This window comes from Tachypleus tridentatus, chromosome 4 (assembly GCF_004210375.1).
Source record: "Tachypleus tridentatus isolate NWPU-2018 chromosome 4, ASM421037v1, whole genome shotgun sequence".
In the NCBI taxonomy this organism is placed as follows: domain Eukaryota; kingdom Metazoa; phylum Arthropoda; class Merostomata; order Xiphosura; family Limulidae; genus Tachypleus; species Tachypleus tridentatus.
The window spans coordinates 95000171-95050717 of NC_134828.1; the positions used below are offsets into that span (position 1 = coordinate 95000171).

A 50547-nucleotide genomic window follows, 5' to 3' on the forward strand; every position below is an offset into this window, starting at 1 on the left:
AAATTTTCTTGCAATAAGATTACAGTAGTTTTAATAAAAGGTTAATTGTTGTTGTGTTATTTGTAGCATGTTTGAAGACATTTATTATTTTGTATATATTTACACAGACAAATTTTAACACAATAAAAATGAACAACTAAGTAGCTTGTATAATCTAACATGGGGGTGGTAATATTTTTTTATTGGGTGCTACATATCAATATTCAAATATTAAGACCCTCTGCACATGCCACTGTTGTTTTTTTAGATTTAGGTTGAAATAGTATACTTTTATGATGTGAATAGTTTGAACACCTAATTAGCAGTTTAGTTTATAATAACAATATGTAAACATGGTGTATTAACACTAATAAAGTAGTTTCCATAAACTAACAATTTCTACAATTTTTGTAAAATAAATATATTTTGTACTTTTTCCTCTGTACATCAGTGCAGAATCTTTTCATGGCTAAGAACAGAATGCATTGTCATGGGTTGTTAATTCCTAATCTAATGCAGTAAATATCAAACTTGTGTTATTTTTCTGTTTTATTATTTAATTATAATTATTGATCAAACAAAACTTGCTTTTTGTTCCATTAATCAGTCTCTAAACTTTAAAATAAATCCCAGTTAAGAGCTTAATTGTTGCTCATTTAAAGTAATAGTAATATGAAATGAAATTGTTTATATCTTTGAAGTAGTACTAGCATATAATAATTATCACCTTGTTGAAATATAATTTTGTGAATGTCTGCCTATGTTAAAAGTACTCAAACATCTGGCCCACAACTGTCTTATCATTAAGACTGAGGGGCTATAATACTAAAAATTGTTTTTTTATGGTACCCATAGCACGCGAGTACCAATAAACACTGTATTGTTTTCTGTGTAAAGTACCTTGATTTGATTAAGTTGTATATTTCAAATTTAATTTTCTTTATATAGTATTGAACATGTTAAAGCATGAAGTCATGTACTCATTTTGCTTGTAGTAGTATTTAATAATGTGTGTCATCATGGTTTGAATAAAAAAGATGGGATAATGTGCATCATTTGTGACATTCCACCAAATGGACCAGGGATAGCAAGTCCAAATACAATAACTAAATCAAGGACATAATTTGTTTAGAAATGAAAGTAATATGACATAAAAAGAGACTATAAACTGGAAAATAACATGATCAACTTCTGTTTACAATACATCTGTTGTGTCCATTAGACATATACATATACATAAATGTGAACAAATTGAAACATGTCCAGCATTAAGGACAGTTAATATGTAGGCTGAAAGTATCAAAATTTAAGCTTTTTCTGATTTTTTTTTCTATAAAGTTAACAGTCGTTATGAGACAACTGAAGATTAAGTGACATCAAGGTTCTGTGATAGTTAATGTTAACTACATGTAAACTTTATAAATTACAGTTAAACCTACACTAATTCTACTAAAATCACTTCCAAGAAAAATCTTGGAATTCATACTGGAATAAAATCACTCTAAAACCAATTGAAATAAATCTCAATAAAATCAAATCATGACTTATATGTAACTCATAAATATTATGATCTATCGTATTACAGTAATTAATAATAAAATTTCATAACGTTTTAAAGGGATAAAAATTGAGCTTATTAGTCCATCATGGATGCCTTTTCCATCTCCAAACTATAACCACCCCTGACTACTCATGTATTCATTCCATTTTTTTCTTTGAACTCGGTTAAACTTTTTGCCTCCACCACACCTAAAGGTAGCTTGTTTCAAAATCTAACCACCCTGTTTGAAAAGTAATACTGTCTAAACTGCTAAAAGACTCCTATGCTGCCAAAATTTGAATTAATTTCCCATTGTCCTATTGTTTTCACTGCAAAACACAAAAATGTATGATGGATTTATATTATTGGTACCCTTAATGTGATCCTAAACACCTCAATCAAATCACCTCTGACTCTTCTCCTCTTGAGAGAAGAAAAGTTGAGATTTTATCCTCTCCTCATAGAACAATCACACCATCCCAAGTATCATTTTAGTGGCTTTTCCCTGAACATTCTCCAACAATTCAATGTCCTTCTTGAGGAAGGAAATCGAAGATTGTATCTTGTACTACGAATGAGGCCTTACAAGTGAACAATGCAGTGAGATGTAATATCCTTCATCTTGTATTCATTATTTTCATAGATGCTACTCAAAATCCTATTAGCCTTATTGCCAGCTGTAACATACTATTTAGACAAATTATTTTTCTATCACAAAATCGTGATTTTTTCTTCAACCATGGTAATGTATTACCATTTAAACTATAACAATAACTTGAACTGTGAAAACCTAGATGCATCACCTTTACATTTTGGACACTTAAACATCATCTACCATGTATTGATCCAATGCATCAAATGATTTAAATCTCGCTATAAGTCTGCAGCCTCTTTGATATGGTTATCCATCCCAAAAATCTCAATGTCATCTGCAAACTTCAAAATTTTGTTAGTCATTCCAGAATAAGTATCATTAACATCAATTACAAACAGCAGAGGATCCAGCACAGAACCCTGATTCATACTGCATGTAACTGTGATCCAATGAGATCTAACTCCATTTATTACTTCTGTCTACTCTCCAGCCAATTTAATAACATTTTCCCTACACCCACAGATATAAGTTTTTGTAACATGTCTTTTGTGAGGCACCTTATCAAACACTCTGAAAATCAAGGTAAACCAAATCCACAGTATTTCCTTCAACACTTGAAGTAACATCTTCAAAGAATGTCAGAAGATTTTTTTAAACAAGATCTTTTTTTAGTGAAACCATGCTTGGTCTTTGACACCATTTCAAACTGTTTTAAGTGACTCTGTAATGCATTGTTAACCACGCTCTCCCAGAAACCTTTCCAACTAGTGATGTAAGACTAACTGGCCTATAATTGCATGTACAGTGTTTATCACCTCCTTCAGGTATTGGACTAACATTACCCAACTTCCCATCTTTTAATACTACACTAATCACTGACATATAAAAAATATATTAGCTGGCAGTTCACAAATAAATCTTTTAAGTCTTTTTAAAAACTCTAGAATAAAAGTTGTTTGGTCCACAGAATTTATCAGTTTTGAGGTTTACCAACATTTTTCTCACAATTTCAGAACTTAAAATCTCAGTATTCTTTCCATACATTAAGTGCTCTGTTTGAGGCATAATACTTTTATCTCTCTTCATATAAACTGAAGAGAATGCATAATTTAATACGTTTACTATCTCAGTTTTTTTTTTTAGATTAGCTCCTCACTTTCATTTTTAAGAGGCACAATCTCCTTCTTAACACTTTACTTACCCATCATATATCTAAATAATTCCTTATTGTTTGATTTAACTCTCTCAGCCAACCATCTTTCATGTGCTGTTTTTGTCCTTTTAACTTCCTTGTTATTCAGCTCTCTTCATTCCTATGGTCCTTTCAGCCCTTATTGTTTCCAGTAAGTTTAGATTTCTTGAATATATTATATTTATCCATAATATGAGTTCTTAAACCTTTACTAAACCATACTGACTTATTCTGTTCTGTTACCCTCCTTTTTTTTCTGTAGAAAATATGTATAAATATAAATTCTTCCCTAAACACTTCCCATGTCTATTTAAGATCCCCTCCCAACTCTTTAGTTCACTCTACAGAAACCAGATTATGTTTAATTCCATCAAAATAGGCTTTCCTAAAATTTGAGATCAGGGTCCTATTCATTTTCAATTCTACATGTAGTAAAATCCTGAACATAGTAGTGCAATGGTTGCTGGTACTTAAATACTCACCAACCACAAAACTGTTTATTGTATTCACACTGGATGTTAATATCAAATCTAACATAGTTTCCTCTCTTGTAGGTTCCATCACCATTTGATGTATAAAAGTAACCTCATCAATTTCAAAATCTTATTCCTCTCAATGTCAGACTCAAAACTTTCCAATAATAACAGCGTCTTTTTTCAACTACTGTTACGATCTCGTTACACAGTTTCTCATTAATTTCTACATTCTGGCCTGCTGGTCTAAAACAAATCCGAATTACATGACCTTTCCCTTAATTCCAACTAAGACTAAGCCAAACTGACTCAATCACAGTGCTATTTGCTTTAATATGGTCCACCTCAACAGAATGCAATTCACTCGTCACATATAAAACTAATCTTCCACATTTTCAATATTCTATCTCTAGAATATAATCTGTAGACTGGTATTTCGAAAATTTTTCTCTCATCAAAATTGTTCAATTCAGACCAAGTCTTAGTGATATCCATAGTATCAAAATCCTCAGTTTCCACAACTGCTTTGAATTCATCAATATTTATATTACTTCTAGCATTACAATAGTAACAATTAAGCACAGATTTTTAAAATACGATTATGTTTCACGCCTGTTGTACATGTTTTCCTGTCAGTTATATTTTCTATTTTATTAATGTCGTAGCCTTCAAGTCTGTCAAACCCTAGTTTAAATCTACAATTGGTTGCTTGGAAACAAGAGCAATATGAGAATTTACGTATACGATACTGTAATAATACGTTTAAAAGTGTGATTCTTAACATAAAAATGATAGAAATGCCATGAACATGTTTATGAATCAGCGTTATGTCCCTTAACTATTAAAGATGTTTACAATTATTGCTGTGGCTCTAATCTATTATGTTAAATTCAATATCATTTTTGTTGTTAGTCTTCTTTAGTAACAGTGAGCCATCCAGCATACACCCACCTGAAAAAAATATGCCAAATGACGCTGAACAAAGCAGTAACGTAAAATAAAATAATTAACAATCATTACCGGCACAAAGAGAGAGTAAATGCAATCGGGTTCGTGTATGTGGGTGTGTGTTTCCACGCACGTATATCGTTAACGAATAGAATTACATATACAAAATCTTTATACAAGATGGGAAATCAGTATGGGACAATTATTCCCAAATTTGATCAAGATTCTCGTTCTCGATTACTGTGAAGCGTTTTTATAATGAGGAGATAGCGCATTTTCGAGGTTTTCGGTTAACAATTGTAAAGTGTGATTAGATCTGTACCAAATTTCTTTGTGCTGAAGCTCCTCATTACTCAATCAAAACCGATCAATGATCATTCTGTATCTGAGAAGGATTTTCAGAGTTTATTTTATCTGATACAAATGCATGCAATGTAGAAAAGCAGCGCCGGGGCGAGGGTATGCAATATTTCTGATTGTTCTTGCTAATTTATGGCTTTTCAAGTCATATGAAATTTAATTAGCGAGAATTTCAAGAATAGTGTGTAAAGGAAAGTTCATAAAACATGTTTTGGATGTTTCATATATGATATTTTCAGATGAACTGATTCCTTCACAAATATTAGTTAGATGCAATAATAATAGCAGGATCGCCCAGGAAAATTGGGAGTAGTCTGAAACTAAACACTTGATTGAGTTTTAACGAAAAGCCTGAACAAATGTGAGAAAATTAATTCAATATTTATTACAATCAAATAAAAACATGCAACATGTATATTTATACAAACAAATGGATATTCACTTCTACCAGATCGTTGAGTAGGTCGTCAGTTTTCATTCTATCAAGATAAGTCTCGGGTAATATTGTCATAATGAAAGAAGAATTTAACACAAGTAGCTGCTTTGATTTTAAAAGCTCATATTATTTTAATTTTAGGGGCTCTTTTCTCGCAGCATTCGCCGACTGTAACATACAGAAATTACCCACTTGGTTAGAAAAGAATATTGCAGTTTATGCTAAAATTGCACAGAAACTAGCTAAACAAAAAAATGTGAATTTCTATATTAATAAAAGCAGGTAGAAAACATATGATGTTTATGTGTATCATATTTTTCGTTCCTCCTCTTTTGTTTTTTTTTTCTCTTTCAGATTTATCCTTAAGGTGAAAATTAAAATAACTTTAAAATAAATAACCTTAAACTCATTTGATATTAAACTTATTTTGAAATTATCCCAAAGTACATGTATACGCCAGGGATGATAGAACAATTTAACAACAATTCAAATATGCATTGTGACATTTTATTAACTACTTAGTTTAAAATAAAAGTAAATCAAATATTTTATTTGTGGTTCATTACCACTAATACGAATACTTTGTGAAAGTATCAATATAATAATAACAACTAATTATGCACTAAAATACTGCATTTATTTATTTATTTTTTACTTTTGAGTCTTATTTGTTTAAGGACCCACAAATTTGAAAGTCAGACATGTGTTCACATCCTCTCGTTCACAAATTGCCAATAGTTCTTTCTAACGTTTAATACTGTATTATTTATATCAAATAGAAAGCCAACTTTTTACTCTGTCATGAGACATGTTATATAAACTTATTTTTGGCATAGAGAATTGTCTATTTTAGTTCAAACTTTATTTCGGCAGGAAACATACCCATCAGCTAAGTTGAAGTTTTAAGTTTTTAATATATAATGAGGAAGCAAAAAGAAGTATGATAGTCATATGATATTCCCTGTTTTTCGTGTTATTATTCTGTGCTCTCAGGTACGTTAAATGTATTTAAATAAAAAAATATTTGTTTCGTATTGCCATTCGTAACAAAAGTAATTTTAATTTCCATTCGTAGTTGACAGTAGAAAAAAAGATCTAGGCAAGTATCATATTTCTTGTTTTTCATGTATGTTATTTATTCGCTATTATTAAAGTAATTAACTTTTAAACATTAGAAACTCATTACGCTAGATTAGACAAGATGGTGAAAATAATAAAAAAATCATGATACGCTCATGAGTAGCTCATGTCTTAGGTAACAGATAAATTAGTGTGAGGTGTACGTTCGCCGAATGATTTACAACTCGTTTGGAGGGAATACTTGTTTGTTTGTTTGTTTGTTTTTGAATTTCGCACAAAACTACTCGAGGGCTATCTGTGCTACCCGTTCCTAATTTAGTAGTATAAGACTAGATGGAAGGCAGCTAGTCATCACCACCCACCGCCAACTCTTGGGCTACTCTTTTACCAACGAATAGTGGGATTGACCGTAACATTATAACGCCCCGACGAGTATAAGGGCGCGACGGGGATGCGAACCCTTAACACGCTTGGCCATACTGGGCCATGTAGGGAATACTTTTAGACATGGTTCAACTGTATATTATTAAGCTATGATAAACAATTTGGAAGCGCTGTTACAACTTGCATTTATTATGAAAAAAAAAGAAGTGTAATTTAGATTTTTGTTCTGTTTTTTGTTTTTTATAGTGGGTTGGTAAAATGGCCGACCCATACAGAGTTAGGGTAGCGAAAACAACAGATAAAGTATAATTTTTGTGAGAAAAGTTTGGTATTTATATAGGAAGTGTTAGAGATTATGAAAATTAAATTTGACAATTTTTACATGAAGAAAAGTGTTTCTAATCTTAACATGAAAATAACTTTGCACTCGGATCAACATTTACTTTGAATGAGTTTGACTCGACAAATTTATGAATAAATGTTTAGTAAAAAATAAATAATTGAGAATCCCAATTTTTTATACACAAAAACTCGTGATGTTTACTGATTGTATATGAAATTTCATGAAAGTACATTATATTATCAAAGGTTATAGTGTGACTAATCTTATGGTTATTCATGATTATTTAGGTGGTTACAATTTAGTTGCAATATATCCCGTATGGAAAGAGTTTAACAAGTTACAGCAGTCAAGAAGTACATGAAAGCTGAATCCATACGTGATCACTGAACCTCTAGTGAACGTGCTCTACCCAGGGTATAAAAAAAAATTGTAAAGACAGTTGAGAATAAACCCAATGTTTTATCACATTTGGGTCTTTAAGATGATGAATAGAGACCTGAGGGTACTTATTTAGCAGTTCAGGATGAAACGGATGAGAATGCTTTGGATCTAGATGTTAGACACAATAGCTGAAGGATGTAGTGATCCTTGGTTTTCAAACTATAAAATGATGTTTACCATGCAATGTACTTACAATATTATGTGATTTCCACTTGATTACCACAGGGGTATGATAGTCATTTGGTCAAAAAAAAACCAATGACTGAAAGGAAGTTGAGCTCTTTTCTTGCTGAGCTATTGATTGATATTGTGAGATACAATGCTTGCACTACAACATGTCATTAGAGTCTGGTCATCAAGAACTAGGAAAATCATTTAGTCAAGAAATCAATAATTGAAGGGAAGTGTAATGTTAATTGTCACTCTTGTCTAATGTTATACAGTAAGAGTGGCTTAATGGGTTTTATTTGGTAAAAAGAAATTTCAAAGGGAATTTTTAAGAACAGAGAAATTTATTTCTATGACATTACTTAAAACAAACAGTTCTTATTTCTGTATTCCCTGAAAAAGATATCATTTGATAATAGGGCCCAGCTCATTGCTTCCATAAACTATTGTGGACCACTAAAATTCAAGTATAATGATAAAACTATTATGATGTAAATACAAATATTCTGTTGATGCTTGTTTGTTTTTTAAACTTTTTTTTTCTTTTTTTTACTGGCAAAGTGATTGTGACAGCTGGTGTTTGAGAAATGTTATACCATATCATTTATTTATTGTTACTTTCATTAAAAGTTTTGCCATGCCATTATTATTAATATGAAATAATTGTTTTGACAGTGTTAGTTTTGTATATTATTCAATCACTAACCTGAATCTCCTTATACATTATTGGTTTTATGGCTGAAATTATCATTAACAATGAGGGTACTTAACTGTTGAAACAATATATCCTAATCATCATAAGTAAAAATTTAAGAAAGACTTATTTGAGTAGCTATTATGAATGCCAAGACGGTTTTTAGTTTGATTTTAAGTACAAAGTTTATTGTAAGTTAAAGTTAATATTAATTAATAACTAGCACAATTGTTAATAAGCAACATACTATTGTAAACAAAGGATTTGAACTGGAGATTAATAATTTGTGAATATGAGGTTAAATCTGAATTCTGACCTCTTAGGTATTATTTGAAAATACAATGTACCTGTTAGGTTCATTGATACTTATATGAGAATGTTTCAATTTAAAAATTGAAATATTCAGCAAGTTATGAGTCTTCCTAACTTCCTAATGAGTCTTTTGCTTTCTGTTAGTGGAAAGATTCATGCTATGTCTCAGGGAACTTCAGTTAAATTGAACTGAAATGCTTATGAGTTTATGAAATTATCAGAAATATGTCCATTTCGTAAGATTTTACTACTTAATATCAGGCTCTTCATTAATTTGGCTATCTTGTCTTCAACTAGCCAGTGGTGTTTTTTCACATTAATGCTGAAGCCCCCATTTTTTGTACTGCCAAGGACAGAGAAAGCTTTGATAATAACCTCCAAAACACTTGAAACTTTGCCAAAAAGCTGATATTAGAGGCCAATCCCAAAGACTTTTAGAGCTGCCCTAATCTTTGGTACAACAGAACCAATAGATGAAAATGCATTGTTTGGCAATGTACCTGAGATGAGGGATCTCAATACATCATTTATCAGATTAACCACTGAAATCCTCTTGGGCCAAGTGACTTCTGTTAATCATAGAAAGACCATAGGTATCCAAGACTATCTTGGGCATTCTGATACTAGCAACAGAGAAAAGAGTGGATCCAACTCCACTGACAGAATCATGCTTACAGGCAGCCTACAAACTAAGGGAATATCTGAAACTTTTCTCAACCTCTATGAAGAGGAAGTTGCAGTTCTCCATCAAGCATTACCCATCAAATGTTCAGCTATGTGTGTGTTCGATTACCTCATGGGGTTTCACCAGATGTGTGGCCACCTCTGGTTGGACCACTACATCCAGAAACTAAGAAGAACATTTACAGATTCAAAATTGTTTTGAAGGTCAGCTAGATTCCTGCAAAACATTTCAGATTCAGTGGATAAGGGCAACTGCTAGTGACCACCACTGCATCTGGTAATGTAGCTACATGAAGGATTTTAATAAGCCAGATGCCAGCATTAGCTCTAACACCAGTAGAGCCTGCAGTTTCAAAGTATGAGGTGAAGACAAGTCACAGCAACCCGTGAGGTCCCATGAGATATACACATGGAATATGAGGACTGAACTGATAAGAATCCCACATATAAACATCAATGTTCCATTAATTGATTTTGTTGAAAATTCTGGTTATGAAACAGTACTGTTAGTATATTACAGAAAAGTGGATATAGGCCTGGACCCCATAAATCTAAGATAAGAACTATTTGAGTCTAAGATAAATACTTTATTTTCAACTTGAATAGATCATCTGTCAGCTATGCAAGGAGTTGGTACAGAAGAGGAAAGTCTTGGCTCAGGCCCAAGACTTCAGCCGTGCTACTATGGTGGTCACTTGCTCATCAGCAGTTGCTTTAGAGATGTAGTACTGTGATTGAGGTGAGAAAAGCTAGGCCTAGTGTTTGCAGTTGAGTTAGTGTGTATATTTTGTATACTTTTCCAATGTATAACTCAAAAATATTGTTTATATGCAAGTGTATCTTAGTCTTCCTTTCATTCCAAATCTGTCTCATATGATTATCTATGTTAAATGGCCTTGTATTATGTTGTTACTTAAAAAAGTTTTTTATTTTCATATATTTACTGTATTTAAATTTTATCTATGAATATTCGTCTTAAATGGTTCATTTCATTTTATATATTTTGAACTTGATTTTATATTATAATAGTTGATCTTTCTTAATGTTGATAAATATTATTTGTAAATGTTCATTGATAACTGTGACTTAGTTATTAAAAGTATTCTTTGTTGTTATGTTTTTAAAGGTTCAACTCATATGTGATATGATAACTAAGTGTATCTTGAAATGTCATGGTAAGATACCTTTTGGTTATGTAGTGAGTTCTGTATTTAGCCTCATTTTATTTCATATTAAAAGTTGTATTTCTTATGTGTGTGTTTCAGTATAACAAAGCCACATCAGGCTTGGCCCACCAAGGGAATTGAACTCCCTAATTTTTAGTATTGCAAACCTTGAGATTTACCACTGTCTCAACAGGGAATGTGTTTATTACTATACAAAACTAAGGTTATATAGAATCGTTAAAGGATTTTTCTTCTTTTATTGTGTACAGCAAATGCGTTGCTTTTACTTGTTAGAGGATGTTTCACTATGTATTTTATATTTTGTATTTTTCACAATTAAAAGGTTTACTTTTTGTTTTGTGAAGTAATGCATTCAGCCTGTGTTAATAATCACACAGTTAATGTTTTATGTGCATAAGTCTGTTATATAAAGTGTTTCCTTTTTAAATTTCTTAATTGTATTTCATGTGTGAATTTAATTGTCAACAGTTCTCTATTAGTTTATATGTATGTGTGCATTTGTGTAAATAGTTTATTTTATATGTGGTTTCACTGTTAAAAAGCTGTTTCTTTATATGATGAAGAAATACATTAAAATCACTACCTTTGTTGCAATGTTTTTTTCTTAACGTACTTCTAAATTATAGAGCATTTTTGTCCAATGTAAATTATCCATTGTATTTCTTTTGTTTAAGGGTTCTGATGTTTGTGTAGTACATGAGTGGCTTTAGGGGTGAGAAAAAGTTAACTTACTCCTTGCCAAGAGCATGACATTAAAATTAACATTGTTGACCTGAAGAAAATCTAGAAGTAGAAAAGAAAGAAAATGTGGTATATGAATATTATATCATTCTTAGCTTCTTCTTGGATTATAATATATTTTTTTCTGAACTTATTATTTACTCTACACGTAATGATTTCATGAATCATATTTATAAAGCCATTAAGCTGATTTCATTCTAACTTCCTTTGTTTGTTGTTATAAAATGGACAATAGTTTTTCTGCCTATAGAAAGAAGGGGATGTTGCTTCAATAACAAACATTATTCAAGGATATCAACAATGTATTGCAGTGGTCATTAAGGTGATTTCTAGAGTCTATAGCCTCACTTGTAATGGATGAGGATGTCAGTCCTGTGGCGAGAATTAGTCACTCTTAAGTAAATACTATGTTCCTTGCAAATTAAGAAATGCTAGATTTAGTTTGGAAAAGGATCTTGAAATGAAGTACCTTAAAAGGAGAATCCAATAAAAGCAACACTATTTTTTTCCTATAAAAATAGATGCATACAGTGTGTTTGTATTTCATGTTTACTGTAATAAAATTCGTAAATTTTGTATTTCAGCTTATACGCAGTCTTGTTATTTCATTTAATACCAAAACTCAGTTATTCAGATATTTAGCCTCACGACCATCTTTATTGAATCTCCCGTTATTAAGTGGACCTATCCCTTTGGTTGAAGGTTTACTTAGTTTTACCTGACTGTATCAGAAATACTTATGAAATGTTGAAACTGCAACTTGAAAACCTACTAAAATAAGATATCCACTTACCTTCTACTTACTCCGAGTTTTGATTAGAGCTGAATATCTGACCAAGATTCAAGAAGACTTTCTGGGACCGTTTTGACTATAGTCTTATTTTTACCGTGACTTGTTTATTTTGCACAACTCATTTTTCACATTATTTGGCTGAATTTAAGGAAGTAATCGTACTTAACAAATACTTACATATATTAAGATGCATATAACCATTTTTGGGGCCATAATCAAGTTTAGACACCTATCTTTCAAGTTTCTATTTTAGAAATCTTTTATAATAAGGATTGTGATTAACATTTTTCTTCCTAGATCAGTGGTTCTTAACCTTTTCAGTGTTTGCACCCCTTTCAAATCAGTAATCATTTCTCGCACCCCTGGAAACTTAAATATAAAAAAGCTAAAAATATAAAGCATACTCTTATGTAAAAATATAGATTTGCTTTAATTATTCATGGGCATCCTCGCACCCCTTGGGAATCATCTTCGCACCCCCTAGGGGTGCGGGCACCACTGGTTAAGAACCCCTGTCCTAGATAGAAGTATTTTATGATGTGACTCTGACTTTGTATCAGGGAGTCATACCTTACAATCAATTATTCAATTACTGATTTTTTTTTGGGAGATACCTGATTTGTACAGTTTTTAAAATTAACAGTTTTCATGATGATATTTTTGTGGCAGTATCAGATATACTGATTTACCTTGCAGGTAAGGATAGTAATCACTATAAAAAGAGGAAGCACAAGAATATATGTGGAATTGAATTTGAAATTATGTAAGACTGAGTTAAAGAAAGAGATAGAGTGCAATGTGGAAACAAAGTGAAAAGGTATCTATGCTCCCACTAAAATAATCAAAATTATATGGATGAATTGTATTTATAGACAGCTCTTCTCCTTAAATGTAGAGGTCTTTCACCAGATATCCAATGAAAGATCTGAACTCAATCTGAATATGATTTAAGTACCTAGGTAGTGGAGATACTGTATGTGAAGTTCAACAGTGTCATCTCTTCCAGAATTCATGCATTAATCAGGTCACCACTGGTCACTACAAAAGCAATACAAGGGAGGTATAACAAGATTTGCCAATATCTAAAAATGGTATTCAACTATGCTTTCCTAAAATAACATCTCCCAATTGAAAAAAACACTTGATATCAAAGGAGAATTACCTAAGACCATGTGTAACTAGGTCAACAACAGTTTAGCTTTATTTAATACCCAAGTCTTTAGTATCAAATCTAAATACAGGCCAACATGCATACGTATGTAAAAACATTTTGAAACTTTAGATGAAACAAAAAAATGTTCATTTATCTAAACTAGAATGAAATACACATTTAGAACTTTTTGAGACTTTAGATGAAACCAAAATTGTTCACCTATCTAATCTAGAATGAAATACACATTTAGTGCTTTTTGAATGCTACTTTGTAGCATTTTAGTCATAAAAAAATTCTGTTTTTTGTATATGGTGTGCAACATTTTTACCTTTGCACATTGACTTTCACGATGTTTACTTGACTAATAATACAAATGTTATTCGTCTTTAAATAGAACAGTAACTTGATTTTATGAATGTTAACATTATGTTGTATTCCAATGGAATAATCCAATTTAGATAATAATGATAAAACAGATACGATATAGCTGAAGTCATGAGCACAATTTCCAGTTTCAAAAGAGTAAAGAATGGAATTTTATTGGTGATTAAAGGGAGTGGAGCCCCAGAAATGTGTTTTTTTTTTAAAGTTTAAGTTGGTGTATTTTAGAACATTTGATTTAATTAACTTCTATATCATTAAAAAAAATTGAAATAGCACATGCTACACAGTTTTATATAGATTTATTGTGCCATAAATTAATAAATCATATTAAATATTGGTGCAACTGCCTCTATATTTTACCCAAGTCCCCCTAAGTGAAGTGATAATTCATTATTGTTCCAACAAACAAAAAATCAAATTTATATCACAACATGATCAAGTAACGTTTGTTTATAAATGAATTTAGAATGAATTTTACATAAAACTTTCTTAAAAAAGTTACAGTTGACAGTTAAAGTAAATTTTGTCATCTTAGCTGTATCTTTACTTGAAAGCTGACGTAGCATTCTGTTTTTACAAATTAATATATTAACCTGGCTATCCCCAGTAGCAAAGCGATATGTCTGCAGACTTATACAGCTAGAAATCGCGTTTCGATGCTCGTGGTGGGCAGAGCAGAGATATCTCATTGTGTAGCTTAACTACAAATAAATTGATATATATTATTCAAAAGTATTAATTGTTCATTTATTTTAAGATCGCAAACTAAAAGTAAGAGAATCAGTGAAATACTATATTAATAACTAAGTTAATTTGGTGAGAGTTATTGCATCTGTGATTGAAATTATACAACTTAGTTTAGTATTTCTGAGTGATGCATGTGTTAATTTTCGTCAGTTTTATAAAACATTATTTGAAGTATGGTCTACAAGTGAAAGTGGCTTGTAGGAAGTATTAAATAAAAAATAAGCTAATTCATTTCCAACATGGGGGGCATGGCCAGGTGGTTAATGCACTCAACTCGTCATCTGAGGGTCGCTAGTTTGAATCCTATTCACACCAAACATGCTCGCCCTTTTTAGCTGTGGGAGTGTTATAATGCGACAGTCAATCCCACTATTCTTTGGTAAAGAGTAACTCAAGAGTTGGAGGTGGGTTGTGATGACTAGCTGCCTTCCCTCTAGTCTTACACCGCTAAATTAGGGACGGCTAGAGCATATAGTCATTATGTAGCTTTTCGGGAAATTCAATACAAACAAACCAACATGTGGACTGGACTTGGAATTATTTGTAGCAAATAATCCAAATGAACCTGTTAAATAAAATACATCACAACAATATTAAAATCACTTTCACTGAGTTTTAGTAATACTAAAATAATAGTAGTATTATTTAGTAATACTACTAGTTAAAATTAAGCATAACACTGTGTCGCAAAAAATAACTGATACATTTGCTCTTTCCTAATTAATTAAAACTCACCTGTAGCAAGATATGTCAAACTATGTTTTTTGAAATTTCTGTGCAGGCGTTCTGTTGCGATATATAAATATATGATAATCTCTTTGCTTGTGTAACGTCTATCTCAAGAGGTGACATAGTCATAGCTAGCCATGAAGTTAGCAAGGTCTGAATCTTTGTTAAAATTTGAAATTAAATGTACCACACTATTTAATTGTACACCCATCTGGAAATGGTATCCAGTACGTGCTTTTCAGTGTTTAGACCTTATGTAAATTTTTACAAAATTGTATGAATTAGGGATTCTCTTCTTTAAATATGTCATTGTTGTAGATAATCATATTTATGGTGTAATAATGCAACATTGAATTATATGGAGAATGTTCATAATTCAAAACGTAGAATGACAGGTGAATTCAAAAACTTCAGTAATACAACTTTAATATAATGAATTACCCTAAATGGGAACATGCGGAGAGGAGAGTTTAAAGTAATGTTTTATTTTTATATTAGGAATATTCAGAAGATTTCACAATACAGAAAAGGAGGAACTTTGTAAACTACATTTTTAATATTACAATTTAGTTGTTTGCTAGAAGGAGCTACTAATCATGATGATGTAATAATTGAGGAATTTGCCTAACATATAGAAATGAATATACAATTTATGAATACATGGAATTAGTGATATATTATTGTGTAATGTGTAAGCGGTTCAGTTTGAAAATCAGAAAAATTGTTTAAAGTAATGTTTTATTTTTATATTAAAAATATTCAGATGATTTCACAATACAAAAATGGAGGAACTTTGTAAACTACATTTTTAATATTAGAATTTAGTTGTTTGCTAGAAGTAGACAAACGTTTATACTTTGGACAGATCATGCAACATTGAATTATATGGAGAATGTTTATAATTCAAAACGTAGCACTCATTAGAGTGCAATCGCATTTTTTTGATTATTTGATTGATTAACAAGTTTCGCATTTTGGAGTTAAGTGTTGGTACCATTAGTATTAAAACTTCTGTTACAACTCTTATTAACTGTGAACGTAGCTATGCAAAGTACGAGAGAACATAACCTGTAGAAACATTATCAAAGAAATAATATAATTTGTTATTGTTATTTTGTAAAATAACCCTATATCGTTACTACAGTAGCTACTGTAAATAGTTGAGTTTCAACAGACTTCGCACCATAAAAAAATACAACAAATCAAAGATTATAAATGATATTTTCAGCATTTTGACTTCTTTTCCATAATAACGAAAACATACATTAATAAAAAATCCAGCTATCATGTGGACGGACGAAATCATCGGGGTATGGGAGGATCAGGTGTGGAAATTCCATCTCTCCTTCCTCCTATACAAACGTTTTGTTGTATTGATTAAATGGCGAACGGTCGCACAAATGAGCGTGTTGATATCACTTTAAAATCACTTCGTAATTCCAGTTCCCCTATCAGGGACGTGTCCATTCATGTTCAACGTTCATCATTTGAACTAGTATGCATTTTGCTGTAAAATCCCCATATACTCTTAATGTTTTTCCATTTTGTAGCATATTTTATCTGTATTAACAGAAATTTCCTTTCGAACTCACAATGTATACTCTAGGTAAATGATATATTAGGTAAGTCTAGTAGTAGGTGGCTGGTTGCTATGAGTATATTACATATTTAGGGGCTAGAGGTACTTAGGCTCATTTCCATCATGTATGATACTGCAATCCAGCGTGCGTGGTAATTCATTTTCTGTTGATATTTCTGAAGATAAGTGTACGATCTGTTTAGAAGTCTATCATAAATTTTTTTATGTTGGCATAGTTGTTTAAGATACAGGAACTTATTGAACTTGGGATTTGTATGCACCTATGAATATTAAGTTATCTAGTGTTTTATTTGTATTTTCTTTGACGCTATGTTTAACTATACCGGATAGGCATATTCTATTATTTTTCGTATGTATTGTTTCTAAATCTTTTGTTTGCTATTTGGCGATGTGCTTATATTATTTCAGGACAGACCTCTGACCTGTCTTACACATCCCCAGATTCTGTTGTAGTTTCACTGTAAAGTTAATTTTTGGTCTAGAAATTTTTTATGATGTAACAGTCTTGAAGAGGGCTCCAAGAAGATAGAATTTTGAGATTTTTAAGTTAGTTTCTTTAATTTTGCCAATGTAATTATTTGAGTTTTTGATATATTTATTTTAATTATTTTTCTTTGACAGTATTCTACTTAATGAAGAAACTATTGCTGTTCAACTTTTTCGAAATTTGAAATTTATTATACTAAATGTACGAAATTCTGACCTGTAGAAATTTTAACCACATCTCTATCGTGAAATGGGCTTCTCTGAGCAAGAGTGACGCAACTGCTTTACAATTTCTGTCAAGTTTCTCGACTTGGCTTCTACATCTTCGCACTTCGTATTCGCTCTCAGTGACGCAGAGGTATGTATGCAGACTTACAACATTAAAAATCTGGTTTCGATTTCCGTGGTTGGCATAACGCAGATAGCCCTTTGAACTTAGCTATAAACAAACAAACTTTCAACCCAATTCTCCTGTTTTAGAACAATTTTCTTGGAAAAATGAACATTATTAAAAAAAAAAAAAAACCCTTGCAGAGATATTGCTCATTTTTAAACGGTTTATGTGCTTCCCTCGTTTTCAAAGAGAAAATATGGGGGCGTGCAATCTCCTTAAAATGACCAAAACTTTTAAAGTGCGTTATAAGAGCTTTTAAAAAGAAAGCCCATTGATAGAGGGTTCACTTTTACTTGTAGACTTCCACCGGATTTGTTGGATAGAGTCAGTTATGCAGTGTGCCTCTGAAAACATTCGATAAATTGTACATGTACTTCATTTTGTTGAATGCCAATGAAAAAAAAAAAGCGTGATAGAACAATCAACCTCAGTTTTCAATACATTTTCTTAATGTGTGGAAATTCAATACTCGATATTCATGAATTGTCTGTACATTGAGTTGATGTTGATAGTAGTTTTTTGAATGTTCTTAATTAACATCGGTGCTAATTGACCTACTTATAAAAAAAAATTAAAATCTAGAATGGTTTTGTTTGCTTGAAGTTAAGAACAAAGCTATGTAATGGGTTATATGTGCTCTGCCTAACATGGGTATTGAAACTCGGTTTCTAGAGGTGTAAGTTGGCAGACATACCGCTCTGCCGCTGGGGAGCTCTAAACCTACCCTCACTGAAGATTTGTGATTTATTCACAATCTTTTTTGTTTGTTTGTTTTGGAATTTCGCACAAAGCTACTCGAGGGCTATCTGGGCTAGCCGTCCCTAATTTAGTAGTGTAAGACTAGAGGGAAGGCAGTTAGTCATCACCACCCACCGCCAACTCTCGGGCTACTCTTGTACCAACGAATAGTGGGATTGACCGTCACATTATAACGCCCCCCACGGCTGAAAGGACGAGCATGTTTGGTGCGACCAGGATTCGAACCCGCGACCCTCGGATTACGAATCGCACGCCTTAACACGCTTGGCCATGCCAGGCCTTATTCACAATCACCAAAGTTGTACTTTACATTTAATTTAATCTAATTAAAACAGTATATTTGGAAATGTTACATATTTCGGAGTAAGAATAATTTTAATAAAGTGCTTCATCTGTTGCAAACCAATAACATCGTAAAAAATGTATCCAATATTCATTCTAATATCTCAAACAAAATAGTCTTAGTTAGAGAATAACAAATTAACAGTTTGAAGCACTCATACGTTTGAGAGTTTTTCATTGGACTCGGTGTGAGAGAAGACGATAGTCTCGAAATTGGTTCGTATTTCGTTATTGTTATTTTAGGATAACTCACTAAAAACCGTTGACTTAATATAAAATATCTTTATATTATTGTTCTTAATATATTTTTTATTTAAATATTTATTTGTTGTGTTTAATACAAATGGTATGCGCAGTGGACGACGTTTGTAATTACTAAATATTTATTAATTAAGGCTTAATAGTACTAGTATTACTACTACTACTAGGACTGATACGATGTCTTGAGTGAAAGTTGTAAATTTTAGTACTAGCTATTATCAGGACTAATAACAGTACTGCTACTAATACTGTAAATTTTGTGAAGTGCCTGCCTTTTTTTTTCAATTATGATACGTAAGAGGCAATGTAGTATATAGGACTCGAGTAATATTAAAATTGAGAGTTCGGATAACAAAAGTTGCAAACGTGTAATGATATATTTGGATGTAAACTAATGAATACTACATAGGATACAGCATAGATTTATTTAACTTTTACTTTGCAGTTCTACTAATTTCTAAAAAGTAACAACAAGCATTGATTTAGTTTCTTAACTTTAAAAACCAATCATTGGTTTGTTGTGATGCTTGTAAATCATAAAAGCAGAGTTTTATTTGGAATCAGCTAATCTTTTTTAACTTGCATCTTAATATAAGGCTTAAATTTATAGTGAGATGCGAGGTGTATGACCAAAAGTAAAAATCGTAAATGCATGGGATAATAGGTGTGAAAAGTGAAACTGAATTGAAAGGTGGAGACACAACTGAGGAAAATGTTTTGTTGAGGCATTACAGAAAACATCTTGAGAGGCTGTTGGCAGTTTTGTGTAACCTTTTAATTAGTTAATGCCATTTGTACTGCTACTACTCCTAATGATAGAGATTCTCAGGTGCTGGAAAGTGATACCTTTCTTGTATTGTTTTGTCACATTAGTATGTATGTATAGTTTCTGCTGCATTATCACCTTTTTTTAAACTTGTAAAGCATTCTATATCTAATGTGCTCCTTGGACACATCCATCTTCATAAGGGTTTATTTGGTTAACGATCTGAAAAAGTGGAGTTGTGTTAGTTTCTTTTATTTGTCTGAACATTTTTATACATGTCCTACTACATATTTTAGTCATTAAAGCCTTCTACAAAGACAAAAATGATTATGCACTTTCTGTATTAAATTTTTGGACATTACTTATGCGATGACCTGATACATCTGATTTTATTTTCATTATTAAAATTTTATGTTTATTCAAATTATTACTAAAGGGAAGGGGGTTTATTTTACTTTTAATAATTATACATACACTGTGTTAATCTTGTTAAGTACTGTTGAATACTGATAATATTGGTATTAATTGATGTATTGAAACCAAAATAGACTGTATAATCAATTGAGATTTGTTAACCATCAAAGTGGTACTTTACATTTACTTTCATATGAAAAATAGAATGTTTGGGAATATTATAGAGTTCAGAGTAATAACTTGTTGCATAAGAAATGTGTTTGTAAGCAACAGCTTATGGTACCCTGTTGAATATTTTTATGCATATATATATATATATATTTGTCTTTTACTATGGTAAAGAATAAAATAATAAAAAAAAGACTAAAATAGAAAATAAAGAAAGAGATAAAAGGAAAAACAGAGTTTGGACAGACTATTGGTTTAATGTCCAGGTTTATCAGTGGGTTTTCAGAATGTTTTCATGAAATATAGCTGTCAGAAATATGAAAGTAATTTTAAATTTCAAAGAAATTACAAAATATCAATTTTCTTATATTGAAATTTTATAAATATTGCTGAAATTGTCAACCTCCCATCCTACAAAATAGATAATTATGGTAAAAGTGTGTAGACAATTTATAAATGGCTGCAGAATTAAATAATTTTATTTGTGAAAAACTATATAAGAAGCAAAAATATATGGCAAGCATGTTTATTTAACACATGAATCTATGATGTCATAGACTAATAATAAGTGTGATGAAAATGCATTTAAATGTTCTTACTGATGTGCATCCTTTCTGCTGTCATTTAGTGTGCATGTGTATGTGGCAAATCTGAAGTAAACGTAATGTGATATATAGCTACAAGTTGGATAGAGGTACTAACAAAATTATCTTCAGCACTATGCACTTATAAACTGGTAAAATGTATTCCAAATCTTATTATATTTCTATTTTTTTAAATGTTAAAAAGTCTAAAACAAGTGTTAAGACACTTTATTAGGTTGGTTTAGAACACACATTGATTTAACAAGAAGGTTAAATTTATTATTAATTTTAATTAAATCATTACAATGTTGACTTTGCAACCTTGGTTCAGAATTTGTCCTCTGAAATGTATGTCTAGACTTTGAAAAACCAGTAACTGTTCTGTGTAATGCCTTAATTACCATCACATTCCAAGTATGGGTTTGCATTTCCTAGAAAACATGTGTCTTTAAAGGTTTTCTTCTCCTCCTAGAGTGTTGGTAGAGTTTAGTGGCATTTTACTCAGAACTTTACACACAAACTCATACTGTTGATTCAACTGGGTTTAAAATAACTTTTGTTTCTAGATTTTAAAGGCAGTTCTCAGTTTGAAACCTTTGAACTCAACTGTCTCTTGAAAAATTTTCAATTTTAAATACAATAATTTTTATTCACTATACAGTGTATTTATTAAAATTAATTTTATACTTTTAGGATTTATAAACTGGTGCTGAGGGAAAAGAGTGTGTATATAAGTGTGTGTGTGTATAAACATGTACAAGCAAGAGCTTTTAACTGAAAAAAGTGTATTTGAGTAATGTGTTGAATGCTTTAGTATTTTAAATTTCAGCATTTTAACTATGATTGTAGTGTTTAAAACTAGTCACTGCACAGAAAATTTTAAGCTGATTAGTCAATTAAATGAATATATGTAATTGTCTTAATAATATGATTTCATTTTAGTTTGAAAGATCCTCTGAATACAGTTTGAATCTAATTTTTATCCTATATTTTGCAGTTTTTATTTTTGGTGCAATCTAAAATAGTCATTTCATATGATTGTACAACTGGAGGATAGAAGGATAAAAATAATTACAAAATTAATTTTTTAAAACTTAGTAATATTGAAATAATATAGTCAAAAAGTAATGACTGTATTTTTTTGTTAATCCATATGTATTTTGATTGCATGCATATCTAAGTGGGTTCGGTTTTAGTTATAATGAGCTGAAGGACAAGGAACCAGAACAGACCCCACTTATATAGTTTATCAAATGGTGAGAAACACTAAACCAATTTATATATACATAACAGTGCAAAACATAAAGTTGAACAAAAAATAACTGGCAACTAATTCATATAACCACTTTGTTTTAATGTGAATAATCAAGGTCAAATACAATCTTGAAACAATTGTTTGTCTTTCATGTCATGTCAGCTAGTTACATAAATGGACTTTACTGCCTGGATTAATATGAAAAGAACTTTGAATTAAAGTGCTAGGAATATCAAAGTTTAGAAAATGCTTAATACCATAATCATTCTTAAATATTAACATCATGCTATTTTAATTGTTTTAATTACTTCTGTTCTGTCAAATTTACATACACAATTTATAGACTTCAATGGTACATCTGTGCCATTCCATCCACTAAACTCTAAAATAAAAATAAAAAATTCAAAGTAAGCTTTTAAAATTTAAATATTTAATAAATCTGTCTTTAAACTTCCTTAACATAAAATCTTACATTGCAGAGTAGTGAGTGAAGCCATACATTTACCTTAGTTTTCTTAATTTTATCTATGTAAAGTCTACTAATGGCAATAAAATCCATTTTTCTAAGTATGTTGCATACTGTGGACATTATAGCAAGAATTACTAAGGCAGTTCTAGTGCACATTAAGTGTAAGTAAATGCCCAGGTCATTGGCAACATTTGAAAACATGGAAATCAGGATGAGTTGAAGGTTGTTAGATGCTTTTCTGTTATTCTTACCAAGAACAAACTTTCTAAACTGGAGAATTTTTTATGGGAAATATTTGTTCAGAACTGTAAGAGAGTAATAGCTTTGTTTTTGATTTCGTATTCTGATAGCCAGTAAGGAAATCAAACACGTTGTGCACAAAAACACAAGTTTTTGATCAGTGCAAGCATACTGATGAAAGAGTATCCAGAATATTTAGGAATGTTTGGACATAAAATCAGTTTTCCCTGTAGTATAATTTTAGTGCAACTCTGGTAATCTTAATCCTGCACAATACTTGGTGATCATAACAGTGTGGTCATGAATCTTGTCCAGGAATGTTTTCAGAGATTCATACAATTCAATAACCAACAGCAGTTAAATATTTTATGCTCAGTACTAGTTTTGTTGAGTTTCTCCAGAGAATATATCCATGGCATTGCTTGAATCACTGATTTTGTTTGATTCATTTGACTCGTGAGAGTTTTGCAATATGTCTGGTTTCTGTTGATGTTTGTTTGTGGTGTTGTATCAAAAACCTTCTTTACATGTACATCACCATTCTTAAATACCTTAAAACTAAATTATGCTATGGTCAAACAGCAAGTGCTCAAACTGAAAGGTGATCTTTAACATTCCTTAGTAGTTTCAGTTGTGCAGTGAACCATGTGTCTTATCCTCTCCATCTAATACCAGACCACATTCATCAAGAGACTAAATAGTGTGATCTAATAAGTTTTTTTTTCTGTATTTACAGTGAGGTTTGATTTGCCTAGTTTATCTCCTCGTACACCACACAAGCATTAACCAATTTTACTGTTAGGATTGTTCATGATGTGTCAGGGTAACTCCTCTAAGTTTCCAGTCCTCAAAGTTGTAATGAGACAGTACAGCAACCAGTTACTGTTGACTTATTCCTTTTTATAATTTCCTTGTGTAGAAATTGTTTTAGTCAGATAACAGCTATGATCTTTTTTTTTTCCTATATGTGCCACTTCTACTCTGATAGTCAATTTGCCCTCATTAAGTCCTGTATATACAAAGTGGTTTGTCCACATTCCATTTAGCCAGATACTTACTATGAATTAAAAGTAAAGGAAGATTGCTGTTACTTTGATTGGTAATTCGTGGTGTGGGTAAATTGAATCTGACTTTTTTATTTCTGAATGTTTCAATTCTTCAAGTCTTCCATTAGGAAAAGTAGCATTTAAAAAAAAACTTGTGAAGTGGTTATTTAAATTTTGTTGTCATTATTTTATTTTTATGGGATATAAAGCCAAAAATGTGGTGGTCTCAGAATTTTTTCCAGTAGCCCTCTTTCTTTTTTGTTTTTCTGTTAATTTCTCTCTCATGTGCATACTTTCTCTCTTTTGTCACCTTCCAGTATGCACATGACTAGAAAGAGACACCAGAATGTAGTTAGTGCAGTCATGGGGCAAGTGGTTTGAATTTAAGAGTCTGAAATAGGGATTTAGAAAAGATATGTATGTATTTTAACCTGGACTGTGGGTTTTGTAGCGGTCCACGATTGTGGACAGATGTCCTGATTGCCCTTCTTGAAATGCAGTCATGATTCTAAAATACATATTCAATCTTTGTAACTTTTTTTTCAAACTTCTCGAAATTAGGTGTGTTGTAAACCTTTAATTTAATATATATTCATGTAGGTTTTTACCTTTAGATATTTCACAAACAAACTTGGTGAGGGAAGACAAAACTTTGAAAAACACTATGTATTTGTTAAGAACTTTTCAAGATACTTATGTAAGTGATATTTTACAAATTAAACAGAATACATTTTAATATTTTTAAACCTTGATTCATATCAAGATGTTATTTTCAAACATGACTATCTGCTAATGATTTTCTGTTTTATATATTTTTTTAAATGCTTTATGTACTGTAACATGATTAAAATACAAAGCATAACTTTCACATTTCTCTTAAGGTATAATGTAAACGCTTGAAAGGAACAAGTGAAACATTATGCAGAAACGACAAGAAACGAGACAGATTGCTAAAACAAGTATTGTGCCAAGAGGAACACATAATCAGCCAAGACTGTCTAGTTCTGGAAGTTCAGGAGTGTTGATGGTTGGACCCAACTTCAAAGTTGGTAGAAAAATAGGATGTGGTAATTTTGGAGAATTAAGATTAGGTGAGTTACTTTTAGAGCTGCATTTAATTGTGATAATTATGATAAACTTTTGCACTAACTAAGATAATTAATTATATAAATTCATATAAAAATACTTGTAATTCTATGTAGTTGTGGAAGACACGTGGAAAGCATCTGCTACTAGGGTTGACAAGCTGGTCTTCAGTTAACATCTCATTATTGGACCAATTTTGTATTTTTTAAATATGACTACTCTTTTGACCAATATTCTAACTCATTGTTGCATGTAATCACTTTAAAGGATCACTTGGAGCTAAACAGTAGACAGCAATGTAACTTGCATTCTTATACCATAGCTCAGCCATTGGAAATAAGTTTGATATTTTAGCTGTATGATCAGGGTTACAGTACATCCCATTTTGCTCTAGAATAGCCTTGTTACAAGAGGTGTCTCCCAGTTTACCATTTTTATATGAACACAGTAGCAAATTTAGATATACACATTTGGCACATGTTGTTTGGTCATAATGTATAAAGTAAATGATCAGTGCATAATTACCAAGATCAGGGTTGTTTTAAAGTGTAGTTATATTGATGTGAGTGATGAAATTAGTCCTTTTCTAGTTTTGTGTAAGAAACACATTAAGTTAGGGAAGTATGAAATGCACTGTGACTCATCATTATATTAAAGTATTTGATACATTTCTGTCATAAAGTAGAACTCTTACATGATACAGCTGACAAATTTATCAAATTTGATGTGTATTTTCTTTGAAATTGTTTATTTAAATGAAGATTTAGTTGAATAGAATGCCCAAAAATAATGTTTTTATTAGAACTTGGTGGTTTAATCAACATAATCATTACAAATGATTATTTGTCATTTGAATTAAACGTCTATTAGATCTCCTGTAAAAAAATGTTGTTGCATGCCACTTTTTTATGATTTTTTTGAGGATACTTTAAAAAATTATAACTTAAAATTAGGTTGAACACCATCCTGATTTTTTTTTATATTATATTCAGAGATGTAAGAATATATGGTAAAAATCTGAAAAGGCTGAATAACTGGTGACATGGTCAAACTGTGGCCTGAAGTAGGGCTATTTTAGCTAAGTCATAAAAGTTGCATGCAACTAAATTTTTTTACAGAAGATCTAACAGACTTGTAATTACAACAATTGCTGATTTATCAACTGATATGTTATAGGAATTAGAAAAAAAATCAGCTTTGTATCATATTAAGTCTTAGAGCTATGGCTTATTACATAAACTAATGTTTTTTAAGATTTTGGGTTTTCAGGTGAGTTTACAGCCTCACTATGAAAATCCTAAGAGAGATAAACTTGGTTTGAGACCGTTTTTGAATTCTGTGAGATTAATTCAGTCAGTGTAGCAAATTTCAGCCTTCTACCACCATTACTCTTGCAGCTTTAAGCAGCCAAAGTTGCCTAAAAATGAATTTGCCAAATATAAAAAAAAATTAATTAAATTTTACAGGGCTGTAAATCAGAAACTATTAGAGATATTGATCTAATCTTTGGCAGTTTTTCATTATATGGATAGATGAGCACATGTGAATATTTTCAAGGCATTCTGAAGGGGTCACCTGGAAAATTTTCCAAAATCTGGATGATCTGACATGGAATGACCCAAGTGTGACTAATGTTATAGAAATTGCAATGATGCAGAATGTGTGCACTCATGTTATCATATCCAATAGTATAGAGCTGGTTTTTACAAAGTGACTTGTCTTGGCTTTGTCCTAGTGGACCAGTATTTTAGAAAATGTTGTCACATATTGGTTATAATACATTACTTGTATATGTATGTTATTGCTATATACAAACAAGCACTTAAATTTTGGTTATTTTTCTTAAAACACAGAACAGTAAATAAGGAAGTATAGAAAACAGTTATCTTTTCTAGTTATAAACTGTGTACTTGTTTGCCTCTTACTGTAATTTAAGTCTTGACAAATTTTGTGTGAAGGATGTAAAACAAAATTATTGTTTTACACTTTGTATTTGCAAATTAAAAAAACAAATTACAATATAAATACCACATAAATACATCATAACACTATGTAACACAAGTTTTGTTCCTGGATAGTATGCATTACTTTTTAATTGCTTATGTTGTAAAAGTACAGAAAATGGCCATTATTCCCTTCAAACTTTGCTTTTGTGACCAGGATAATGAAATTTAGAAAATAACCTATTTTCTATGTAAAAACGAGCAATTTTGCACATTTTCATTTGCATGAGGTCTGAATAAAACAACATATGAATCAAGATTTACATGTATTTATACTAAAGTTATACAAAAATGAACAAAAATGTGTAGAAGTGAGTAGTTTTTTGAGATTTGCAACTGTAATATAAATCACTTTCAAGTATCAGCCCTCAAATATAGTCTCCCATCATGATTTCATTATATGCTCCCAGGTCAGAAAAGCAAAGGTTTTGAAGAGAAAAATGGGCCTTTTCCATTTACTTGAGGCATAAGCAATTGGGAAATAACACTTTCTGCCCAGGAGCAAGCAAAAAGAAAATATTTTGTTATGTTGTGTAATTGTACAAAAGAATATTTCAAATAATATTTTCACTTATCCCTTTCTTCTGAAATTTGAGACAAAAGAGAACAAGCTTTAGCTTTCCACTTTCAAGAGCTAGAAAGCCATATGGAGGAAATTCTAAGCTCTATATTGGCTATAAAATAATGGAGTGAATACAGTGTATATAAGGAAGTATTTCCAAAAATGAAAAGTGGGTGGGGTTACTATATTTAATTTTTTATGTATAATAATACTTCTACAAATAGATATTTTAGGAGGTTATTATAATATATTTTAACTTGCTAACATCAATAACTTGAGTTTTTGATTTACAAGAAACCATTGATTTTTTTATTTGGACATCAACAACAACGAATTTGAAACATGCTTTATGACACACAAAAGGATTTCTTTAAATATTTACTTTTAAACTAAGAAATTAACTAATGTGTAATACTAAATTCTTAATTACAATTTACATTTTGATACCACACTTACTGCTAGACATTCATAAAGTAGTAGTTCAATAAAATGTTTAAATCTATAACACAACCTTTGACCCGTCCGTGGAACAAAAAGGTTAAATTCTCACAAACATGATCAAGTATTCAAAATTGTTGTTTTCAATTAGTACTGTTTTTGATTATTTCAACAATCAATTAATTAAAATTATCACATAATTAATGAACTTATTGAAATTAGGGTTTCCAGTTATTCTAATTACCATTTCAAAATATTGCAACCAACTTGCTAATTCTTTGTTATGGCAAAGTTACCAAAGATATCTACCACTATCACTAATTGCTGAGTAGTTGACAACATTTTCATTTTAAGTGTGTGTATCAGGCTGCTATATATGAAATGTCGGATTTTCGTGTGCAAATTTCAAACTTCGATTTATAGTTTCTGAAGAGAAGCATTACTGTAAATTTGTCAGAATAATATGATATATTGACTGGTTCATTTCAAGCTTTCTTTACTTTAGAAACTAAATTGAATTTATATTGATTTTTATCACCATGGATAAAATTGTTATTAGTTCTAACTTGATCACAGTGAGGCAGTAGCAGCTCATTATATCAATCATGCATTTGGTAATGCCACAACTAATGAGCACATAGCATTGGTTTAGGAGGGTTCGCCATACATACCAAACCTCTTGATGTTTCCAATGTCAGAGATTCGACACTTAAAGACATCTTGTCGTGGTTCCCTGACATGTGCTTTCGTTGTGGAGGCAAGGACCACGATGCCTATGACTGTGACATGAACCCACATTGCGTAAACTGCAATGGTTCTCACCCTCTTACTTTCATTCTTGCCCAAAATGGTTGGAGGAAAAAGAGGTGCAGCATTTGAAAACGACACATAACATTAGTTATCCTGAAGCTCGGAAATTGCTGTCCACAACTCCATCTCGGACATATGCTGCTGCACTTCATTCTACAACTACAGTGGAAGTGCAGACAGATCTCTCTGTGCCTCCAAGAGAATCGTTTTCAAAACAAATGAAAAGCCTTTTGACCTCCGTGGTTAAAAAGGTTGATGAATCGACTTCCACACCCATCTCTGTTCCTCCCATACCTTCCAACAAACCTCAAGATCCACGTCCTTCAGTTTCAAATACAGGCATTTCTTCTGATACATCTTTTTCTCCCACCACAAGAGACAAAACAATTATTCGTTCATGTCCTCAGTCACTGGATTCCCCTTCCAATAACAAAAACCTGCCCACTCGACCCAGAGCAGGATCCATGGAGGTTGATAGACCTCCTCCGACTAAAGACAGTAAAGAAAAAAGACGTGGTCGTAAACCGAAGGGTTCTCCAGCCACTTCACCTACCCGTTCTTAAAAATGGCCACCTTGATACAATGGAACTGTCGAGGTTTACGTTCTAATCTGGATGATATCAAAACGCTGATTGCTTCCTACCATTCTGTTTGTCTTTCTTTACAAGAAACATTTCTCAAAACTGCTGATACTGTCTCCATTCGGCAGTTTTCTCTGCACAGAAATGACAGGTTGTGTGATGGTCGAGTACATGGAGGGGTGGCACTGTTGGTTGATCAACACGTGCCCACCCTGTCTTTGTCACTCAACACACCCTTGGAGGCTGTAGCCATCCATGTTTCCTTGGGTCATACCATCACTGTTTGTTCTCTGTACCTGTCCCCTGGAGAGACATATGATCAATCAGATCTTGATGCTCTTGTTGAACAGTTGCCATCTCCATTTCTAATCCTAGGGGATTTTAATGGACATCATCCCCTCTGGGGAAGTGCTATTATTGATGGGAGGGGCCGATCTGTAGAGCCACTTCCACTTACTTTCATGCACCTAGTCAGTTGTTTATCGCTATTGATCTCTCAGTTTGCTCCCCTTCATTATTCTCCCATTTTTCATGGAGGGTTGACAGTAATCCACTAGGCAGTGATCATTTTCCGATCCTTTTGAGAGAGACTGGCGTGGTCGATGCCACCTACCCTCGTGCCCGGTGGAAGCTGGATCAGGCAGACTGGTCCACTTTCACTGCTCTCGCAGAACTTGATCCTGCCATCGTAAATCAGCCATCAATAGACGACTGTGTAGCAGCGGTAACTGACTGTATTACACGTGCAGCTGCTCAGTGTATTCCTAAAACCTCGACACGTTTTCCACGATATTCTCATCCGTGGTGGAATCCTGCTTGCCACTTAGCACGAAAGGCTAAAAGCGGGCTTGGGATACTTTTCGTAGATATCCCACACTTTCAAACCGGGTTGCTTTCCAACGGGCCCGTGCACATGCTAGGTGGGTAAGACGTCAAAGCCAGAAGGAATCTTGGATTAAGTTCACAACCAGCATATCTTCTACCACCAGTTCCAAGATCATATGGGACAGGATTCAAAGGTTAATGGGCACTACAATTCTGTCCCCCTATCGATCTTACTCTCTGATGGTCAGGAGGTGACTGATCTTCGGAACATCGCTAACACTCTAGGTGAAAGCTTTTGCTGGGTATCTAGCACTTCTGCTTGTTCCTTCACCTTCCTGGCCATCAAGACTAGGGCAGAGTGATCACCTCTTTCATTTCGAACTTACTGTTTCTTTGACTATAATTGTCCCTTTACCCTGGTGGTCTAAAAATGGCCCTTCATCGGTCTGCCAGTACATCTGTTGGACCTGATGATATTCATTATGACATGCTGAACCATCTATCTCCTGCTTCTCTTGATGTCCTTCTGATTGTTTTCAACGGATCTGGCAGGAGAATGTTTTTCTGATGCCTGGCACCAGGCTATTATTTTACCTTTCTCTAAGCCAGGGAAAGATCCCAAGATTTCTTCAAACTACCGTCCAATTGCTTTGACGAGCTATCTCTGTAAGACATTAGAAAGGATGGTTAATGCTCGTCTTGTTTGGTTCCTTGAATCAAACAACTTCCTCTCGCCCACCCAGTGTGGGTTCCGTCGACAGCACTCCACCACAGACCACCTAATTCGTCTTGAAGCATCTATCAGAGAAGCCTTTCTCAACTGCCAACATCTTGTATCAATATTCTTTGACATAGAGAAGGCTTACGACACAACATGGAGGTATGGCGTTTTGCGAGACCTCCATACATATGGGTAACGTGGTGATCTACCCATGTTTATTAAAAATTTTTTAATGGACAGGAGATTGCAAGTTTGTGTGGGTTCGACACTTTCCCGTTCTTTTGTACAGGAACTTGGAGTCCCTCAAGGCTGTGTATTGAGCGTTACACTCTTCAGTATAAAGATAAATGCCATCACCGAACAACTCCCTCTCACTGTTGCGAATGGGCTGTATGTCGACGACTTTCACATCTCATGTCAGTAGTCAAACATGAGATATATTGAGCGGCAACTACAAACCACCCTCAATTGTGTGCGGAAGTGGACTCTGGCGAACGGCTTTAATTTATCTCTCTCCAAAACTGTATGCATGCGCTTTTGTCGTCGACGGGGTATTCACCCTGATCCTGAACTTCATATCGGTGAAGTTTTGCTGCCAGTGCTCCCGGAGACCACAAGAACACTGAACATCCTCCGTGTTCTCTCTTCTACCAGTTGGGGGGCAGATTGCTGTTCAATGTTAAAAGTATATCGTGCTCTTATTAGATCGAAACTCGATTATGGATCAATGGTCTATGGCTCTGCCAGACCCTCGGCCTTAAAGATGCTGGACCCCATTCATCACCAAGGACTTGACTCTGCACTGGGGCTTTCCATACCTCTTCAGTTCAAAGTATATACATTGAATCTCATGAACCTTCTCTACACCTTCGCCGTTTGCAACTATCTTTACAATATACTTCGAAACTTCATTTCTTACCAAAGTATCCCACCTGGAAATGTGTTTTCCTTCCTCAGTGGGCAGTACTTTTTCAGAACAGACGATCTGTCATTGCTCCGTTTGGCCTTCACATCCGGGTGCAATTGGATGAATTGGGTCTGTCCTTGGATAACATTGCAGAATCCACAGGTTGGCCCATCCCACCATGGCTTATTACAGCCCCCAAATGTGACCTTTCTTTCAGTCACCTAAAAAGGCAGATACTCCAGATTGGAAGTACCGTCTTTTATTCAATGAATATCTTTCAAACAATCATTCAGTTCCCATTTATACAGATGGTTTCAAATCAGGTAATTCAGTGGGCTCTGCTATGGTTTGCTATGGGTCAGTAGTTGCGCAGAATCCCTTCTACAGCTTCTGTGTTCACTGCTGAACTGTATGCCATATCTCTTGCCCTGGATCATATTGCAGCTGAGCAGTACTCCAACTGCACTATTTATACTGACTCGCTTAGTTCTATACTTGCCTTGGAATCGCCACACGTTAGCTCACATCCTATTCTCGCTGATATTCGAAACCGACTGGCCCATTTCTCATTAGCAGCTACTTCAATCCAGTTTTTCTGGATACCAGGCCATGTTGGTATTTGCGGGAATAAGCTTGCAGACATGGCAGCTAAATATGTCTGCTTCAGCACCATCACTCCTATGCCTATTCCGTACATGGACTATGGTGTTGTCTTCAAGGCTCTGCTCCGTGCCAGCTGGCAGTCCACTTGGAGTGAGCAACGAGACAACAAACTTTTTCAAATCAAACCCAAAATTGGACTTTGGCCATCTAGCTTCTGTAAAGTTCAGAAGGAGGAAGTTGTTCTCACTAGGCTACACATTGGTCACAGTTTTTAACTCATCATTTTCTTTTATCTGGAACTGATGCACCAATGTGTAGTTTGTGTAACACTCAAATCACTATCAGCCACGTTTTACTTTCTTGCCATCGTTACAATTCTCAACGACGGCAATATTTTAAACATATTTTTTCCCATGGTCAGTCTGTAACATTGGACAGAGTTATTGGTGATGGTGACTCTGTCCACCTTGATAATGTTTTAATTTTTTAATGGCCATTAATCTTTTTAAGCTCATTTAAGTGTTGCATATTTATTCATTACACCTTTTTAATTGTGGTTCCTTTTTTACAGTTTTAATCTCTCTCATTCAATTTGACATTGGACAATGGCCAGAACATTAAATAACTCGACACCAGGACTGGAAAGGCCAACTTCAGGTGACTAATGCTACTGTTTGAAATATTCGTTTGAACTACTCGTTAGTCGTCCTGGGGAGTTGTTATTATACTTTTGCTGCATATCATTTCACACTTTTACTACTTTACTTTTTAGTACTGGCCATATTGACTCATAACCCGGAACCAGGACTGGAAAGACCAACTTCAGGTGACTGCAGAACCAGGACTGGAAAGACCAACTTCAGGTGACTGATGGTGGTTCTTGAACTTACCTGTTAGTCTTCCTGGCAGGTTATGATCATTACCTTTTTGCTAGAGTAAATACCTTACAACTTCTTATACTCTGCCTTCTATCTTAACACTGTAGACTAGGTGTCAACATTGGTTTTATACGTTTTTGTTTTACCTTCATTTCCATTTATGTCTATTACTACATTTATTTATTTTTTTTTTTTTTTTACATTTTTTTGAATGTCTGGCACAGATAGCCTCGCTGCTTTGTGCCATAAAACACTAAATCAATCAATCAATCAATGCATTGGTTTAGGAGATTTTGCTCTGATCTTACAAGCCTTGAAAATGAGCCTCAGGACTGCTGTCAAACAGCCATTAAAGAAGAAGAACTAAAGGCTTTAGTTGAATCAGATACCTGCAAAACCATGAGAGAACTTACCAACAAATTTAATGTTCATTATTCAACACTGTTCTGATATTTTGATGCAATTGACAAGGTGAAAAATCTTGACAAAGAGGTTTCTCACGAATTGACTGAAAACCATCAAACAAGACGAGTTGAAATTTGTTCCTCGCTTCTTACTTGCAACAAAAACAATTCATTTCTCCATAGAATTGTCACTTGTGATGTAAAATGGGTTCTTTACGACTATCTATGATGACATGCACTATGTTGAAGCACCAAAACATATGCCAAAACTAAGTGAGCTCTTCACCCCAATAAGCTGATGGTTATTTTTTGGTGATCATCAATAGATGTAATTCATTATTCATACTTAAACCCAGAAGACACAATCACAGCAAAGACATATTGTTGTGAACTTCAAATTATGCATCAAAATTTGTCACAGAAACATCCAGCAATAGTCTGTTGCAGTGGACTCTAACTGCTTTGTGACAGTGCTGTCATGTTTCAAATGTTACTGTCCAAAAACTAAACAATCTTCAGTATGAAACTTTATCTCATCCACCATATTCACCACATTTTTCCCCTACAGATTATCACTTTTTTAAACATTTGGACTTTTTTTTAAAAGGAAAAAAAATCATTTGCAAACCAAAGGTTAATTTAACATGCCTTTGAAGACTTCATTGCATCAAAGGACATCCAGTTCTCTAAAGATGGCATTTATAAACTTACATTTCATTGGAAGAAGTGTATTGTGTCCAAATGAGCTTATTTTGATTAAATAAATTAAAGAGCAAAAAAGATATACTTGTTTCACATTTTCCTTTAAAAATCTGGCATTTTACTTGCGACAGCTTGATACCATGGTTTAAGAAACACTGTATTAAGTAAATGTAATACATTAATAAGGCCATTTATCAATCACTTAGCAAATACCAGTAATCACCCAGGTCTAGTGTATATTTAATAATCAACAACATAAAGAATACCCATGTTTAAAAAGACATTATAAAGATGCTGATAAAATGAATGTTCTCATTGTTTGTCAGAATTTTTTATGCTTATTGTAGCATTTCTTACATTAAGAATAACTTTAAAACTGAAAAATACATACAGTCAGTATGAGAGCAAATACCAGAAGCTAAATTATTTTTTATAGTAGTGAACTATTAGACAAGAATCTAGCAATTCCTAGAAAGCAAGCAGCCTTTATATAAGTCTGTAATCAGACTTCATTTCAAAATTATTGACTAAATTTTTTGTTTCTGTTTTCTGTGACTTGTACAAGGTACGAATCAAGTATTTTCAATATAATAACATTTGTGGCAATTTTGGAATTAAATGAGGACTTTATAAATGCTTGTTTTGTGATAGTTTATTATGGAAAAGATTAGAGGATAAGCTTGTACTTGTCACTTTGAGACACTTTAAGCTCCTAGAGGATATCAGAGTATGAGGGAACTTCTGGCAAGGTATTTGAAAAAATGAGAAACCTATTGAGGAATAGTAATTATGAAATTGTGAAAAAGAGCAAAGTGTTTGTATTTTCTAAGTTTAAGCAAAAATTTGAAAAAGTGTTAGTAAATGTGAAATTCACGTTCTTCGTAACTGTGTGCAAAATGCAGTAAATGCTTTTCTCATTGAAGGCGAGTGTCTGATTGTAAAAATCAATTTCTTTTTTACATATTTAGTGCTTGTACACCTAGCTAATGAATTTCTGCAGACTTGCTGATGTTAAGTTAGGATGCAAGGCTTTTTCTGTACAGCTGACAGTTACATTCCATTGCTATGTCAGCCAGAGTGTCAGTTAAAACAAGTTTTGGCTCAAATACATACACCCTTTATTCTGATCCACCAGGGTTTTAGAAGGTTTAGAGTTTATACCCTTAAAATGTTGGGTATTTTGGTATCTTGATTGAGTACCAGAATGCTTTACAATATAGAATTCCTCCTACCCTCATTTCACATAATTTTAATTGAATTTGAAGGACCCAAATTATAACTTTTTCCTAGGCATAATATTCAACACTTGCTGAGGTAGTTTTGAACAGCCCATATGGTGAGATGTATTTAGTGTTTGTGCATGGATAACTGAACATATTCAAACAGACAACACTTATTATGAACAACATTTATATCTGTGATAAATTGTGAAAGTTTGCAAATGAAAGATGTAAGTCAAGAGTGTAGAAATATTTATGGCATGAGGTATGAAAAGTTTCTGAAGTAATAATTTAGAGAAAGTGTATAAATTGACAGTCTTCAAGTTGAAAGGTAATGGCTCAATTATGTGAATTATGCACTGCATAATTAGAACTGTGAGAAGATAGTTTCAGTGAAACTTATAAGTTTTGCTTTAAACTAGTAAACATTCAAACTAGGAAGTTTTGAGTCTGTACTCACTTTTTAATTACCTTTTCATGAGATGTGTGTAGCTATTGCAAAAGAATATAGGACAAAACACTAACAGGAATGGAAGGAGTATGAAACCATTGCTGAAAAGAAGTTGTTCATGAGTTTAAGTCTTAAGGAAATAAACATATCCTCGTAAGAACTATCAACATTGTAGTATTTATTTTATGCTTGACAGGCATACCACTCTTAGTAGAGAAGTTTTTCTCATTAATGAACAACTTTTGATCATTAGAATAAGGCTGATTACATGATTTAACCATGCATGTAACAAAGACAAACTTTGGCCTGTCGTGTAAAAAATTCCCAAAGAAATTACTTATCAGTATTGTAGATAATGTTTACCTGTTTGTCTTCACCTGTTGGGTTTTTGTTTTAGTAAGCATGTTTTTTTAGGTTTTGTTTAATTAGATGTGCACTTGGAGTTTGAAATTCATGTGTATCCTGTTGAGTTTGTAACTTAGTTTGGAATGAATGGAAGAATGATGGTTAAATCTTAGATGCTAGTGGTCTGCAGAGTGTTGTTACAAAATTTCCTGATTACAAAGAAAGAAACAAAGATCTAAGGAATTCTTTCCATTAACGTAGTAAAATGTCTTCTGTATTAATTACTGTGGCTAACATCTCCTGATCTCTCTAATGGATTATACTGTGTGTGAACAGAACTGGTCTATTTGGTGAATTGTATGTCATAAAACAAGAAACTTGCTGTGAAGATATCCATGTTTGGGAGTAGGCCATTTACTATTGTAGCCTTTGGTTGATGGAAAGAATTACAGAAAGAAACTTACACTCATAGTTGGACTTAGGCAAAATTATGCCCTGAAGAACCTTTGTATTCAGCATTCCTACTATCAAATTGACAGTAACTGCAAGCTACAATGTTGATTTTGACACCTTTTATGATTGGTTATCCAAGCAGGGTTACATGTTTTCCACACCAAGGACTTGTCCTGTTGGCACAGTATTTATCCAGTGAAGGTAAGTAATGTTCTTGAAACTGAAATAGAAAGATGAAAGAAAGATAAGTGACAGAATAACAAGGAATTAGATTTAAGAAACAGATGTCAATGGGAGATGAAATTTATGATGGGGAGGATCTCATTTGACTGTCTGAATGTACTACTTTGCAAGGTGTTAGTTTTTTTATAATCAATTTTTAATGTTATTAGACAATAATTGAATTAAACATTTAAGTTTTGAGTAAGTAAAATAACCAATTATACAGAGCATTTGAAGATTAGATGCAGACATAAGGTTGCACTATAGTTATAAGTAAAACCTAGCAGGTGGATTCAGACTTTTGAAACTTTATATTCCTTAAGCAAAAATAATGTCAAAATGTTTTTAACTCACATAACTTTGTATGCCATAAGCCATGAACTTAAGTAATTATGTATGATCACGTGAGAAAGCAAGCTGTCAAGATTAAATATTTAAGTATGTGTACCACCAATGTTGATTTGATTTTGTGATAAAAGTTATAACTTTGTACTTGTGTAATGTTCACTTTCTGTTGGAATATGTATGATATTGTTTTACAAATGGACAGATACGTTCATTTGTCCATTTTTAATGTATTTTCTGTATACTTTTTGTTCACAATAACCATTATAATTCATAATTTAATTGTAAGTTTTTTCATTGTTACAAACTGATTTTTATTTAATTCTTTCAATGAAACTATTTACAGTGATATTACATTTAATTTGACGTTTCAGTGCAGTCAGGTTTGTATTATCTTAAAGATTGATATATTGTTGTATTGTTTGAGGTTCTGATTTTGTTTTTACCATTACTGAGTAGCTATTTTAATGACTTACTGTTACATAATCAGTAATGTTTTTGTTTTTTGAATTTTTTTCCATTCCTATGAAAATATTTGATATGCTTAACATGGAAACTTGCAAATTTTGTCATTGTGAATCTAACAGTACCTTTGTCTGTGATGTTGAGAAAACCCACTTGTAGAGAAAAATATATATGTAAAAATGGCTTGTTTGGGTTGAGAAAATATTTTACGTAGAGGAGCAAACAACGTTTCGACCTTCTTCAGTCATCGTCAGGTTCACAAGTTTCTCAATCCCAACGAGCTGTTTTTACATATATATTTTTCTAATACCTATGTCTGTATTATTTGAATAAAGTATTTTATCCCTTTTCAACTAAACAACTTAATGAACTTAGGTTTAGTGCAAGTGTTTTTCATACTGTTTTAGAGCTTGATATCTTGAAGTATTTTTCATTTAATCTATTGTGTGTGACCATATACAGAATTTAAATTTAGAACACAGAATATGTTTGTATATCTTCATGCATTACTCTTAATGGCAATGCATGTATTTGCCACTTAATGATAAATAATTTTACCTCTCATTAATTTGTACAATATTCATTAAGTACTTTTCATACTTGTGTATTTTCATCTACAGTTTTAAACCTATTTCAGAATTATTATATAGGTTTTATTCGTTTTTCTTGTTATTTTCTATTTTCAGGAAAAAATTTGTACAACAATGAACATGTTGCAATAAAACTGGTAAGTGTTCTTGTTAAAAAATTTAAACATGTATCCTACTGTTTTTAAGAATCTTCACATGTCTTATCCTTTAAAATATCTTGTGATATATCTCAAGTGCTCTTGTTTTCAAACTTTAGAGAGTACTATGAGATTACATTTTATCATTAAGAAGTATGAAATATATACATTTGTTGGTAAAGTCATCTGTTTATTATTCTGTTTATTCTTAATTACTGTAACTTCATTATTCAAGTTACATTGTCTTGCTTCAATGTAAATTGTCAAGTTTTATTTCTGTTTTTAAAATAATACATTTCCCACTTACTTTCATTGAATTGACTAAATATGTTTATTTCTTGTGAATCGCTAGAAATGTAATAGGGTTTAAGAAAGGTGTTAAATGCAACACTAAGTAGTGAGATGTATGTCATGTTGAAAGCATAGATTGTAAAATGTTGGGGTAGGTAAAATAACAGATGAAATATAAAGATTTACTGAAAACAAATGTTCAAAATTTATTTATAAAGCTTTGGAGATTAAATAGATAAAAATTGAGCTTTTTGAGATGAAGTAAAGTATTTTTAATCTTATTATGGAAATTGCTTTGCTTAGATTAGTATTTAGAAGTACTAGATACGTTGATGGAAAAATCTTTAGTACAAATACTTCATTAAATATTGATTTTTGTGCACATTACTAAAAGTATGAAATTTTGTAAAGATTTGCAAAATGTACTAAAGGTTATAGTATAGAAACTACAATAAGTACAAAGTGGTTATGAGATTGGTCAAGATGACTTATCTTATAGCTAGAGAGTTAATGCATGTCATCCTTTTCATCATGATTTTTTTGAAGCCATTCTTTCTCTCTATTTCATGTTGTAAATTGTCTTTCAAAATACTTATTTTGCTTTAGCATCCTTGATCATCATCAATTTTGAATTTTCCTCAAATTTAGTTTCATTTGCAAATAAAAAAAATATTGATATTGAAATAGTATTCCAATTGAATGTACATCAATTTTTCACAGTAAGTTTGAGAAGTCTTTTAATTAGGTTTTAATTGAATGTTATTGGTTAATTTGAAAAAAAAAAAGGCAAACAAGACTAAACAGTACTGAAAGTAACATGCTCTAACCATGATTGTGTCTTCTGTTAATTTTCTGAAAATTAGTCTCTGTGTTTCACAAAGTTTAATTTATGTCATTTTTCAATATTATTCCTTTACATTTGACCATAATTCTTCTAAATATTTCCTTATTCATTACAGATATGCAAGTTTTCACAAATGTGTATTGTTTGTTCATGGTACCACATTCTGAACCTCTTATAAGTGCTGGATAACAAAAATGTAAACAAATTACTTGGCAATTGAAAAATTAGCTTATTTATTACAGAAAAAACTTTTAGAATAAATTTACAGTTTTTTACATTACATAACTAAGATCTGTTATTTATAGATATGTAAACAGTATAGCAATGACTATAGTAGATTCAGTGTATTCAAAACTAAGATTTGAAATTATGACAATGTGCTCAAATCTGTGAGTCGTTTATTTCAGAATACATTTACAGACTTGTGGGGTTCTCATATATGAATAAGTAGCAATTTTTGATTTGTTATATAATATAAAAATTGAGTAAGTTTAATCTGTATTTTCTTATTTAAATATACATTTTCTCCAGGAACCAATGAAATCCAAAGCACCTCAACTTCACTTAGAATATAGATTTTACAAGTTATTAGGAAGTCATGGTAAGATGTACAGTTTATTCTTAAATGTACAGTTTTATCATAAATAAAAGTTGTATAGCAGGTTTATAACCTGCTAACTTTACTCAGGTGTATAAATGGAAAATAACTTTTGTACAGAGATTGAATGTGATATATTAAAGAAATTTTTGAACTTCACCACATCTTTGCAATCTATGTTACCCTGTCTATTCATGCTCTGTTTTGATAACTGTGCATTTTGTAAAGAGCTCTTTAGTATATTTTTTATTAAAGAAGACTTAAAGCTGTCATATCCAAGGAACTACTCTGCTCATTTTATTTAAGCCATCTAATGTGCAAAGGTTATGGTTTCCCAGTATCCCTTTCAATAATGTGATATTACAAAACATATTTAGGTACTGCATCCTTGACTTGATCAGTACTTTTTCTTATGGCATAGCATGAATGCCTTTTCAAGTCCCTGCCACACTGAACATGCTCACCCCATCAGCTGTGAGGACATTATAATGTGACAGTCAATTTTACTATTCATTGGTAAAAGAGTAGCCCAAGAGTTGGCAGTGATTGGTGATGACAAGCTGCCTTTCCTCTAGTCTTACACTGCTAAATTACAGATGCTAATGCAGATAACCCTCGTGTAGCTTTGTGTGAAATTCAAAACAAACCAAATCTTAGTGAACCTGTACCTTGTTTTCAGATACAGGTACTTTCTGATAAGGTTGTGTACTGTTGCTTGGGGTGGTACATAGATATTTTTTTTTACCCATGACTACAGTATGCCCTTCTTTTAAATGGTCCTGATGTTCCAAGTTGATCCATATTTCTTTGTTTTCCAGTGTATGTAAATTTAGAGAATATTTCCATCTTGGAAATATCTAAATATTAGATTTAAACAACTGTTTATGAGCTGAAAATATGAATATTGTGTGTTGGCAAGAGCTGTTACATATTCTTCTCAAAAGTTATAATTTTTTTATGGCATCACACTATATATGAAATGTTAAGCAGTGGCAAAATATAGTCCTCGTACATTTTGTCACTGCTTAACATTTCATGCATAGTGTGATGCCATTATATAAAGAACTTGCTCTTTTTTGTGATTTACATATTATGCGAAGAAAGAAAATAACGTATATTTGATAACTTCTAAGGTATCTCTGAATTTACGTAAATTGGTCTGTAGGCCAGTCATGACCATTTATCAACAAAATGGAATATTTATAATCAGTGGTGTATTAGAAGGAAGCTAAACACTCTTCTTCCCAAAGTATCTACTATATCTCATTTTATTACTTGGGTATTTGGAGAATGGCCTTGCTTCATGTACAGTGGATTTATATAAGTCATTCTTAGCACTATTTTTAGGCATTCCAAATAATGGAAGGTTTTTGAATATACAGTTCTATCAGTCAGGTCTACTAAAATATTTTCATATTTTTTGATCCAAACCACCTTTTCAGTTACTGAATTGAGATTTTACAGTTGTTTTACATGTATTGTCTCATCCTCCTTTTGAGCCTTTAGTTTAGTGTTGTTCATTTCACCCTTTCCTAAATTGTATTTTGTTGTTGATGTTAGCTTTTGGACATAGTTGGAGGGTTGTTTACAGTCCACATGCTTATCATTTCACATTTGTCTTGCAATATATACTGATTCCTGATGTTTTTTTCCCCATGACTAGTAGCCAGGGAAGGAGAAAAGATCATTCTCACCAATTTATTTGCTAACCATTTCTGACATTTATGACCAGTCTGGTTCTGATTGTTTGTTATGTCTTGTCAGAGCCCTCAAGTGTTATGTGTCTCATATTAACTTATTTCATGTTACTAGGAACTGATAGTTTATTTGTTGGGATTCTTCTGTTTCCTGTAACTTATCTCCAATCTCCTTAATAGGTGGCATTGCAAGTTGATTTACATGGCCTGTGATAGATTATCATTACAGGAGAAGAATTGTTTGCATGTTGCATCTCAAGAGATTCATCATATCCCTATGTCATTAGCCATTCAGTTGAATTGCTCTCTGGAAGATATTGTGTGGGCTGGTAGGTAGACTACTTCCAACAACTTTCTTTCTCATTTCTTACATGATCTTGCAGTTTCCTCTTCTTTTCTGATGGTTTTTGACTAACACCTGTAGCTATTTTGACCACATCTGTTAGACTTTAACCAGAGGTGAGTATTTTCCTCTATCATGTACTCTTTTATTTCCAGAATTCCTTTACTTTTTACTGGATCCCACTAGATGGCAAGTATTGCCTGAGAAAGTATGTGTATGTTTTTTCAATTCTGTACTAGCAACCACTTTCATTGTAATTTCTACAAGTTGCAACAGGCTGTGTTGAAAAGGGGTGTTCCATATGACCATCTAAGTACCTACCTGTAGGTATTGCCTTATTATAATGGCTCACCACTGGATTGTCTTGAGTACAGCCAAAAGGGATTGATTCTGCCTGTACCTGTCATTCATAGGATTGAATAAATTGAGGTTGGTTTGTTTTTAAAATTTAGGCAATTTGCTTCACTTATTGTACAGTTTCCAGAGCACTGTTCCTCTTGACTCCCTAATGCATATTACCCTCCAGAATCTACTGGTAGAGCTATGGAGCTCTTATCTATCACAGTTTCTAGTTTTTCTGTCAGACAGAGGCTTTTCCTTCAGTGTTCAAGTGTGTTTCTTCACATGTGTTGGTGAAGTGGGTGAAGTTGGGGGCACTTCTACTAGAGTCCTTAGATATTTTTTCCAGATGTCACTTAGAAGTGGCACTGACATTTTCAGAAGTCTACTCATAATTCTGATTGAGATTTGACACAAAGCTATCTAGTTGGGGGAGTGCATGGTCATTCCTGCGATCAATGTTGGTTTCATATATTGTTCATGGAAGGAGGTTCACTATCTACTCATAATTCCGATTGCAGAGTGGTCCCATCTTTGGTCCTTGGTTGAGCACAGTTTCCATGTCCTATGCCTAATTCCATTGGCAAGCAGAATACTTCTTCTGCACTTGGTTGGAGAGTGAAGATAAGTGCTCATATTTCCAGACTGATTGAATTTTGTTCATTTGGTTGAGTGTGGCATAGATGATCGCATCTTTCTAAGCATAGGTTATTGCCTTTTGGACTTCTTCTGATGAAAGAGAACGTTTCTCCATTTAGGTGTTGCTTACTTTCTCGTCATGATTCTGGTGGTGTGAAATGCCATCACTCTATGGCTACAAATTGGGAATGGATCAAAAGTATTATTGCATATATAAAACATTGTGGTCCAACAGCCCAAGCCACCTTCCATACATACTGTAAATAAACTATAGTTGAAAGATCTTTATAAGGTTTAGCTATGTTTTATTTTCTGTCATAAGCATCTACATGATTATGTGTGTAATGTGTATAAACTCAAAAATTATTTTATTCTTTCAATTTGTAAATTTAGTCCTATGGTGGAACTTTCTGTCAAAGTATTATAAGATGAACTACAAGTGTTTGTGCAGTTACTTTTCACTGAAAGCTGTTTTGTTTTGGGCTCTGATATAGATATCACTTGATATTAGGGGATGATATATAGTAAGCCAACCATGGATAAAGAGGAGTAACTATCTTGTAAAACTCTTCTCAACTAGATTTTTTATATTTCTGGATCTTATATACATTTATCATTGTTTATTTTCTCTTTCCCCTTGAGGAGAAGGCTGATAATCTTTAATGACAAACTTTTTCATTATTTTTTTATCTTCATTTGGGACAGATTTATTAGAGATAATTAGACACATGTTAATAACTTTTGCACAAGTATTCATTTGGACATTTCTATAATCCTTCACATGAGAAGAGATCAGTACTAAAGATTTGAAACATCCTTGTATTATATAGAACATTTTAAGACTTTTGCACATTAATAACTGTTTTCTTTCAATATGTAATATTAGTGTATCTTTCTGTAATGTTACAGAAGGAATACCAAATGTATACTACTTTGGACCATGTGGCAAATACAATGCCTTGGTCATGGAGTTGCAAGGACCCAGCCTTGAAGACTTATTTGATCTCTGTGAGAGAAAGTTTAGTCTTAAAACTGTTTTGCTAGTTGCTGTTCAGCTTGTAAGTGTTTAAAAGCAAACAATTTAGTTTTATTCCTTGTTTTTGTAGTTTTAGATTCAGTGTATTAGAAGTTATGCCTTTCATTCATGCCTTTTTTTTTTTTTTTTTACAAGCTCTTGTTTTTCTTCAGTACTTGTATGGTAATCTTTTTTAATTGAAAAATAAAAATGCAAAACTAGTATTCAGAAATTGTGAGTTTAAGATGGAAGCTAAATAAAGTAAGAAAAACATACCTGTGTGTTAAGTCCTGTTAGTTTTTATTGGTGATGAAAAATTGTGACAGATCACAGGAATACATGGTGTTATAACAGTATTTTGTCAATATATAGTCAAATGTAACAGTGATTTTGAAACATGATTGTAATGTATCTTTCCAAAGATTAATATTTTAAATGAAATATCAAAATAATCCACATTTTCTAGTAAAAGAAATAACAACATGTTAAAATTTTAGAAGATTATTTTACACGTATAAAAATGTTAAGTGTAGTGGAAATTAAATTCTTTTATGAAGTATTAACATAATATGAATGAAGATTATTAAACAGAAATGAGACATTTAAGATTTACCTTTTGAGAGAGCATATGTATGTTCTTGTCATTTATTTGAATGGCTAGAATTTCCTGACATCACTGTTTTAAATACAAATGGCACATCAATATTTATGTTAGACTAAAAGCACAGAATTTGAATTTAGTAGTAGTGCACCTATATTAGACTTAAAATCTTTATTTTGTTTAATATTGAATGAATAAGCTAAGTTTTTATTATCTATATAACACATGTAAAGGTGAATGTTTGATTGTGATAATGTAATTTATGAAATAAAATGTTTGCTCAAATAGTATGTAAACATTATTATTCACAGCTACATCGAATAGAATATGTTCATTCCAAACACCTAATCTATAGAGATGTGAAGCCAGAGAATTTCCTGATTGGAAGACATTCAACAAAAAAACAGAATATTATACAGATTATAGACTTTGGTTTAGCAAAAGAATATATAGATCCAGAAACCAGCAAACATATACCGTACAAAGAGCACAAGAGCTTAACTGGAACAGCTAGATATATGAGTATCAATACTCATTTAGGCAGAGGTAACTTTGTTATAATATCTCTATTTGTCGTTGTAGTTATTTTACTCTCAGGAGTGGAATTGTCTGATTGATATTTTAATCTATAAATATTTCTTGATGAAAACAATATGAACCCTAAATCTTTGACAAAACTTGTTCAAGTTTTAGTAAATTTTTGAAATAACAGTATGTATCAATAAATCATAACTTGTATGCTTATATGCTATTGTTACTTGGATTATTTTATAATATTTGTGAATGTTATAATTTAGGTGTTTATATATTGGAATTTTATTACATGTGACTTGTTAATTTATCATATCCAGAGCAAAGCAGACGAGATGATCTGGAAGCACTAGGCCATATGTTTATGTATTTTCTACGAGGTAGCTTACCATGGCAAGGGTTAAAGGCAGAAACACTTAAAGAGCGTTATCAAAAAATTGGTGACACCAAAAGGACAACACCTGTAGAAGTACTGTGTGAGGGTTATCCAGGCAAGTAACTGCAGTTTTTTTTTGATCAAACATAACTAGTTATGAGAAATTACTGGACTAAATTAGTTTGAACTTGGAATTTATATGAATGTGATTGTAACAGGTGTTAATTACACTTTATGTTTGTCTAATAATTTTGTAATAGTTATTAACTGTTAAATCTCTTGCGACAAAATTAGTTGAATCAACTGACGTCTTAACAATTTTGTACATTTTATAGTTTCTATACTGTGTCTTTAAATAGACTTGGTGTGTCTTCATAAAATTTAGCAGACTTTTAGTAAACAAGTCTTTTGTACAAAAACAAAAATCAGATATTTTAATAAACTGTTTTTACAAAGATTTATCCATGAAAAAATGTGTGTGTGTATGTGTGTGTGTATACATGCACATATCTATACTATTTCTGTATATTAGTCCGAGAGCAAAGTGGTTTTTACGTTAAGATATAAAATACTTTTGTACTCTTGAAAAATCCCAAATTATGAATGTGTGAAGCTCCTAAATAAATTTCTAGTATGTTTTTTGGCAAAGCTGTGTATTTTATCTGTTACTTTCTCTACCCTAACATTTTGCAAAGTTGTTCAATTTGACTGACCTTGTAACCACCAAAAAAAAATATTTAAGTTAATCTAAATTACCCTTTCTTTTCTTCCTAGATTGAATTTGAATTGTATCATGAAATTGTATTTGTTTATCCCAAGTAGCTTTACATCATTACAGTTTACATCGAATTATACTTAAATTATTTGTTTTATCACCCTCTGTACCATGTCTGACTATTGTTTGCACCATTAAAAGTTGTAAATCACTTGGCAAACATGCGACTCGTGTTTCCTTATTATTGAATTATATTGTGCACAAGCTACTAATGAGAGTACCTTGTGAACATTGTTTATCACATTATTTATTTCACCTAATATAACCTTAAATAATGTAAAAAGTTTCCTATTTTTACATTTTACTTGTATAATAATAAATAAAGAATACACATGAAAAATGAGAAAAAAATATTACCTATGTTTTCTTTTTCTTGTTTTCTTCTGATGACAATTACTACTTTATACTAATGGTAGTAATCTTTAAATTTTTTTATTTTATTAAATGCTGAACCAAAGAGCTCAGAATAATAGTGTGCAGAAAGCTGACAATGCTTCATAACCACTGCAATTTTTTTGGCTTTCAAACTCATGACAAAAGCCATTAAAACTTCATCTTAGCTTGTCAATGTGTTTCCCATGAAAATCAGCTGGAACTGAAAGTGAAATTGACAGTTCTCTTTTCAGAAAACAACATTTGATGAATGAAAATCTTAACTTTTTTATTGGTAATAAATAATGTAAGCATTGAATTTCAGAGAGCTGTTGGCAATTTCTGAGAAAGAGATTGTGACAGCATTCCACAATATGACAAAGCATTTCTAACTACAGTAATCATTATCACTGAATCCCCCGTGTGGATTCCCTGCGTGGTGAGGGACCTCCCAGGGAAGGTTCTGTTCTTTCAGTTTACCTCCTCTGGGATCTAAACATTCACCCACGTGTTTGCCGTGTGTGGCGACCCGTGAAGGGGAGGAGAGGATCCTGGTGGTTGAGGGGTCCAACCCTAACACACCACATTGGCCTTGAATTCCTGTAGATGGGTAGCCTTTTGGTGGCCCCTCTTGGGTCAATTGGCTGGTCCACTTGGGCTAGAGTCAACCAAGTATCAGTGTGGAAGTTCTCAATGGGTGTTGTGGACATTGTGACTGATGCTGGTGTTTAGGTATAGTGCTCACGAAACCCTGAGCGTTGCTGCAATGTCCTTGTATGACATTGTAGTGCGTCCCCTCATAGGGCTCCATGGTGGGTGGAGTCAGTGGGTACCCAAATTTTCCTTTTCTCCTGTGGATCCTCAAATAAAAAATAAAATAAAATAGTGAAAAACAGTCAATAGGTAAATGACCACATCTTGAAGACTCTGCAGCAATCTTCAACATCTGTAACACCTGTACCCCATTTTTTATATTACATTCTCTTTCAGAAAAACCTTTAGGGCAAATGTCCCCTTTTATTCAGAAGGGACTAGAGGGACTTGCTGGCTCTTCAAAGTCAGTAAAGAAGCTTTGATCTGGAGACATATTGGTTGAAACATCTACATCCCAACACAGTGAACTCCTCTTGAATTCAAAGGCAATTGGGTGTACCTATTGAGGTTACCCTCATGCTACCTTGAATTCATCAAGAGGAGTTATTGTTGAGAGGGATTTGAAGAACGTCCCCAAGTCAGAGATTCTTGCTGGTCTCTCCACTCAAGGAATTTCTGCAGTGAGGCGCATCTCCACTCACAAAGACGGAGTTACACTGCCAACAAATATCCTCGTTTTGACATTTACATCACCACGTGCACCTGCCACCATCAAGGCAGGTTATCTAATTTGCAGGGTACGGCCGTACATTCCAAACCCTCTTCGATGTTTCCGATGTCAGAGGTTCAGCCACTCAAAGACGTCCTGTCATGGTTCCCTGACATGTGCTCGTTGTGGTGGCAAGGACCATGATGCTTATGAGTGTCACAAGGACCCACATTGTGTCAACTGCAGTGGTTTCCACCCTTCCTACTTTCGTTCTTGTCCAAAATGGTTGGAGAAAAAAGAGGTGCAGCGTTTGAAAATGACTCATAACATTAGTTATCCTGAGGCTCGGAAATTGCTGTCCGAAACTCCATCTTGGACATATGCTGCTGCACTTTGTTCCACAACTACAGTGGTAGTGCAGAAGGATCTCTCTGTACCTCCAAGAGAATCATTTTCAAAACAAATGAAAAGCCTTTTGACCTCCATGGTTAAAAAGATTGAATCGACTTCTACACCCATCTCTGTTCCTCCCATACAGTCCAACAAATCTCAAGATCCACATCCTTTGGTTTCAAATACAAGCATTTCTTCTGATACATCTTTTTCCAACCCCACGATGCAAAACAATCATTCATTCGTGTCCTCAGTCACTGGAATCCCCTTCCAACAACAAATACCTGCCCCATCGACCCAGGGCAGGATCCATGGAGGTTGATAGACCTCCTCCGAATAAGGACAGTAAGGAAAAAAAGATGTGGTTATAAACAGAAGGGTTCTCCAGCCACTTTGCCTACCCGTCATTAAAAATGGCCACCTTGATACAATGGAACTGTCGAGGTTTACGTTCTAATCTGGATGATATCAAAACACTGTTTGCTTCCTACCATCCTATATGTCTTTTCTTACAAGAAACATTTCTAAAACCTGCTGATACAGTCACCATTCGGCAGTTCTCTTTGTACAGAAATGACAGGCTGTGTGATGGGCCGTACATGGAGGGGTGGCACTATTGGTTGATCAGCATGTGCCCACCCTGTCTTTGTCACTAACACACCCTTGGAGGCCCATAGCCATCCGTGGGTTATACCATCACTGTTTGTTTCTCTACCTATCCCCTGTAGAGACATATGATTAATCCGACCTTGATGCTCGTTGAACAGTTGCCGTCTCGGGGGACTTTAATGGACATCATCCCCTCTGGGGAGGTGCTGTTATTGAGGGGGGGGTGCTCTGTAGAGCCATACTCTCTGATCACAATCTTTTCTTTCATGGATCTAGTCCAGTCCTTACCTCTATTGATCTCCTCAGTTTGCTCCCCTTCATTATTCTCCCATTTTTCATGGAGGTTGACAGTAATCCACTAGGCAGTGATCATTTTCCGATCCTTTTGAGAGAGACTGGCTGGCTGGTCGATGCCACCCTACCCATGCGTGCCCGTGGAAGGTGGATCAGGCAGACTGGTCCACTTTTACTGCTCTGCAGAGGCTTGATCCTGCCATCATGAATTAGCCATCAATGGACGACTGTGTGGCAGTGGTAACTGACTGTATTATACAAGCAGCTGCTCAGTGTATTCATAAAACCTCGACGCGTTTTCCACAATATTCTCGTCCCGTGGTGGAATCCTGCTTGCCACTTGGCACTGAATGCTCAAAAACGGGCCTGGGATACTTTCTGTAGATATCCCACACTTTCGGCGCAACATTGCGGGCCAACGTGCACATGCTAGGTGGGTAAGACGTCAAAGCCAGAAGGATTCTTGAATTAAGTTCACAACTAGCATATCTTCTACCACCAGTTCCAAGGTCATATGGGGACATGACTGAAAAGGTCAGTGGCACCAAGCAATTCTGCACTTCCTCTCCATTTTACTCTCTGATGATACCAAGAGGTAACTGATGTCCGGAGCATCACTGATACCTATGGTG

The 50547-nt window shown here is 33.0% G+C and overlaps 1 protein-coding gene across 1 annotated transcript; it reads left to right on the forward strand.

The window, feature by feature from the left end:
* Window positions 1–19064: 19064 nt before the first annotated feature.
* Window positions 19065–46347, forward strand: LOC143249715 (casein kinase I-like). Its single transcript, XM_076500029.1, has 7 exons — window positions 19065–19160; window positions 25029–25238; window positions 38855–38895; window positions 40562–40631; window positions 44556–44704; window positions 45574–45808; window positions 46114–46347. The coding sequence occupies exons 2-7, from the start codon at window positions 25067–25069 to the stop codon at window positions 46290–46292; spliced, it is 846 nt and encodes a 281-aa protein (XP_076356144.1). The 5' UTR covers window positions 19065–19160; window positions 25029–25066; the 3' UTR covers window positions 46293–46347.
* The last annotated feature ends 4200 nt before the right edge of the window (window positions 46348–50547 follow it).

What these genes read in the sequence shown, in the direction of transcription:
- LOC143249715 (XM_076500029.1), top strand. Translation starts at nt 25,067, where the DNA reads ATGCAGAAACGACAAGAAACGAGACAGATTGCTAAAACAAGTATTGTG. An exon ending in TTTTGGAGAATTAAGATTAG is followed by an intron (nt 25,239 to 38,854) that starts GTGAGTTACTTT and finishes TTCTATTTTCAG; the next exon opens with GAAAAAATTTGTACAACAAT. An exon ending in CAATACTCATTTAGGCAGAG is followed by an intron (nt 45,809 to 46,113) that starts GTAACTTTGTTA and finishes TATCATATCCAG; the next exon opens with AGCAAAGCAGACGAGATGAT.